Source organism: Cannabis sativa, chromosome 6 (genome assembly GCF_029168945.1).
Source record: "Cannabis sativa cultivar Pink pepper isolate KNU-18-1 chromosome 6, ASM2916894v1, whole genome shotgun sequence".
In the NCBI taxonomy this organism is placed as follows: domain Eukaryota; kingdom Viridiplantae; phylum Streptophyta; class Magnoliopsida; order Rosales; family Cannabaceae; genus Cannabis; species Cannabis sativa.
Window position 1 is genome coordinate 47,727,081 of NC_083606.1, and position 72,089 is coordinate 47,799,169.

The 72,089-nt window shown below is 37.0% G+C and overlaps 3 protein-coding genes and 1 long non-coding RNA gene across 4 annotated transcripts; 2 read left to right on the top strand and 2 right to left on the bottom strand.

Moving 5' to 3' along the window:
- Window positions 1-11,462: 11,462 nt before the first annotated feature.
- Window positions 11,463-12,302, bottom strand: LOC133039477 (uncharacterized). Its single transcript, XR_009688629.1, has 2 exons — window positions 11,846-12,302; window positions 11,463-11,738 (listed from the first exon to the last, which is right to left on the bottom strand). It is a non-coding gene; the product is annotated as an uncharacterized LOC133039477 (long non-coding RNA).
- Window positions 12,303-14,208: 1,906 nt separating this feature from the next.
- Window positions 14,209-14,928, top strand: LOC133039276 (uncharacterized). Its single transcript, XM_061118131.1, has one exon. The coding sequence runs from the start codon at window positions 14,209-14,211 to the stop codon at window positions 14,926-14,928; it is 720 nt and encodes a 239-aa protein (XP_060974114.1).
- A 2,045-nt stretch (window positions 14,929-16,973) lies between these two features.
- LOC133039277 (uncharacterized) lies at window positions 16,974-17,563 on the top strand. Its single transcript, XM_061118132.1, has 2 exons — window positions 16,974-17,091; window positions 17,226-17,563. Exons 1-2 carry the CDS (start codon window positions 16,974-16,976, stop codon window positions 17,561-17,563), a joined length of 456 nt encoding a protein of 151 aa, XP_060974115.1.
- A 23,384-nt stretch (window positions 17,564-40,947) lies between these two features.
- LOC115724571 (uncharacterized) lies at window positions 40,948-41,818 on the bottom strand. Its single transcript, XM_030653882.2, has one exon. It carries the CDS (start codon window positions 41,468-41,470, stop codon window positions 41,075-41,077), a length of 396 nt encoding a protein of 131 aa, XP_030509742.1. The 5' UTR covers window positions 41,471-41,818; the 3' UTR covers window positions 40,948-41,074.
- Window positions 41,819-72,089: the final 30,271 nt, after the last annotated feature.

Below are 72,089 nucleotides of genomic sequence, written 5' to 3' on the forward strand. Positions count from 1 at the left end.
CCTGGATTCCGATTTCAGGTGTGCCACAACCCGACCGGAACCGAAGCCGAGCGGCGGACATCGGCTCCTAAACCATAAAAATCACAACGCTATAAGTGACACGCTAAATCACTTCCCGGGGACTAAAACTAGGAACTAAAAGTTTCCCTATCGATAAAAAGCATGGCAATACCCCTAAAAACATAAAAACGAGGAAAACTAGGGTCCCTGAATTTTCCCCAACCGGTAGACCGGTTGCCCAACCGGAATTCCGGTTCTGGAAAATTCAGAACCCTCATCCGGAATTCCGGATGCACAACCGGAATTCCGGTTCCTCGCAGGCAGCAAACCAATTTTTTCATAACTCGACCAATTCAACCACAAATGGTCTCAAACTTTCCAGACCTGTTCTATACCTTCCCTAGAACATTTCTAAGGCCTCAAAGTAACCCAGAACTCACAGATTCAAAAATCACCATTGGAGCTCAAGCTTTGAGTTCTAAACTCAAACTTGAGCAAATCCACCTAACAAGCAATCAAACTAGCTTAAAACCTCTTAAACTAGAATAATATAATCTCAGAAAACTATAAAGAACATCCAGCAACTTCACAGCAACAAATAGAACCATTTCATTCAAAATTCATAACTTTTTCACATAAAAATCTAACCAACTAGAGCAAGAACTTAAGCATGCAATTCAATCTCATCAAACCAAATGAATTCAACACTTTAATCACAGAAACAACAACAACAATAACCAGCAGCAACAATACCAAAACACCATGCATGCATCACCATTTTTTATTATTTTATTCAAGAATTTACAACAAGAAAAGGTTAGAGACTTTACCAAGGATTAGAAGAACACTTAGATTGGATGAAACTAGCTTGAAAATTGAAGAAAAACCAGCCCTTGAACCCCAAGCCTTCAGCCGAAAAAGAGAGAGAGAAAAGAGGGTGTTTTCCTTTTTCAAAGTTTTTTCTAAAATATGCTAAGTGTAAAATTTGAGAGAAAATAAAGTTTTAATGCATATAACACCTTATTTCAGCCAAAATAATTATTTAAAATAAACATTTAATCCATTTAATAAATCACATAAGACAAAATACTAATGGGGCAAAAAGACCATTTTGCCCCTCCACCATAAAACCACATAAATCATACAAAAGGGGTATTTTTGGGAAATTCTAAATTCCCGGCCATTCCCGACATTCCCAATGTCTAAAAGCCGTCCCCAAACTACTAACATACTAAGTTGTGATTTCTACTGAGCCAAACGCCGAGTTCCAAATACCGGACACCGGAAATGCAAAATATGCAAGCTACTGAATAACATAAATAACAGTATCATAAATTATTTAAATAGCTGTAAATAATTTCATAATTAAACATAAACAACTGCTAACTTCCAAATTAACTAAGCGGGCTTTACAACTATTCCCCCCTTAAAAAGGATTTCGTCCCCGAAATCTAACCTGAATAACTCTGGATATTGAGCTCTCATATCTGTCTCTAGCTCCCAGGTGGCTTCTTCCACCTTACTGTTTCTCCAGAGAACCTTGACCAATGCTATGGTCTTATTCCGAAGGACTTTATCCTTTCTATCCAGGATCTGCACTGGCTGTTCCTCATAAGTCACGTCTGGCTGAAGCTGAAGACTCTCATAACTGAGTATATGAGAGGGGTCTGAAACGTATTTTCTCAACATCGAGACATGAAATACGTTGTGCACTGCTGATAAGGCTGGAGGCAATGCTAACCGATATGCCACTTGACCTATCTTCTCGAGAATCTCGAAAGGTCCAGTAAATCTAGGGCATAACTTGCCTCTTTTCCCGATACGTTTAATCCCCTTCATCGGAGATACTCGTAAAAACACATGTTCCCCTACTTGGAACTCAACGTCTCTGCGTTTCGGATCTGCGTAACTCTTCTGTCTGCTCTGTGAGGCAAGCATTCTAGCTTTTATCGTCTCTATTGCCTCATTGGTCCGCTGTACTGACTCAGGACCTAAGTATTTCCTCTCCCCTGTCTCATCCCAGTGGATAGGGGATCTACATTTCCTACCGTACAACAGTTCATAGGGAGCCATCCCTATCGTACTCTGATAACTGTTGTTGTAAGAGAATTCTATCAATGGTAGATACTTACTCCATGAGCCTTCAAAGTCCATAACACAGGCTCTCAGCATGTCCTCCAATATCTGAATTGTCCTTTCGGACTGACCATCTGTCTGAGGATGGAATGCTGTACTGAATTTTAGCTTTGTACCCATTGCCCGTTGCAAACTTTGCCAAAATTTGGAGGTAAACTTCGGATCCCTGTCCGAAACTATAGACTTCGGTACCCCGTGAAGTCTCACTATCTCTCTGACATATAACTCTGCCAACTGATCCACTGTAAATGTTGTTCTAACCGGCAGAAAATGAGCAGATTTCGTAAATCGATCCACCACTACCCAGATGGAATCAAATAAACCCGTGGTCCTAGGTAACCCGACCACAAAATCCATCGTAATATCCTCCCATTTCCATTCTGGTAGGGTTAGAGGCTGCAACAACCCTGCTGGTCTCTGATGTTCAGCCTTAATCTGCTGACACGTGAGGCATCTCGATACGAATTCTACCAAATTCTTCTTCATACCGCTCCACCAGAAGTACGGTTTCAAATCTTGGTACATCTTGGTGGTGCCGGGATGCAGAGAATATGGGGTAGAATGAGCCTCCTCAAGGATCTCATTTCTAAGTTCCGCACTGTTCGAAACACAAACCCTGGCTTTATACAAAAGCATCCCACTATCTGACACTGAAAAGTCCTTGGCTTGACCAGCCAATACCTCATCTCGGATTTTCACTAACTCCGGATCTGTCATCTGAGCGACTTTTATTCTTTCCAACAGATCAGATTGTAGCGTCAAGTTATGAAGCTGACCTACCACAAACTCAATGCTGGATCTAACCATATCCTCTGCTAGCTGAGGTGAGATCTGAACCATGCTAGCTACTTGCCCGGGACCCTTTCTGCTCAGGGCATCAGCCACTACATTGGCTTTTCCGGGATGATAGAGGATCTCACAATCGTAATCCTTCACTAATTCCAACCAACGCCTTTGTCTCATGTTCAAATCTTTCTGAGTAAAGAAATACTTGAGACTTTTATGGTCGGTATAGATCTCACACTTCTCCCCATACAGGTAATGCCGCCAAATCTTCAGTGCAAAAACCACTGCGGCTAATTCTAAATCATGAGTCGGGTATCGCTGTTCATAATCCTTTAACTGACGGGAGGCATAAGCGATGACCCGGTCGGCTTGCATCAATACACACCCCAAACCCTGTTTGGATGCGTCACAATAGACTACGAACTTTTCCTTGTCCGAAGGCAAAGCTAGCACTGGAGCAGTAATCAACCTCTGCTTTAGCTCCTGAAAACTAGCTTCACATTTATCTGACCAGATAAACCGCTGATTCTTCTTTGTAAGCTCGGTTAGGGGCATTGAAATTTTGGAGAACCCCTCCACGAACCTACGGTAGTACCCAGCTAAACCCAAGAAGCTTCTGATCTCTGTCACTGTCTTCGGTCTTGGCCAATCCCTGACGGATTCAATCTTCCCGGGATCCACCTTGATCCCATCTTTACTCACAATGTGCCCTAGGAAGGACACCTGAGACAACCAGAACTCACATTTCTTGAACTTGGCGTAAAGCTTATGTTCTCGAAGTCGTTGCAGAACCATCTGAAGATGTAACTCATGCTCCTCTTCTGATTGAGAGTACACGAGGATGTCGTCGATAAACACAATCACACAGATATTGAGGAAATCCTTGAATACTCTATTCATCAGGTCCATGAATGCTGCAGGAGCATTGGTTAGTCCGAATGACATAACCAGAAACTCGTAATGTCCATACCTAGTGCGGAAAGCCATCTTCGGAATGTCCTCCTCTCGGATTCTCAACTGATGATAACCCGAACGGAGATCAATCTTAGAAAAGACCGTCTTCCCCTGAAGCTGATCGAACAAGTCATCGATCCTAGGTAATGGATATTTATTCTTCACCGTCAGCTTGTTCAACTCCCTGTAGTCGATGCACATCCTCATAGATCCATCCTTCTTCTTGACGAACAAAACCGGGGCTCCCCAGGGTGACACACTGGGCCGAATGAACCCTATGTCAAGCAACCCTTGGAGCTGAATCTTTACTTCCTTAAGTTCAGCTGGAGCAATTCTATACGGGGCTTTGGAAACCGGTTCCACCCCTGGTGCCAAGTCAATCACGAAATCAATCTCCCGCTGAGGTGGTTAACCCTGGAAGTTCTTCGGGAAAAACGTCCAAAAATTCCCGAACCACTCTGATGTCCTCTGGCCGAATGGTGTCTGGCCGAGTGGTGTCCACCACCACGGCCAGAAACCCTAAGCACCCGCCGTGCAACAATTCTCTCGCTGACATAGCCGAGATCACCGGAATCCGAGATCCCTGAACTGAACCCACAAATACAAACGGTTCTTCACTTTCTGGTTGGAAGACCACCATCTTCCTTTTACAGTCAATGCTCGCCGAATATTTAGATAGGAAATCCATTCCTAAAATAATATCAAATTCGACTAAGCTCATCTCTATCAGATCAGCGCTTAACTCTCTACCATCTATCCTGATCGGCATAGACCTAATCCACCTATTGGAGATAACCAATTCTCCGCCAGGTAACAGGGTTCCAAACCCTGATTCATATCTATCAAAGGGTCTACCCAACTTACTAAAGACCCTGGCCGCCACATAAGAATGTGTAGCACCAGAATCAAACAGCACTGAATATAGCAAGTTGTTAATAGAAAGCTGACCTGTGACTACTGATGGGCTGGCATCTGCATCAGCCTGCGTGATAGCGAACACCCTGGCTGGAGTGGGTATCGCTGGAGCTCGCGGTGCCTCTTGTCGGAGCTGGGGACATTCCCTCTTGAAGTGTCCGGGCATGCCACAATGAAAGCATCCCTGACCTTTGCACTCGCCCCGATGGTGCCTGTTGCAGATAGGGCACTCGGGATAGGAGAATCGGGTCTCAGTACCACCAGGACGACTCCCTCTGTTCTGGTTCCCCCGGAACCTCTTGTTCTGACTCGAGCCACCGGAAGCAGTGGGTGCCCTCTTCCTCTGATCAATGGCCGAACCACTACTCCCCCTGCTATAGCCTGATGCAGGAGGGGTAGGAGCCCCACCACTAACCGGAGTACTCGCTGATTCTGACATGCACCCTACTGCGCCCTCAGCTCGCAGTGCCTTCTCCACCATCTGAGCATAGGTGGTGCTGTCGTCGGTGGTGATCATCAGGTCATGCCTGATCTTGGGATTCAACCCGTCCAGGTACTTCTCCTTCTTGCTGAAGTCGGTCGGCACAATTCCCGAGGCTAACCTCGCCAACCGATCAAACTGAGTAGTATACTCAGTGACGCTCATGTTCTCCCGCTGGGTCAGGTGAATGAACTCTTTCCTCTTGGCGCTTCTGACCGCCTCATTGTAGTATTTCGCATTAAAGAGTTCCTGGAACCTTTCCCAGGTCATGGTGGTGACGTCATGGATCTGAGACACCATGTCCCACAATACCAGAGCGTCCTCCTGGAACTGAAACGTGGCGCACACCACTCTGTCGTTACCGGTGACACCCATAAAATTCAGTATCTTGGTGATCACCGTCAGCCACTGTTCGGCTTTCATCACGTCCGGACCTCCCAGGAAAACCGGAGGTGCTTGCTTCCGGAACCGCTCATACAATGGTTCCAATCTATGGGCCGCCACCACTATCTCGGCCTGGGCAGCAGGGGTAGGTGCCACTGGAACTACATGCACTGGAACTGCAGGAGCACCCTGCTGTCTCAACCTCTGAATCTCGAGGTCTTGTTCTTCGATCCGGGCTTGCATTTCCGCAAACCGCAACTCCCAATTCGGGGCTCCCTAATCGGCTGGGGGAGCCCGGGCAGCCTGTGGCGGGTCCTCATCACCCCGACCACGAGCCCTGCCTCGGGGACCTCTACCTCGGCCCCTGGCAGGTGGGGGAAACTGAGCTCCCTGTCCTTGATTCGACCCCACGGAGTTGCCCTGACTCCTGGTAGTCCGCCTGGCGTCCATCTGATTAGAACCGCCTGCGAAACCAAGAGTTGGCATATCAGGTCGTATTCAAGGCGAGCTTACTAATGCCGCTTAATTTGGAAATTAGAAACGAAACATGCGCCTATTCTACTATCAGGCTACTAACATGCTTCCTAACAGGCCTTTCTTTTTCATAACTGAATAAAATAAACTACTAAAGCAATAAAGGCTTACTGAACCGTGAACCGAGCTAACTGCTGATGATGATTGTACATGTCGTGACGATCTTCGGAAGACAACATGGCGGCTCTGATACCAAATTGTAACACCCTAACTACCTTAGGCGTATTACGTGATTTTTAAACGTACTGTGCAGCTCGTTGCTAATCAACGAGGTTTATGGAAAAACGTGATTAATTAAAATTTTGCTTTTTAATTAAACTTATAAACCATATTACAAAAGACTCGGGATCCCGATTTATAAAATCATTTACAAAAGTTTTAACTGTTTAACTATTACATAAAATTTAAAAGTCGTCTAACGTCCAGTTACAAAATTCAGCCTTGCTGTCCCGAGGATCGTACGCTCCAGGCCTAACCGCCCCGACATGTACAATCTCATAAGCTCGCTCACGGTCCATCAGCTATAGCCTTGCCTTTACCTACACATGAACGTAAACTGTGAGTCGACAGACTCAGTAAGAAAAGCATAATAATATCATACATAATACTAACTGCCGTGTCCAACACGATACTGAGTCCCGCTACTGCCATGTCCAACATGGTACTGAGCCACTACTGCCATGTCCAACATGGTACTGAGTTCTGAACGTTCATAGGGACGGTACTATTGACACGTAACAACCTGATCGGTCGAACCGGTCATACTCCGCCGGTCATACTCCACTGTACCGACGTGTTACTATATCCTCCCGATCGGTCGAACCGGTCATACTCCGTCTTGGTCATACTCCGGCTGTACCGACGGGATACGTCAATAGCACGGAACCACCAACCAAGTGTCGGCTGATCGGTCAAACCGGTCATGCTCCATTCTTGGTCATACTCCAGCCTGTACCGACGTGACAGGGTTGGATGGTTCGAAGCCAACATACAACTAATGTAATCTAATAGGCTTCCTACATGCTCGCTAAACATGTAATCTACATATGCATACTGTTATACTAATCTTACCTGGATTCCGATTTCGTGTGTGCTTGGTCAACCCGACTGGAACCGAAGGCTGACGGATTACTGGCTCCTAAACCATAAAAATCACAACGCTATAAGTGACACGCTAAATCACTTCCCGGGGACTAAAACTAGGAACTAAAAGTTTCCCTATCGATAAAAAGCATGGCAATACCCCTAAAAACATAAAAACGAGGAAAACTAGGGTCCCTGAATTTTCCCCAACCGGTAGACCAGGTTGCCCAACCGGAATTCCGGTTCTGGAAAATTCAGAACCCTCATCCGGAATTCCGGATGCACAACCGGAATTCCGGTTCCTCGCAGGCAGCAAACCAAATTTTTCATAACTCGACCAATTCAACCCCAAATGGTCTCAAACTTTCCAGACCTGTTCTATACCTTCCCTAGAACATTTCTAAGGCCTCAAAGTAACCCAGAACTCACAGATTCAAAAATCACCATTGGAGCTCAAGCTTTGAGTTCTAAACTCAAACTTGAGCAAATCCACCTAACAAGCAATCAAACTAGCTTAAAACCTCTTAAACTAGCATAATATAATCTCAGAAAACTATAAAGAACATCCAGCAACTTCACAGCAACAAATAGAACCATTTCATTCAAAATTCATAACTTTTTCACATAAAAATCTAACCAACTAGAGCAAGAACTTAAGCATGCAATTCAATCTCATCAAACCTAATGAATTCAACACTTTAATCACAGAAACAACAACAACAATAACCAGCAGCAACAATACCAAAACACCATGCATGCATCACCATTTTTCATTATTTTTTTTAAGAATTTACAACAAGAAAAGGTTAGAGACTTTACCAAGGATTAGAAGAACACTTAGATTGGATGAAACTAGCTTGAAAATTGAAGAAAAACCAGCCCTTGAACCCCAAGCCTTCAGCCGAAAAAGAGAGAGAGAAAAGAGAGTGTTTTCCTTTTTCAAAGTTTTTTCTAAAATATGCTAAGTGTAAAATTTGAGAGAAAATAAAGTTTTAATGCATATAACACCTTATTTCAGCCAAAATAATTATTTAAAATAAACATTTAATCCATTTAATAAATCACATAAGACAAAATACTAATGGGGCAAAAAGACCATTTTGCCCCTCCACCATAAAACCACATAAATCATACAAAAGGGGTATTTTTGGGAAATTCTAAATTCCCGGCCATTCCCGACATTCCCAATGTCTAAAACCCGTCCCCAAAATACTAACATACTAAGTTGTGATTTCTACTGAGCCAAACGCCGAGTTCCAAATACCGGACACCGGAAATGCAAAATATGCAAGCTACTGAATAACATAAATAACAGTATCATAAATTATTTAAATAGCTATAAATAATTTCATAATTAAACATAAACAACTGCTAACTTCCAAATTCACTAAGCGGGCTTTACAGAGTTTGTCCCAATATGCTCTATGGAAATCTGTCCACTCTGCACTCTTTCTTTCACAACTAGGAACTTTATGTCAATATGCTTTGACTTAGATGAGCTCCTATTGTTATTGGAATACAGCACTGCTGATTTATTGTCACAAAATATCTTAAGTGGTCTTTCAACATTCTCCAAAATACGCAGCCTGGTGACAAAGTTTCTCAGCCATATTCCCTGATTTGATGCCTCATAACACGCTACGAATTCAGCTGCCATAGTGGAAGAAGCTACAAGTGTCTGTTTGACACTTTTCCAAGATATAGCTCCTCCAGCTAACAAGAAAATGTAGCCTGATGTAGACCTTCTGCTATCTTAGCATCCAACGAAATCAGAATCAGAATACCCTACGACCTCCAAATGATCTGATTTCCTGTATGTGAGCATGTAATCTTTTGTTCTCTGAAGATACCTCATAACCCTCTTGGCTGCTATCCAATGGTCCATACCAGGGTTGCTTAAATATCTGCCTAACATCCCAACACTGTACGCAATATCTGGGCGCGTACATACCTGAAGATACATTAGACTCCCTATAACTGATGCATAAGGAATCTTTTTCATTTCCTGAATTTCAAGGCTGCTTTTAGGGCATTGTCTAAGACTGAATTTGTCTCCTTTAGCAACAGGGGTATCACCTGGTCTACAATCTTGCATGCCAAATCTATTGAGTACTTTATCGATATAGCTCTTTTGTGATAATCCAAGAATACCCCGAGAACGATCTCGACGTATTTGAATTCCTAATACAAAAGAGGCGTCACCAAGATCTTTCATCTCAAATTGCTTAGATAAAAATCTCTTGGTTTCGTGCAATAAGCCTATATCATTAGTGGCAAGCAATATGTCATCGACATATAGAACCAGAAATATGTATTTACTCCCACTGAACTTGTGATATACACAATCATCAATAATATTCATCTCAAAACCAAATGAGATAATTACTTGATGAAACTTGTGATACCATTGACGAGAAGCTTGCTTGAGTCCATAGATGGATTTCTTTAATTTGCAAACCATATTCTTTGGGTCACCAACCACAAAGTTTTCTGGTTGCTCCATATAAATTATCTCATCAATGTCGCCATTGAGAAACGCTGTTTTAACATCCATCTGATGTAACTCAAGGTCAAAATGAGCAACAAGTGCCAATATTATCCTAAAAGAGTCTTTAGATGAAACCGGAGAGAAAGTCTCTGCATAATCAATGCCTTGTTTCTGAGTATAGCCTTTTGCTACAAGACGTGCTTTAAATCTCACCACATTACCATATTCATCCTTCTTGGTTTTAAGTATCCACTTACAACCAATTGGTTTTACACCTTCTGGTAATGGGACAACTTCCCAAACTTTATTGTCTTGCATAGACTTATTCTCTTCATCCATGGCATCAATCCACTTTTGAGAGTTAGAACTTTTCATGGCCTGATGCAAGTTGATTGGATCATCTTCCATCATTCCAATTTCATCCTCATGTTCTTGAAGAAATACAAAATAGTCATCTGAAATAGCATTTCTTCTCTCTCTTGTGGACCTCCTTAATGGCTCTTGTTCTTGAGGGTGTTGAATTTGTTCTTCTGGAACAATAGCCTCATTTTGATTTGGGAGTTGTTCAACATTGTCTTGTTGAGGTTCCGGATTCATTTCTTGATCAATGACAGGTGTGGAAGCCTGAACATTGTCTAAAATGATAGTAGGAACTGAGTTTGAATTAAATTCTTCCTCAAAAACAATGTCTCTAACCTTATTTCTCCCCCCAAATTCAACATCCTCAAAAAATGTTGCAGTTCCCGTCTCAAATATATTTCTGACAGTGGGATCATAAAACTTATAGCCCCTAGATCGCTCAGAATAACCAATAAAGTAGTTGCTAACTGTTTTGGAGTCCAATTTATTTTCATGTGGCCTATAAGGCCTTGCCTCAGCTGGACATCCCCAAATGTGGAAATGCTTTAGACTAGGATTTCGACCTGTCCAAAGCTCATAAGGTGTTTTTGCAACTGCTTTACTTGGTACTCTATTCAGAATGTAAGCTGCTGTCTTTAATGCTTCTCCCCAGAGGGACTCAGGTAAGGTAGAATGAGCGATCATGCTCCTTACCATATCCTTAAGAGTCCTATTTCGTCTCTCAGCAACACCATTCATGCTAGGTGATCCTGGCATGGTGTACTGTGGGACAATACCACATTCTTCTAGGAATTTAGCAAATGGTCCTGGACGTTGTTCACCTGAGCCATCATATCTACCGTAGTACTCACCACCATGATCAGATTTGACGTTCTTAATCCTTTTGTTGAGTTGATTCTCAACTTCAGCTATGTAAGCTTTGAACACATCCACAAACTGAGATTTTTCATGAATGAGATATAGGTACCCATAACGTGAGTAATCTTCTATGAATGATATAAAATATTGTTGACCATTCCAAGATGCCGTAGAGAATGGCCCACAAATATCTGTGTGAATCAATTCTAAGACTTCTGAAGCTCTATTGGCACCTAATCTCTTAGTTTTGGTCTGTTTTCCCTTGATACGATCTACACAAACATTGAAATCTGTGAAGTCAAGAGACTCTAAAATATCATTAGACACAAGACGCTCAATTCTACCTCTTGAGATATGACATAAGCGTTTATGCCATAACGACGCTGAATTTTCTTTATTTAATTTGCGTTTAGTACCTCGTGATTCCACATGCAAGGTTTCATTATAGGATGCAATTGTTTCTAACAAATAAGGATTGTCATAAGTATTCAAATAACCAGTTCCAATAATATTTGAATTTAAAGACAAAGTAAACTGATTGTTTCCAAATGAACAACAATATCCAAATTTGTCCAACAAAGAAACAGAAACTAAATTCCGCCTAAAAGACGGCACAACAAAAGTGTCTTTCAAATCCAAATAAGAACCAGTTTCTAATAACAATCTGAAATGCCCAATTGCTTCCACTTCCATCGATTGACCATCGCCCACAAAGATGTATCTTTCACCATCACTTGGCTTTCGGTAGCTCAGGCAACCCTGCATAGAAACACTTATGTGAGTAGTAGCACCAGAATCTATCCACCAAGTGTTTCTAGGTACTGAAACTAAATTAACCTCAGAACAGACCAAAGCAAGATTAATACCTTTCTTTACACGCCATGCGTGATATTTGGCACAATCTTTCTTCACATGTCCAGGTTGGTCACAAAAGAAACAACCCTTAGAATCCTGTTGTTGTTTCTTTTGAACTGGACCCTTAGCTGAAAAGACTCGGTTTGACCGAGTCAAATGTGCTTTTATATATATATAAAATAATAATAAAATAATATATATGTATGTAATAAAAAAAAATATTACTTTGAATATATACTGAACCCCCTTCGTCCCCCTCTCTCATTCTATCTACCTTTCTCTCTTTCTCTCTCTTTAAAATACAAAAATAAAACCCATAAACCTCCATAACCACCACACTCCGGCGACCCACCTCCGCCCACCGCCCGACCTCACGCGCCGGACTACTCCGACCTCCTAGTGACGGCGACCTCACACCCCAAGCGGCGCCGCTCCTCTCGCCGCCGTTAGCTTAGGATCGCAAGTCAAAGTTTGGGGTTTTAAACTTTGAACGGGTTTTCCGGTCACCATCGGCGTCCGTTTGACGAGAGGTTTTCACCACTACACTCAGCTCGTCAAGGAGAACAACCTACACTAAACCATTTTTCCCAGTTCACAACTTTTTCCGGTGACATTTTTGTAGCTCCGCCCCTCTCCGGCGACTTTTCGGTGACCTGGTGTACCGTTTTGACAAACGGTTGGCATGAGTGTGATCTACTCGTCGAGGTGGTCGTTTTGATATATACTACTCCTATTTTCGGCGATATTTCCGGTACACCAATTTTTACCGCCACCGATTGTTAATGTGCACCGCTTAGGTGAGGTTTCAGAATCCCAAATTTTAAATATAGTCATATTATATGTCGTTGGACTCGGTTTTGAATGTAGAATGCGATGATGATAATTATTTAATCATTTGATGGTATAGGTGAGAGTAATATGTAAGTTTGGACTAAACAATTGGAGCTCGGGACTTGAGAGCTTAAGATCGTCTTTTGGAAAAAGTTTAACGACTCGGGAGAGGTAGGGACTCAACTTGATTTTTGGACTTGATTTTTATATGCGTTGTATAACATTAGACATATTCTAATGTTTATGATTTAGAAAATTGTTTGAAAAATTGAAAACTTAATCTGCATATTTTCTGGACTGTTCTGGGGGACCGAGTGCCAAATATATTTTTGTGTGCAAATATTTATGCAGGTTATGATTTTTGGGTTTATTCAAAATACAGCTGTTATGCTGCCGAATTTTCTAGAAAATAAAAAGGAATATGTTCTTTTGTTATGCTTATTATTTGCCTGCTTTGGTTATATTGATGAGAGCCATGTTGATCATGTTCGATGGATATTGTTGTTTCACGACCTAGTCTCTGTGTCATCATAGGTAGATAAGGTGTGCACTCACCTGTAGGTGAAAGACCTAGAATCTGTACAGGGAGTGAATTAAATCTGAGCCCCGTTATTTATGGTGGATATCAGATGCGACTACCCGGTTTTGGATGTCGTTTTCTATGATTTAGTATTAAGAGCTAGGGGTCTAGTGGACGGTGTGATATGCATTTGACGTTTGATTTGTGATTATTTGTGGTCTCTCTATTTTATTTGTACATATTCATACTGTTGATGAGACATTTTATTTTAATAAAGCTAACCATGCAGGAATTTTATTAAACCAAGGGTCCGTTGATATTAGTTGTTTTCCTACTGTGCTTTATAAGCTCACCCCCTATTTTCTCCCATTCCAGGAACTTAGTTTGAGGCTAGTGGATGAGGATGGTACCGTTGGGAAAGGAATGTCGTTATTAGTTTAGTCATATTTTACTCTTTCACCTTCTAATGAGACTGATTTTGTATTTAAGAACCAATGGATGGTCTGGATGACTTAAATTAGCTATGTACTAGTTAGAAATGAGAAATGATGGATGCTAGGTATTATTTTGGTATTTTATTGACTTATTAAATCTATCTATTTGGTGATTACATAACTGTGGGGATATTACTGTTCTCTTATATTGATGAGTGGTCCTGATTTTTATTACTAATATATTTTTATTAATATTGGAGTTAATCCATTCTTTTAAATTAGTATTTTGTAATATTAAAAAAAGGATCATTTATAAGCTTTATTTTCCTACAAGGGTCAAAGTGTGACCTTTGACCACCCAAGTTATGGATATTACACATCTGCCACAGCCTAGGGCTCGGGTCGTGACAGAAAAATGGTATCTGAGCACCGGGTTTAATTACCTCGGAGTGTGTCACCAAATAGTTTAGATTTATTTTAAATAATAATAGTAATAAATATCTTGGTATTTATATGTATAAGGCATATTTATATTATTAGCATCCAATCCTTACTAACTGATTAGCTTTTGGTTCTCAGACCTAAGAAAATGCCTCCAAAAGGAAAGAAGACAAGGAGAACGGTTGGAGAAGACGCCCCTCAAGCTAATGTCCAACCTCCACAAGCTGAATTCCCTATGAACGCACTTCTCGAAGCCTTAAGAGCTATTCCCGCTCAACAAATGGATCGTGCCGCTCGACAAAGTCATCATTTTCAGATCTTTCATCGAATCCAAGTGGCTGAGTTTGAGGGTGGACAAGATCCCATGGTAGCTGAAAGGTGGTTGAGGCAGATAAAGAAAAATTTCAACACAATAGGAACACCTGAGGAATACCAAGTTACTTTCGCTGTGTCCAAGTTAGAGGGTGGTGCAGCAGATTGGTGGGAGACCTTGTCCAGGACAATGGAAACTGATGGGATGACTTGGCGAGAATTTGAGGAAGTTTTCAGGGAACAATATTTTAGTCCATCTCACAGGAGGGCTCTTATTGGAGTATTTGATGGTCTAAGACAAGGGGATATGATTGTGAATGAATTTTACATGAAGTTTGTAGAGCTATCCTCTTATGCATATCCTGGTGTTGTTGATCAACCCTTGGTGATTGAACAGTTCATGCGTCGTTTGAGGCCTGCGATACGTGGTCCAATAGCCCCTTTGACCTTTAACAACTTGACTGAGTGTGTGACAGCAGCCTTGCGAACTGAGGCTCATGTAGAGGGGAATGAGAAGAAGAACACAAGCAGAGGAAGAGGAAATGACCAAAAATGACCAAGAAGAATCAAGGACAGTGGTCCCAAGGACAACAAGTTAGTGGGGGTAGCACTAGTAGTGGTTCATCTGAAAAGACTCGTAGTGGACCATACGGGTGTTTCAGTTGTGGTCAACAAGGTCACAAGAAGAAAGATTGCCCGCAACGACAACAAAGATTTCAAGCATCTCATGGAGGAACCATAGGGAGCTATGTAGAGTCTACTCCTTTTCATGGACAACCTAGGACAAACCAGTCTCAGTCTTCATCCTATGGTTTCACACCCCAATCGGGCCAGCAGTCTCAGTATCAACATCAGTTCAGGCCACAAGGTTCAGGGTTCAACATGGGGTACTCACAAGGTTTCCAAACTCCTGCTCCTAGTGGGAGTCAAAGAGGGTACAATCAAGGTGGAGGGTTTGGTGCAAGTACAAGCTACCCTAGTCAGGGAAGGGGCAAGGCAAAAGCAAAGTCATCCGCTCAAGCCTACGCTCTTGGGGTTGATGATGTGCAGGGCGGTGCTGACCAGGGAGTTGTCGATGGTATGGTTCTTATCTCACACTCTTGGGCTAATGTGTTATTTGATACGGGTGCATCGCATTCCTTTATATCTTTGATGTTTGCTAGTATGTTGGGTTTGAGTTGGGAAACTTTTAGTCCTGCATTGCATTTGAGTGTACCTATGGGGGAACATGGTGAGGTATCCACCATATGTAGGTCAGTTTGTATTGTGTTCGAGGGACACAAGTTGTCTGGAAACTTATTAGTGTTGCCTATGGGGCAATTTGATGTAATTCTTGGTGTGGATTGGTTGTCTAAATACCAAGCTATTGTGGATTGTTCACGTAAAAGAGTAACTCTTTTAACCCCTAGTGGTGATTTCATTGTTTATCGAGCCAACATGAGTGCACTGAGACAAAATCCTATCTTAAGGGCATGTTTAAGTGGAAAGAGAAACTTAGAGTGTTATGGGAATCTGTTTGCGATCGATGATGAGTCTAGGAATTTAGACCAGTTCCCTTGGATATCAGTGGTTAGTGGTTTTCCGGATGTGTTTCCAGAGGATTTACCAGGGTTACCACCTGATAGGGAGATCGAGTTTTGCATTGATTTGATTCCCGGAGCTCAACTAGTTTCTATTGCACCTTATCGCATGGCACCTGCAGAGTTGGTTGAATTAAAAAAACAATTAGGGGAGTTAATGGATAAGGGCTACATCAGACATAGTACTTCCCCATGGGGAGCTCCAGTCTTGTTTGCCAAGAAAGCTGATGGGACTTTGCGACTTTGTGTCGACTATAGAAAGCTGAATCAGATGACAATTAAAAACAAATATCCTCTACCGAGGATTGATGAATTATTTGATCAACTTGGTGGTTCAAAGTTCTTTTCAAAGATTGCTTTGAGGTCAGGCTACCATCAATTGAGGATTAGGGAAGAAGATATCCCTAAGACTGCTTTCAGGACACGGTATGGACACTTTGAGTTTTTGGTAATGCCATTTGGGTTAACGAATGCACCTGCTGCATTTATGGATCTTATGAATAGAGTCTTTAGAGCTTTCTTGGATAAGTTTGTGGTGGTATTTATTGATGATATCTTGGTGTATTCTAAGACACGTGAGGATCATGCTGAACACTTGACAACAGTATTACAGACATTGAGAGATCATCAATTATACGCTAAGAAAGAGAAGTGTGAATTTTGGATGACTGAAGTCAAGTTCTTGGGCCATGTAATTTCTCAAGATGGTATCACCGTTGATCCTGCAAAGATAGACTCTATTCTAAAGTGGGAAAGACCAAAGAATGTCACTGAAGTTCGAAGTTTTCTTGGGTTGGCAGGCTACTACCGTCGCTTTGTAGAGAATTTCTCACAAATTGCTATGCCTTTGACGAAGTTAACAAGAAAAGAAGTAAAGTTTATGTGGGATGATAGTTGCGAAGAAGCTTTTAGAGAATTGAAGGAAAGATTAACTTCGGCGCCTGTTCTCACTGTTCCTAATAGTGAGGAACCATATGTGGTATTCATTGATGCTTCAGGTACTTGATTAGGAGGTGTCCTCATGCAAAACGGCAAGGTGGTTGCCTATGCTTCTCGACAATTGAAACCACATGAGAAGAATTACCCTACACATGACCTAGAACTTGCTGCGGTAATCTTTGTCTTGAAAATTTGGAGATGTTATTTATATGGCGTAAAATTTGAGTTATACTCAGATCATAAGAGCTTGAAGTATCTTTTTACTCAAAGGGACTTGAACTTGAGGCAAAGAAGATGGGTTGAGTATATGGAAGACTATGATTTCACTTTGCAGTATCACCCGGGAAAGCTAATGTAGTAGCTGATGCACTAAGTAGAAAGCCTCATAGTACTTTGGCATGTTTGGCTCTTGAGGACTGGAAAAGGACAATCACAATGGGTGATTATAACTTGCAATACTATGAAGGGGAAGAAGTAGCTTGTATCTCTAACTTAGTGGCTACACCAGTACTACTTCAACAAGTTAAGCAACGTCAGTGGCAAGATGAGAAATTAAGACTTATTTGGAACCGAATCCAGGATGGTGAGCAACTAGATGGGTGGACGATTAATGGTGAAGGGTACCTATACCATATGGGAAGACTAGTTGTTGCGAGATATCCCCGAACTTAGGGAAACCATTTTGATTGAGGCCCATAGATCCAAATTCGTGTACATCCCGGAAGTACAAAGATGTACCAAGATTTAAAGAGACAATATTGGTGGGAAGGAATGAAAAGAGATGTGGCCGGCTTTGTAGCTAAGTGTATAGTATGTCGGCAAGTAAAGGCCGAGCATCGAGACCCTCGGGTTTACTTCAGCCTTTGCCTATACCGGAATGGAAGTGGGACAAGATTACCATGGACTTTGTTACCGGGGTTGCCATTGACACCTTTGAAGCATGACGCTGTTTGGGTTATTGTTGATCGTTTGACTAAGTCTGCTCATTTTATTCCAATCAGGAAGGATTACAAGCTTACCAAGCTAGCTCGACTTTATGTAGACAATATAGTTCGACTACATGGAGTGCCTTCAAGCATTGCTTCTGATAGAGATCCTCGATTTACATCAAGGTTTTGGAAGGCCTTGCAGCAAGCCTTAGGGACCGAACTTCACTTGAGTACTGCCCATCATCCACAGACAGATGGACAGTCTGAGAGGACCATACAGACTTTGGAAGACATGCTTCGCTCTTGTGTTTTGGATTTTGGAGGTAGTTGGGGAGAACATTTGTCACTACTGGAATTCACATACAACAACAGCTACCAAGCCAGTATAGGCATGGCTCCTTATGAGGCCTTATATGGGAGACCATGCAGATCGCCATTGTGTTGGGCAGAACCAGATGAGCATGTCACCATTGGACCCCAGATTATCACTAGTACCACTGAAAAGATTAAGGGAATCCAAGAAAGACTTAAGGTTGTTCAGAGTCGTCAAAAAAGCTATGCCGATCTCCATCGACGGGAAGTTGAGTTTAATGTTGGTGATTATGTCTTCTTGAAAGTTACCCCTATGCGTGGCGTAACGAGATTTGGAGTGAAGGGTAAGCTAGCCCCGAGGTATATTGGACCTTTTGAGGTTATCGAGAGGATTGGGGAGGTCGCTTATCGATTAAACTTACCAGGACAGTTGGGACCTGTTCATAATGTGTTCCATGTGTCTATGTTGAGGAAGTATACTCCAGATCCGTCACATGTTATTGAGTATGAGGCAATCCCTCTTCAGGAAGATGTGACTTATGAAGAGAAACCTGTCAAAATCTTGGCGAGAGAGCTAAAAGTGTTAAGGAACAGAGAGATTCCAGTAGTCAAGGTCTTATGGAGGAACCACAGAGAAGACGAGGCTACTTGGGAGATAGAGTCCGAGATGTATATGAAGTATCCTCATTTGTTTAATTTTCAACTTGAGGTTGTACTTTCAAATTTCGGGACGAAATTTCTTTAAGGAGGGGAGAATGAAAAGACTCGGTTTGACCGAGTCAAATGTGCTTTTATATATATATATAAAATAATAATAAAATAATATATATGTATGTAATAAAAAAAAAATATATTACTTTGAATATATACTGAACCCCCTTCGTCCCCCTCTATCATTCTATCTACCTTTCTCTCTTTCTCTCTCTTTAAAATACAAAAATAAAACCCATAAACCTCGATAACCATTACACTCCGGCGACCCACCTCCGGCCACCGCCCGACCTCACGCGCTGGACTACTCCGACCTCCTAGTGCCGGCGACCTCACACCCCAAGCGGCGCCACTCCTCTCGCCGCCGTTAGCTTAGGATAGCTCGTCGAGGAGAACAACCTACACTAAACCATTTTTCCCGGTTGGCAACTTTTTCCGGTGACATTTTTGTAGCTCCGCCCCTTTCTGGCGACTTTCCGGTGACCTCGTGTACCGTTTTGACAAACGGTTGGCATGAGTGTGATCTACTCGTCGAGGTGGTGGTTTTGATATATACTACTCCTATTTTCGGCGACATTTCCGGTACACCAATTTTTACCGCCACCGATTGTTAATGTGCACCGCTTAGGTGAGGTTTCAGAATCCCAAATTTTAAATATAGTCATATTATATGTCGTTGGACTCGGTTTTGAATGTAGAATGCGATGATGATAATTATTTAATTATTTGATGGTATAGGTGAGAGTAATATGTAAGTTTGGACTAAACAATTGGAGCTCGGGACTTGAGAGCTTAAGATCGTCTTTTGGAAAAAGCTTAACGACTCGGGAGCGGTAGGGACTCAACTTGATTTTTGGACTTGATTTTTATGTGCGTTGTATAACATTAGACATATTCTAATTTTTATGATTTACAAAATTGTTTGAAAAATTGAAAACTTAATCTGCATATTTTCTGGACCGTTCTGGGGTACCGAGTGCCAAATATATTTTTGTGTGCAAATATTTATGCAGGTTATGATTTTTGGGTTTATTCAAAATACAGCTTTTATGCTGCCGAATTTTCTAGAAAATAAAAAGGAATATGTTCTTTTGTTATGCTTATTATTTGTCTGCTTTGGTTATATTGATGAGAGCCATGTTGATCATGTTCGATGCATATTGTTGTTTCACGACCTAGTCTCTGTGTCATCATAGGTAGATCAAGTGTGCACTCACCTGTAGGTGAAAGACCTAGAATCTGTACAGGGAGTGAATTAAATCTGAGCCCCGTTATTTATGGTGGATATCAGATGCGACTACCCGGTTTTGGATGTCGTTTTCTATGATTTGGTATTGAGAGCTAGGGGTGTAGTGGACGGTGTGATATGCATTTGACGTTTGATTTGTGATTATTTGTGGTCTCTCTATTTTATTTGTACATATTCATACTGTTGATGAGACATTTTATTTTATAAAGCTAACCATGCAGGATTTTATTAAACCAAGGGTCCGTTGATATTAGTTGTTTTCCTACTGGGCTTTATAAGCTCACCCCCTATTTTCTCCCATTCCAGGAACTCAGTTTGAGGCTAGTGGATGAGGATGGTACCGTTGGGAAAGGAATGTCGTTATTAGTTTAGTCATATTTTACTCTTTCACCATCTAATGAGACTGATTTTGTATTTAAGAACCAATGGATGGTCTGGATGACTTAAATTAGCTATGTACTAGTTAGAAATGAGAAATGATGGATGCTAGGTATTATTTTTGTATTTTAATGACTTATTAAATCTATCTATTTGGTGATTACATAACTGTGGGGATATTACTGTTCTCTTATATTGATGAGTGGTCCTGATTTTTATTACTAATATATTTTTATTAATATAGGAGTTAATCCATTCTTTTAAATTAGTATTTTGTAATATAAAAAAAAGGATCATTTATAAGCTTTATTTTCCTACAAGGGTCAAAGTGTGACCTTTGACCACCCAAGTTATGGATATTACACATCTGCCACAGCCTAGGGCTCGGGTCGTGACATTAGCAGCTTCATTCTCAAATTTACTTTTTCTTGCCCTTATCCTTAGGGGTAGTGGCCAAATGAGCACTTTCGGTTTTGTCCTTTTTCAACCTTTCTTCCTCTTGCACACAATGAGAAATAAGCTCGTTGAGAGTCCATTTCTCTTTTTGACAGTTGTAACTAATTTTAAATTGGTTAAACTGTGGAGGAAGCGTTAACAAAACCATGAGTACAAGTACATCATTCGAAAGCTCAATCTTAAGTGTCCTTAATCTTGAGACAATATGATGCATTTCCATAATGTACTCCCTTACATTTCCTTGACCCTTATACTTCATGTTCATTAAAGAACCAAGAAGTGTTGTCATTTCAACCTTATCGTTTTTAGCAAAACGTTCCTCAATTTGTTCAAGGAAATTCTTTGCCATAGTAACCCCTTCGGATTCTGTGCCCCAAAAGGCTTCTGGAATGCTGTGTTTCATAATCATTAGACTCATGCGATTTGAACGATCCCACCTCTCAAATTCCCTTTTATCATCATGGAAACTTTCCTTAGTGAGAGGTGCAGGTTGTTCATTCCTTAGTGCATGGTCCAAATCCATACATCCCAGAACTATAAGTAGGTTCCTTTTCCAATCCTTGAAATTGGTCCCATTAAGCATAGGAATAGAATTAATGTTAGCAGATATTGAGGCAGCAGAAGATGAACTAGCTGAATATAGAACAAATAAAACAAGCTCACATTAATATGCATAATTAAACAATAAATTCAAAAATTGGTTAATCCCATCTCAAGATACTAAACACACATTAATATCAAGTCTTTGGACAGTAATATTAACTGTAAGCGGTACTCTTGGTGTAGCAATCAAATATTGACAATAAAACTGTGTCAAACAATAGATTAATCTTTGGACTAACGTATTGCTCACACAAAATACCTTATAATTGTCACACATTTATCGCCACAGGTATGTTTGAAATCTAGCAAAATATTCACTTACCTTTGGGCTAGTCAATATAAGCATCAATTACAAACATACAACCAACCTAATATTTAAATAAATTAATCTACACAAAAGAGGTCACTTTGGCGACGTATTGTTTTAATTAATTTATTCAAAATATTAGTCCTATACCAACACCAAAATTTGAATTAAATTGTTTGCACCAAAATATATATTTACCAAATTATACTGTAATATATATATATATTAATGTGTACTAAAACATATTATATAACTTTAATAAAACTATATATATGTGCAGTCAATCGTAAAAACCGATGCATCCATTATACAGCAAAAAGAAAAACTGTACTACATATATATAAAATCTTTTATCTGAAGCCAGAAATACATACCCAAATTCTCAAAACAATATATATATATAATCAAAACATTAACCATTCAATCATAAACAGTACGACTATTTGAAAAATAAACATATTATATATATAAAATTCAAACCAGTTCACACAATTTCAGCTGTACAATTATATATATAATATGATTCAATGATGGCCGAAGCCGCATAAAACATGGCAGTCGACAATCAACAAAAATTATATATATTTATATACTGGAACTTTGAAATAAAACAGTAAAGAAAATAAAACCCTAATTTTCAAAATCCCCAAATTTCATAAACAAAATCATCAGATCTTCAATTAATTCAACAAAAGTGGCTCTGGTACCACTTGTTAGGGTTATAAACACTTTAAAGAAGTATATAAATCACAGATCTAAACATATTCCTAAAGTGCTTTAATATAGAAAACCCTAAATCATATAAATCTATAAAGCCTTTGCTAAATTAAAGAAGAAGATGATGATAAAAGATCAGCGGAAGCACTAACCTGAAGCCATTGTTGGAGATTGCAGAGAAGGTTTTGATCTTCCAAGAATACACTATTTTCTAGAGTATTTTCTCTGATGGGGAAGGAGAGAATACAGAAACCCTAGTGTTTCTTGGGGACCACTACCTATTTATAGACTCATCTTAGAATGAGAATTTGGGTATTTATAATTTGGCCCCTCAACAAATTATAAATTAACTTATGGTATCTACACATTATTTCCATGATAATTTAATACCTTTTTGATACCCATAACATAATTGGTCACTTAATTTTGTATCACACTTTATAATAGCATATACATTATATATATGTGCCCACAATAGAATTTTAATCCAACAAAACCAGGCCAATAAAACAACTCACTACTACAAAAACCCCCTTTAGAGGTGGTCTTTTAGCCCTTTTAGTGTCGGTTTTGGCGAAATTCACTACCGACGCTGATCAAGGCGAGTTGTAGAGTTATAAACAACCGACACCATTTATACCCCTATGGCATCGGTTATTAGCTATAAATCGATGCCATAAGGGTATATATGGTGTCGGTTCCTAACAAAAAACTGACGCCATGTATGGCGTAGGAAGTTACGCCATAAATGACCGTATTATATTTTCTTAAATTTTATTTAGTTTATTTAAATTATATATTTATTAATTTATATATTATTTTATTTAATTTAAATTTAAATTACATATTTATTTTTTAAAAGGTAAATTAAATGCTATTTAAATTAATTTTAAAATTGGCTAAAATACATAATTTCATTTCATAAAAGTAATTAAATATTACACAAACATTGTAAAATTAGTCCAAGTATTAACAAGTTAATAAATCTAACTACAAGTTAACCTAAAAAAAATAACATAGGGAAGAAAAATTCTTGCGCCTTTAAGCCTCAATCGTCAACTTGAATCACCGCCATCAACCGTTCTATCTACTGTCACTGTATCGGTAACAATTCAGTTTTTAAATCGTATTGCTGCTTATCCCCAAACTGTTAAAAAAAGTAAAAATTTATATTAGTTTATATATATATATGTATATTATATATTTGTTATTATAATAAATACTATAATTAATAATTAAAACTTACAGCTTTTTGATCTTGTATGTAACGGTTGGGGTTTGCACGTGCGACGATGTCAGTCATGTATTTCAAAATATAAAAACCACATTCTTGGTTTTTATGTTGTCTTGGACAATTTGCTAGTGAAATTTCTTGCCACGGGTCAAGATACTCATATATATCCCCTATATATCTAAATGCAATGTTTGAAAAATTATATTAGCATTTCAATTCATTAGTTAATTAAAATTTGTTACATAAAAAGTCATTAAATTATTACCTTTCCAGCATTTGAGTAATTTCTTCGGGAACTGGGCAGCCACGTATAGGGTCTGAATGGAAAATTTTCTTTGGCGTAACGACCTCTAGCATCCAATGCGTACTACAAAATTATATTGGAATATAAGTAAGATAGTATAAAAATAATTTGAAGTCATAATATAGAAATGAACAATTATTAGTACTAAAGAATTAAATAGTGTTTACCCAATATTTCAAGGAATAAAGAACATTTGGTGGTTGTTATTCACCAATGATAACCAAGCAGCTAATCGTCTTGCCGCATTGTCAAAAAACTAACCCTTCTCTTTATAGGTTATACGATTCACTGCGAGAAGCTCTGGGTCGTAAAACTTGAAAAATTTTCTAATACCGTTGATGCTCTCCCAGATGTGCCTACCAAAAAAATTGTTAATAAGTATTAGTGTCTTATAATAATTTAACTAGAATTTCATATATATATATATATAAGATTAATTAGATTAAAGAGGAGTAAACATCATTCCAAACAGTATTCCTTAGTTGTCGATGAAGTCACACAATGCAACCTGCTGCAAATCCTCTCTAGCGGTGCTATGAATCCCTTAGGCACAGGAATTGTGATTATATTACGTTTATCTTTGAGGTTCAGGAATTCAACAACCATCTATTTTAGCAATTTAGGGATCTTGTCAATGTTGTTTTTCGAGATTAATTCATCTTCCCGTGCACGACCGCCTTGTGGAGAAAGCATGGGAGCTTTCACCTTCGACGCATCACGTCTTGAAGGCGGTTGAGCGAGTGGACCCTAAACAAAACAGAACATAATATATCAAATTTGATCCAAATTCTACCGAAATTTGGGCAGCATAACGACTGTAATTGAATGCCCCCAAAAATTTTAAACATGCATGTATAATGACAAATAACACAGATATAATAGTAGTTTGTTCATTCATCCCACCGCAGCACATATATTCGCAGAACCTACTTCACTATGGTTGAATATTGAAGATATTCAAACTCCACTAATCATTAATAAATAATTTATAAGAGATGTTACCAAGGATGTTACAATTAAGTGTTTAGGCCAAGGAAGGAACATGTTTGGTACGTCCTTAACATATCTGCACCCTTCAATTGAGATTGGGATTTCAGCATACTCTTGCAGCATTTCTGAAATTAGAAGCCGGGCATGTGAATCATCGTAGTTTGTGCAATGAACAGTGATTTTACCAACATGCTCATGCAGATACGCTTGGGCCACCATGTTGTCGATGTTGTAAGAGTAGAGATATACTTGCTGATAAAGGGCCGCATGGTCATCGAAATTGTATAGGAGAGCTGGCTCGTTAAGGGAAACAAACTCCTCAGCATAGGTTTGTGGTTGACCCTCATCCTCACGACCGTATGGTTGTGGAACATACGCCTCACCAACCACCTATCCTTCTTCCTCTTGTTTGGCAATGTTTTTCTTCTGTTTAAGGAATTAGAGTTCGGCTTTTAATTTTTCAATCTCCTTCTGTTGCCGAGCCACAACATCAGGCACTTCCCTTTTCTTTCTGCCGAACAATTTAGATGCCCTGGTCAGGAACCTACAAATCATAAAATACAAATTAGCTACATTTTTTTTTTGTGTAACTAAATAAACAGCATTTCAAGTACTAGCATACCCAGCAGCCCTGACACGTCCAGGATGCTCTGGTGTCCCGAGCGCCTGCGTCAGGATATCGTTTTGGCCCTAAACTTGAATTTGTCCCTGAGTAAGCTGCTCCTCTAATTGAGCCTAATGCACTCATATATTCAAGAAATTAGTATGTGAATTATATATAGTAACTCATTAGTAGAACTCAATTAAGGATTAATATATACTTACTACCCTCTCTGTAATTTCCTTGTCGTAATCAGTGACAAGTTTTTTTCTCTTGGTCCGAGATTTCATCCAAACACGGTGGCGTGGGGAATCTTGAATGTCGAGATCCTTAATCTACATTATTTTATAACAATTAAATGAATACATACGTCGAGATCCTTTTTCTACATTGTTTTATAACAATTGAACGAGCGTATGGTTGTGGAACATACGCCTCACCAGCCACCTTTCCTTCTTCCTCTTGTTCGGCCGTGTTTTTCTTCTATTTAAGGGATTGGATTTCAGCTTTTAATTTTTCAATCTCCTTCTGTTTCCGAGCCACAACATCAAACACTTCCTTTTTCTTCCTGCCGAACAGTTTAGATGCCCTGGTAAGGAACCTGCAAATCATAAAATGCAAAGTAGCTACGATTTTTTTTGTGTAACTAAATAAACAATATTTCAAGTACTAGCATAGCCAGCAGCCCTGACACGTCCAGGATGCTCTGGTGTCCTGAGCGCCTGCGTCAGGATATCGTTTTGGCCCTAGACTTGAATTTGTCCCTGAGTAAGCTGCTCCTCTAATTGAGCCTAATGCACGTATATATTCAAGCAATTAGTATGTGAATTATATATACTAACTCATTAGTAGAACTCTATTAAGGATTAATACATACTTACTATCTTCTCTGTAATTTCCTTGTCATAATCAGTAATAAGTTTTTTTCTCCTGGTCTGAGATTTGATCCAAACACGGTGGCGTGGGGGATCTTGAACGTCAAGATCCTTTTTCTACATTATTTTATAACAATTAAATGAGTACAAATTAAATTTTAAAGCACATTATTAGAATTCAAGCATCACTTACCACAACTTCTCGTACGTTCACCATTCCACTCCGACCACTTCGATGTCTGGATTGGATTTTCGAGGAACGTTCCTGTTGCACCTTACTCAATTCCTACAATGCCAAAAAAATACATTAGATACATGTACTGGTATTTAAGAGTTTATCTTAGTACAAATATAATTAGCGTACCTGAAATTCAGGTGTTAGTCGACTTTCAAAAAATTTCAACCAATCAGTAAGGTCTATTTCGGGATGCTTTTCAAGGACTTGTGCCAGTCGTCCCACATTCTTCTCTTCCATTGCAGGCATTATAATGTCTTTTGTCATCCTATTCTTGAAGTCTTTCATTAACTTCCCAGTAGGATGAGACAATCACGTTTGAAGGAATCTGGCAGAATGAAACCCGTCTAGTTTAAAGGAAGACAAACACAGTTAGAGTTAACATCTGAATTAATAAAAAACAAATCAAAATTCTAACAAATAACTGCTTACCTGTATATCTGTCCAAACTTTATTTTTCAGCATAGGGTTGACTTCTTTCCAATTTTTATAGGACAACCCTATCGTCTGATGGCATCTAACTCCTAAAGTTGATACGAGCTTGGAGTAGATTTTGCCGCAGTATTGTCCTTTGTCATTAACCTCGAGGGCCACTCTTTTACCTTGATCCATTAGCTTGGATATTTCATTCATTTGAGTAGGTCCTCATGTAGGCATTATTGTTGAACACTCTGCCTCTGGGTCTGAATCTGATCCTAAACTCGAGTTGGCCATATCTACACCATGAACAAACAAAATTTAAAGTTAGCTATATATATAACAGGTAATCTATACGAAATATTAAATACATAAACAAATTATGTATTCACCATAAACAAACACAATATAAAGTAAGCTATATTGTAACAAACAAACAAAATAATACGAAAATTGGTTTATTCTAATTCTACCAAAATTTCGGCAGCATAACGGCTATAATTGGACGTTCCCAAAAATTTTAAAAGTGACAAAGTAACAAACAAAATAAATATAACAATACAGAACAAAAAAAATAACATAAACAATACAAAATTTCTCCACCCATCCGACCGCAGTACATGTATTTGCAGAACCTACTTCACTACGGATGAATATTTAAGATATTCAAACTCAACTAAACATGTATTGATAATTAATTATAATAACAAAAAGTTAGCGAATGGATATACCTATTGCAAATCCGATCAACACCGAAATATGTCGACCCTCAAATATTAGCACACAACTTATAATATAATGCAATATATAACTAAATTAAAATTTTAATTATTAAATTACTTACTAGTTATTAAAAAATGTAACAAGTTACTAGTTACTAAATTCTATAGTTAATTTTTTTTTAAGAACATATATACATATATATATATAATCAATTATATATCAGACTAACATAAATTTTAAAACATTAATTCTAGACTAATTAAATTCCTGCTACCTCATTCTCATCCACAACAAATATATACTCAAAACAATTACACAAAATACACAAGTAGAATATACACAATATATATAAACACATATTCAATAATAAAACACAAAATATACACATATATATATATTATATAAAGTTAATAAATATTTACCTTATAAACGCAATCCGACGATAAATTGTGAAAAGAAAAATTCGACCACCTATAGCACACACACAATATAATATTAATAAAATAAAAAAATCCTAACAAAATTTACAAAAACGAAATAATACCAATGTACATATATAAAATGAATAAAAAGCGTATTTATACCTTAATGGACGTTGAGACTCAACATTTTCTCCGGTAAAATCGGTGGTCGGAGTTATACCACCACCTTTTTTTATAATTGGTTCGGTTTGATATATAGAGATAAAAGAACCAAAATTTTTTATAGTATAGGTTTAGGTATTGAAAATAGAGGATTTTAACACAAAAATGGGGTAAAATGGTTAAGAAATAAGGGAGAATGAGGCTGTTTTAGTTGTGGTTGGTGAGGGTTTTTTTGTGGGTTTGGGGCTGTTGTGGTGGCTGTTCTTCGTGGGTTTCAGGGTGTAAAATGAAGAAGACGATGTACAGGGGGGTCTGATAAATAACCGACGGCATAGGGTTATTAAAGAAACCTTGATTTTTTCTCAACCCCCAACCGACGACATAGATATATATATATTCTATACCTACGGTTTTTACCAAAAAACCACCTCTAAATGTCAATGAGGTTATTTTCACACCCTTTAGCTTCCCATTTTATAAAATGGGTTGAAAAAAGGGAAGCTAAAGGCCTACATTGTAATAGTGTGTAACACCCTAACTATCTTAGGCGTATTACGTGATTTTTAAACGTACTGTGCAGCTCGTTGCTAATCAACGAGGTTTATGGAAAAACGTGATTAATTAAAATTTTGCTTTTTCATTAAACTTATAAACCATTTTACAAAAAGTCTCGGGATCCCGATTTATAAAATATTTACAAACGTTTTTACTGTTTAACTTTTACATCAAAATAAAGTCGTCTAACGACAGTTACAAAATCTCAGCCGTGCTGTCCCGAGGATCGTACGCTCCAGGCCTAACCGCCCCGACATGTACAATCCCATAAGCTCGCTCACGGTCCATCAGCAACTGCCTTGCCTTTACCTACACATGAACGTAAACTGTGAGTCGACAGACTCAGTAAGAAAAGCATAATAATATCATACATAAAACTGACTGCCGTGTCCAACACGATACTGAGTCCCGCTACTGCCATGTCCAACATGGTACTGAGCACTACTGCCATGTCCAACATGGTACTGAGTTTTGAACGTTCAGGGGACGGTACTATTGACAAGTATCCTCCTGATCGGTCGAACCGGTCATACTCCATTCTTGGTCATACTCCGGCTGTACCGACGGGATAGGTCAATAGCCGAACCACCAACCGGTGTCGGCTGATCGGTCGAACCGGTCATACTCCGCTTGGTCATACTCCAGCCTGTACCGACGTGACAGGGTTGGGTGGTTTGAAGCCTAAATACCTATCTAATGTAATCTAACAGGCTTCCTACATGCACGCTAAACATGTAATCTACATATGCATACTGTTATACTAATCTTACCTGGATTCCGATTTCAGGTGTGCCGGTCAACCTGACTGGAACTGAAGCTGAACGGCGGATTACTGGCTCCTAAACCATAAAAATCACAACGCTATAAGTGACACGCTAAATCACTTCCCGGGGACTAAAACTCGAAACTAAAAGTTTCCCTATCGATAAAAAGCATGGCAATACCCCTAAAAACCCAAAAACGAGGAAAACTAGGGTTCTGAAAGATCCCCAACCGGAAGACCGGTTGCCCAACCGGAATTCCGGTTCTGGGAAAATCCAGGACCCCATCCGGAATTCCGGATGCTCAACCGGAATTCCGGTTCCTCGCAGGCAGCAACCTAAAAATCACATATCTTGATCAATTCGAACCCAATTGATCCCAAACTTTCCAGACCTCCTCTATAGGTCCCAAATAACAATTCTAGAGCATCAAACCTACCCAGAAATCCCACATGCAAAATTCACCATTGAAGCTCAAGCTTTGAGTTCCAAACTCAAGCTTGAGCAAAACCAACTAACTAAGCAATCCACTAGCTTAATTCAACATAACTAAGCATAAAATAACCTCTGCAAACTAACAAGAACAACAACAACAACACAGAAACAAAACATCACATTTTCTTTCAAAGTTCATAACTTTTTCACATAAAAACTAAGAGCTTGAACAATCCTATCTAACAAGCATTCAAACAACTCAATCATCATCAAAATAATCATGCTTTGAACCCTAGAAAAATAACAAAATCACAGCAGCAACAAATATTAAAAACTCATGCATGCATCATCATTTTTCACATAGTTTTTCAAGAAATTAAAGGAGAAAGGGTTAGAATCACCTACCACAATCAAGAGCTCACAATTAGGATGAATTTAGCTTAGAGAAATGAAGAAAAAACCCAGCTTTGCACCCCAAAGTTCCCAGCCGAAAGTGAGGAAAAGAGAGAGAGTTTTTCTTTTGAAACTTTTCTATTTTTTTCTAAGTGTTGGAAAAGAAAGGGAAAAAGGATTTTTCAAGCATATATTAACCTTTTATTAAATCCATTTCAGCCAAAAGATTATTTAAAAAAATAAACATTAATCCATTTATTAAATCATATAAGACAAAACATCATTGGGGCAAAAAGACCATTTTGCCCCTCCATACTAAAACCACATAATAATCACTAAAGGGGGTATTTTTGGGACATTCTAAATTCCCGGCCATTCCCGACATTCCCAATGTCTAAACCCGTCCCCAAAATACTAATCATACTAAGTTGTGATTTCTACTGAGCCAAACACCGCGTTCCAAAATACCGGACACCGGAAATGCGAAATAAAAACTACTGATAACATACTCATGCATATCTGAATTCCATAAATAACAGTGATAACTTATTTAAATGGCTATAAATAATTTCCTGATTAACATAAATAACTGCAAATTTCCAAATTAACTAAGCGGGCTTTACAACTATCCCCCCCTTAAAAGGATTTCGTCCCCGAAATCTAACCTGAATAACTCTGGATATTGAGCTCGCATATCTGATTCTAGCTCCCAGGTGGCTTCTTCCACCTTACTGTTTCTCCAGAGAACCTTGACCAACGCTATGGTCTTATTCCGAAGGACTTTATCCTTTCTATCCAGGATCTGCACTGGCTGTTCCTCATAAGACATATCGGACCGAAGTGAAGGCTCTCATAAGCGAGTATATGAGAGGGGTCTGAAACGTATTTTCTCAACATTGAGACATGAAATACGTTGTGCACTTTCTTGATAAAGGCTGGAGGCAATGCTAACCGATATGCCACTTGACCTATCTTCTCGAGAATCTCGAAAGGTCCTGTAAACCTAGGGCATAACTTGCCTCTTTTCCCGAAACGTTTAATCCCCTTCATCGGAGATACTCGCAAAAACACATGGTCCCCTACTCGGAACTCAACATCCCTACGTTTCGGACCGCGTAACTCTTACATGTCTTTCTGGGAGGCAAGCATTCTAGCTTTAATCTTTTCTATTGCCTCATTGGTCCGCTGAACTGATTCTGGACCTAAATATTTCCTCTCCCCTGTCTCATCCCAGTGGATAGGGGATCTGCATTTTCTACCGTACAACAGTTCGTAGGGTGCCATCCCTATCGTACTCTGGTAACTGTTGTTGTACGAGAATTCTATTAACGGTAGGTATTTATTCCATGAACCCTCAAAGTCCATAACACAGGCTCTCAGCATATCCTCCAATATCTGAATTGTCCTTTCGGACTGACCATCTGTCTGAGGATGGAATGCTGTACTGAATTTTAGCTTCGTACCCATTGCCCGTTGCAAACTTTGCCAAAATTTGGAGGTGAATTTCGGATCCCTGTCCGAAACTATAGACTTCGGTACCCCGTGAAGTCTCACTATTTCCCTGACGTATAACTCTGCCAACTGATCCACTGTAAACGTTGTTCTAACCGGCAGAAAGTGAGCAGATTTCGTAAATCGATCCACCACTACCCAGATGGAATCATACATACCCGTGGTTCTAGGTAACCCGACCACAAAATCCATCGTAATATCCTCCCATTTCCATTCTGGTAGGGTTAGAGGCTGCAACAACCCTGCTGGTCTCTGATGTTCAGCCTTGATCTGCTGACACGTGAGGCATCTCGAAACGAATTCTACCAAATTCTTCTTCATACCGTTCCACCAGAAGTACGGTTTCAAGTCTTGGTACATCTTGGTGGTGCCGGGATGTAGAGAATATGGAGTAGAATGAGCCTCCTCAAAGATCTCGTTCCTCAAGTCCTCACTGCTCGGGACACAAACCCTGGCTTTATACAAAAGCATTCCACTGTCTGACACTGAAAAGTCTTTGGCCTGACCAGCCAATACCTCATCTCGGATCTTTACTAACTCCGGATCTGTCGTCTGAGCAACCTTTATTCTTTCTAACAGATTAGATTGCAGCGTTAAGTTGTGAAGCTGACCTACCACAAACTCAATGCTGGATCTCACCATATCCTCTGCTAGCTGAGTTGAGATCTGAACCATGCTAGCCACTTGCCCGGGACCCTTTCTGCTCAGGGCATCGGCCACTACGTTGGCTTTCCCGGGATGGTAAAGAATCTCACAATCATAGTCCTTCAATAATTCCAACCAACGCCTTTGTCTCATGTTCAGATCTTTCTGAGTAAAGAAATACTTGAGACTTTTATGGTCGGTATAGATCTCGCACTTCTCACCATACAAGTAATGCCGCCAAATCTTCAGTGCAAAAACCACTGCGGCCAATTCTAAATCATGAGTCGGGTATCGCTGTTCATAATCCTTTAACTGACGGGAGGCATAAGCGATAACCCGATCGGCTTGCATCAATACGCACCCCAAACCCTGTTTGGATGCGTCACAATAGACCACGAACTTCTCCTCGTCCGAAGGCAAAGCTAGTACCGGAGCGGTAATCAACCTCTGTTTCGGCTCTGAAAACTAGCTTCGCATTTATCTGACCAGATAAATCGCTGATTCTTCTTTGTAAGCTCGGTTAGGGGCATTGAAATTTTGGAGAACCCCTCCACGAACCTACGGTAGTACCCAGCTAATCCCAAAAAGCTTCTGATCTCCGTCACTGTCTTCGGTCTCGGCCAATCCCTGACGGATTCAATCTTCCCGGGATCCACCTTGATCCCGTCTTTACTCACAATGTGCCCTAGGAAGGACACCACGAGACAACCGTAACTCACATTTCTTGAACTTGGCGTAGAGTCTATGTTCTCGAAGTCGTTGCGGTACCATCCGAAGATGTAACTCATGCTCCTCTTCGGCGAGAGTACACGAGGATGTCGTCGATAAACACAATCACACAGATATCGAGGAAATCCTTGAATACTCTATTCATCAGGTCCATGAATGCTGCAGGAGCGTTGGTTAGTCCGAATGACATAACCAGGAACTCGTAGTGTCCATACCTAGTGCGGAAAGCCGTCTTTGGAATGTCCTCCTCTCGGATCCTCAACTGATGATAACCCGAACGGAGGTCAATCTTAGAAAAGACCGTCTTCCCCTGAAGCTGATCGAACAAGTCATCGATCCTAGGTAATGGATATTTATTCTTCACCGTCAGCTTGTTCAACTCCCTGTAGTTGATGCACATCCTCATAGATCCATCCTTCTTCTTCACAAACAAAACCGGGGCTCCCCAGGGTGACACACTGGGCCGAATGAACCCTATGTCAAGCAACCCTTGGAGCTGAATCTTTAACTCCTTAAGTTCAGCTGGAGCCATCCTATACGGGGCTTTAGAAACCGGATCCACCCACAGTGCCAAGTCAATCACGAAGTCAATCTCCCGATGAGGTGGTAACCACCGGAAGTTCTTCGGGAAAAACGTCCAAAAATTCCCGAACCACGCTGATGTCCTCTGGCCGAATGGTGTCTGGCCGAGTGGTGTCCACCACCACGGCCGTAAACCCTAAGCACCCACCGTGCAATAATTCTCTCGCTGACATAGCCGAGATCACCGGGATCCGAGATCCCTGAACCGAACCCACAAATACGAACGGTTCTTCACTTTCCGGTTGGAAGACCACCATCTTCCTCTTACAGTCAATGCTCGCCGAATATTTAGATAGGAAATCCATTCCTAAAATAATATCAAATTCGACTAAGCTCATCTCTATCAGATCAGCGCTTAACTCCCTACCATCTATCCTGATCGGCATAGACCTAATCCACCTATTGGAGATAACCAATTCTCCGCCAGGTAACAGGGTTCCAAACCCTGATTCATATCTATCAAAGGGTCTACCCAACTTACTAAAGACTCTGGCCGCCACATAAGAATGTGTAGCCCCGTAATCAAACGACGAATAAAACGAGTCGTTAATAAGTATCCGACCCGTAACAACCGATGGCCGGCATCCGCATCGGCTGCGTGATCGCGAATACCCTGGCTGGAGTGGGTATCGCTGGAGCTCTCGGCGCCTCTGGTCGGAGCTGGGGACATTCCCTCTTGAAGTGCCCGGGCATGCCACAATGAAAGCATCCCTGCCCCTTGCACTCTCCCCGATGGTGCCTCTTGCAGCTAGGGCACTCGGGATAGGAGAAGCGAGTCTCATTACCACCAGGACGACTCCTCCGTTCGGTTCCCCGGAACCTCTTGTTTTGGCTCGAGCCGCCGGAAGCAGTGGGTGCCCTCTTCCTCTGATCAATGGCCGAACCACTACTCCCCCTGCTGAAGCCTGATGCAGGAGGGGTAGGAGCTCCGCCACCAACCGAGTATCTTGCTGAATCTGACATACACCCCACTGCGCCCTCAGCTCGCAGTGCCTTCTCCACCATCTGAGCGTAGGTGGTGCTGTCGTCAGTGGTAATCATCAGGTCATGCCTGATCTTGGGATTCAACCCGTCCAGATACTTCTCCTTTCTGCTGAGGTCGGTCGGCACGATTCCCGAGGCTAACCTCGCCAACCGGTCAAACTGAGTAGTATACTCAGTGACACTCATGTTCTCCCGCTGGGTCAGGTGAACGAACTCTTTCCTCTTGGCGCTTCTAACCGCCTCATTGTAGTACTTCGCGTTGAAGAGTTCCTGGAACCTTTCCCAGGTCATGGTGGTGACATCGTGAATCTGAGACACCATGTCCCACCATACCAGGGCATCCTCCCGGCCCGAAATGTGGCGCACACCACTCTGTCGTTGCCGGTGACACCCATAAAGTTCAAGATTCTGGTGATCACCGTAAGCCACTGCTCGGCTTTTGACACATCTGGACCTCCCAAGAATACCGGAGGTGCTTGCTTCCGGAACCGCTCATACAAAGGCTCCAATCTATGGGCCGCCACTACCATCTCGGCACAGGCGGCGGGCGGGTGCCACCGGAACTACCGGGCACTGGAACTGCAGGAGCACCCTGCTGTCTCAACCTCTGAATCTCGAGGTCTTGCTCTTCGATCCTGGCTTGCATTTCCGCAAACCGTAACTCCCAGTTCGGGGCTCCCTGATCGGCTGGGGGAGTCTGGGCAGCCTGTGGCGGGTTCTCATCACCCCGACCACGAGCCCTGCCTCGGGGACCTCTACCTCGGCCCCTAGCAGGTGGGGGAAACCGAGCTCCCTCTCCCTGATTCGACCCCACGGAGTTGCCTCGACTCCTGGTAGTCCGCCTGGCGTCCATCTAGTTAGAACCGCCTGCGAAACCAAGAGTTGGCATATCAGGTCGTATTCAAGGCGAGCTTACTAATGCCGCTTAATTTGGAAATTAGAAAAGAAACATGCGCCTATTCTACTATCAGGCTACTAACATGCTTCCTAACAGGCTTTTCTTTTTCATAACTGAATAAAATAAACTACTAAAGCAATAAAGGCTTACTGAACCGTGAACCGAGCTAACTGCTGATGATGATTGTACATGTCGTGACGATCTTCGGAAGACAACCTGGCGGCTCTGATACCAAGTTGTAACACCCTAACTATCTTAGGCGTATTACGTGATTTTTAAACGTACTGTGCAGCTCGTTGCTAATCAACGAGGTTTATGGAAAAACGTGATTAATTAAAATTTTGCTTTTTCATTAAACTTATAAACCATTTTACAAAAAGTCTCGGGATCCCGATTTATAAAATATTTACAAACGTTTTTACTGTTTAACTTTTACATCAAAATAAAGTCGTCTAACGACAGTTACAAAATCTCAGCCGTGCTGTCCCGAGGATCGTACGCTCCAGGCCTAACCGCCCCGACATGTACAATCCCATAAGCTCGCTCACGGTCCATCAAGAATCGCCTTGCCTTTACCTACACATGAACGTAAACCGTGAGTCGACGGACTCGGTAAGAAAAGCATAATAATATCATACATAAAACTGACTGCCGTGTCCAACACGATACTGAGTCCCGCTACTGCCATGTCCAACATGGTACTGAGCACTACTGCCATGTCCAACATGGTACTGAGTTTTGAACGTTCAGGGGACGGTACTATTGACAAGTATCCTCCTGATCGGTCGAACCGGTCATACTCCGGCTGCTGGTCATACTCCAGCCTGTACCGACGGGATAGGTCAATAGCACTGAACCACCAACCGGTGTCGGCTGATCGGTCGAACCGGTCATACTCCGGCTGCTGGTCATACTCCAGCCTGTACCGACGTGACAGGGTTGGGTGGTTCGAAGCCTAAATACATATCTAATGTAATCTAACAGGCTTCCGACATGCACGCTAAACATGTAATCTACATATGCATACTGTTATACTAATCTTACCTGGATTCCGATTTCAGGTGTGCCGGTCAACCTGACTGGAACTGAAGCTGAACGGCGGATTACTGGCTCCTAAACCATAAAAATCACAACGCTATAAGTGACACGCTAAATCACTTCCTGGGGACTAAAACTCGAAACTAAAAGTTTCCCTATCGATAAAAAGCATGGCAATACCCCTAAAAACCCAAAAACGAGGAAAACTAGGGTTCTGAAAGATCCCCAACCGGAAGACCGGTTGCCCAACCGGAATTCCGGTTCTGGGAAAATCCAGGACCCCATCCGGAATTCTGGATGCTCAACCGGAATTCCGGTTCCTCGCAGGCAGCAACCTAAAAATCACATATCTTGATCAATTCGAACCCAATTGATCCCAAACTTTCCAGACCTCCTCTATAGGTCCCAAATAACAATTCTAGAGCATCAAACCTACCCAGAAATCCCACATGCAAAATTCACCATTGAAGCTCAAGCTTTGAGTTCCAAACTCAAGCTTGAGCAAAACCAACTAACTAAGCAATCCACTAGCTTAATTCAACATAACTAAGCATAAAATAACCTCTGCAAACTAACAAGAACAACAACAACAACACAGAAACAAAACATCACATTTTCTTTCAAAGTTCATAACTTTTTCACATAAAAACTAAGAGCTTGAACAATCCTATCTAACAAGCATTCAAACAACTCAATCATCATCAAAATAATCATGCTTTGAACCCTAGAAAAATAACAAAATCACAGCAGCAACAAATATTAAAAACTCATGCATGCATCATCATTTTTCACATAGTTTTTCAAGAAATTAAAGGAGAAAGGGTTAGAATCACCTACCACAATCAAGAGCTCACAATTAGGATGAATTTAGCTTAGAGAAATGAAGAAAAAACCCAGCTTTGCACCCCAAAGTTCCCAGCCGAAAGTGAGGAAAAGAGAGAGAGTTTTTCTTTTGAAACTTTTCTATTTTTTTCTAAGTGTTGGAAAAGAAAGGGAAAAAGGATTTTTCAAGCATATATTAACCTTTTATTAAATCCATTTCAGCCAAAAGATTATTTAAAAAAATAAACATTAATCAATTTATTAAATCATATAAGACAAAACATCATTGGGGCAAAAAGACCATTTTGCCCCTCCATACTAAAACCACATAATAATCACTAAAGGGGGTATTTTTGGGACATTCTAAATTCCCGGCCATTCCCGACATTCCCAATGTCTAAACCCGTCCCCAAAATACTAATCATACTAAGTTGTGATTTCTACTGAGCCAAACACCGCGTTCCAAAATACCGGACACCGGAAATGCGAAATAAAAACTACTGATAACATACTCATGCATATCTGAATTCCATAAATAACAGTGATAACTTATTTAAATGGCTATAAATAATTTCCTGATTAACATAAATAACTGCAAATTTCAAAATTAACTAAGCGGGCTTTACATAGTGACTTCAACTTAAAAAAGGTTTGAGTACTAGGACGACAGAACATGTGTATATATGACTATATGAGTTTGTTTAATAGGTTGTATTACATTGTACAGTATATTATTATATTAAATTATATTTTATGCAATATAAAATTATATAATGTGATAATAATTTTAATATTTATATGCATTATATAATATTTTAGTATAAATTAAAATTAAACATATTTGTGGTTATAGTTTTTCCAAATAAAAAGATTTTCATAACTTGCATTGGTTATGGAAGTTAGTTGTCTCCTGAAAGTGTGTTCTCAGAAGTCTAACTTGTTCATTTGGTAGTTGTCTCGTGGAATTATAGCTACCAACCCGAAAGGCGTTCTTAGATGTCTATCATGTCCACATGGTAGGACTCTTCTCTGGATTTTGAGCTTTTTCCTTCTTGGAGGAAGAGAGTCTCGGATAGTTGACTCTAGATGGCACTTTTTATATCTGAGAAGTCCCTTTAGCATACGCTTCTGTCCTCTATCTAGGAAGCGTACACTACTAGAAAATGGACATTTTATCCCACTTTTTATACTTGAAAAAATAAAAAGTGGGATAAAAAGTATGTTGATAGTTTTTACCCCACTTTTGTATAGGCACAAGGGCCATGTTTGGTTTAGCACTAACAAAAAGAAAAATTACACTAAAAAAAAGTTAAAGATTGAATTTTTATTCACTAGCCAAACACGCCCCTGATATGTCTTTTATCACATTTTGGAGCAAGGACCTTCTTTGGCTGGTCACTAAAAAATCAAAATTTTAGCTTTTATTATTTTGCCAGAGCCAAACGGGGTAAAGGGGAAACCCTTTTATCCCGATTTTTTGCTAAAAACAGGGATAAAAGGGTTTCCCTAATCTTTTTAACGCCATTAGGGTTTTATTTTAGGTTAGATGTATTTTTCTCACATATGTTCTCCCTCTTCCGCCGCTCCTTCTCCTTCCTCCCCACTTCTATATCTTCATCCAACAGCCAAGCAACTTTTTCCTCGTGACGGACGACCAACGGATTTCAGATCTGAGCTCCACATCCTCCGAAATATTCGAGTATCATTCCATTCTTTGTTTTATTTTTTTGGAAAAATAAATTTGTTCTTCGTATATTCTGGATCTCTATCATTCTCTCTTTTTCTAGGTGGAGGGAGGTTGGAAGTTTGTGGCAGTTCGTTAACCACAGTGCTTCTGAGTTTGTGGCGTCGACGGCGGTTCGTGGTGATTGTCGACGGTGGTTCGTGGTTGTTGAGTGTTTGTGGTTTTTATTGTAGTCATATTTATTTTGGATTTTATTATACTAATTTGTATATGTTATATACGAAAAAAAATTGTAAAGTAATAGATTTTTTTTATCTGAAAAATATATGTATAAATATTGTGAAACATTGGAATATTGATAATAAGATTTTAGGTCTGATTATTTTTTTTATTTTTTATTTTATTTTTTGACATTTAATCCTGGTTTTTACATAAAAACCGGGATAAAAAGAGGCCTTTTATCCCGGTGTTTACATAAAAACCGGGATAAAAGGCCTCTTTTTATCCCGGTTTTTATAAGACTTTTTATCCCACTGGCATATATTCCGGTTTTTATTTTAGCGAAAACCAGGATAAAATGCCCTTAAAAATCGGGATAAAAAACCCTTTTTGTTGTAGTGGTATGTCCCATCCGTAAGCACTTTGTCTTGTGCTGACGTAGAAATATTGTTACAAGGAGTTTTTTTTGTTTGTTAAGTCATAACTAACTTGACAACTGAACAGTTGCAGCCATCGACTTAGGATCTTTATGCCTATAAATACCACAACACTTATCAGTTCAAGAGGTGATTCTTCAAACGAGTGTTAAGAGGTGATTTTTCGAAGAGAGAGATTGAGAGGTAGAAATAGAGAGGTACAGAGAAGAGAGATTGGATTTGGGTTTGTTTGATGAATTTTTTGTAGATGAAGAAGATTCTTGCACAAGAGTGTGAGAGTTAAACACCTTGAGAGAATCTGAGAGAGAATCGATCTCGACGGTATTGTACCCTATTCTTGCTCAATCAATAAATAAGATTTGGTGCGATGTTCAAGAATTGGAGTAGAGTCATAAATCACATCAATCTATAAGACTAGAACGAGTATATATCTTGGTCTTGATTTTATTATTTTACTGCTTTAATTGTTTTGAGTTTAATATTCTTTTCCTTCTTGTTTTATCTTTGATTATTGGTTGTGACCTAATATGGCGTACCAAACAAGCTCGTAATGTTTTAATTAAGCTTTCCTATTGTCTATTCAGTCTATTTTGAGCCAACGACATTGAGTAAACTGATCGGCTCCTACAAGTAGTGATATTTCTCCGCATGCATCTTGATCAAATATGATAAAAACACTATTTTTACATGAAAATATAATTACAAAAAAAAAAAAAAAAGAATTGGAAGCAAACAAGGAAAAAAAAAACATTTCCTGTACTTCTGCATGAAATAATTTAGCACACCTCACACGGTCACACCCCTTTATACTTTTGTACAAGCCTTAAGAAAACCGGGGAAAAAAGAGAAAGTTTAATAAATATATCATTTGCTAAGAAGAGGGAACCATCGTTCCTGCAAAGAAGACTGGTAAGAGACCATAAAGAATAGGAAAACCAGAAGAAAGCCAACTCCCCAGGGAGTCCCTCCTGCCCTATTGAAGGAGTCCCTCTCGGGCAATGGAATGAAAGACGAGAAGCCGCCGAGTCGGTGGGGCCTGGCGGTTTCAATGTAGGAAAGCAAGTGGAGAGCTAGTAGCAGCAGGAGCGGGGAGACCATGAGTCCCAGCTTGATCTGATCTAGCATGCCCTCTATCAGGGCCTCGTAATTGGAGTACCACGACAGCCCTACGAACATGAAGAGTATGCAAAGAAAGAAGCAAAGATGAAAAGCCATAGAAGCTTCGGACCTCGGCGATAATGAGTAGTAACCTCCTGACATGTCTCTCTACTGCCCAAGATTACTATTTAGTTTTAGCTACCTACTGAATGAATTTTCTATTTTTGACTAAAGGAATAATAAAAAGAAGAGAGAGAGATCTTGAATATATGTTGTGGTTTAGCTAGTGGAGATGGTTTATATAGAAAAAACATTAGAAAAAGGTAACGAGATATATTTAGTGGGGTATTACTTTATAGCTGATTAGAATAAGCTGGTAAAGGTATGGGTAATGATAACATATATTATATATGTACTGGTTTTTTACAATCAGTTGATCTTCAGATTTTAAAAATTGTCTGTGATGTTTTACTCCATACATTTTAGGTGTTCGGATGATGATTTAAAATTACCATGTCCAAGAATGTTTTGGGTTCGGTCACTATGTAATATTTTGATAAATATACGTAAATATTGAATATCGTACTACTTAATATGAGTTATTTAAAAGTAAATTATTTCAAAGTCTTTTATGAGTCTATTAATTATTATTTTAAATGAGTTATAGGAAAATGAATCAAAATTGAGCACGCAAATTGAAATAAAATTAATATTTAAAATTTGTGAATAAAAGTAAATCTGTGACTAAATTAACAATACTATTAAGTTTATATTATCACCAAAAGAAATCTGTGTAAAAGTTGAATCAATCAAAAAAGAAATTTGTAAAAGTCTTTAGGTACGAAATTATGATTTATTGTGACTGAATATTTTTTTGAGTTATTATAATTAAATTGGTAATAATTTATATTTAAATAGTATATAATATTTCATTGATAAATAAGCTTTTGCTATGATTAAAAATGACATTTCATTAAAAAAGAAAATTATGCTGTGCCTAATATACTAATTAGTATATGTATGACTTATCATGGTGCCGTGCCATATTTCTTTTTCTCATAGCATTCTATACTGTATTATACCATCAATAATTACTTGTTATTAGTACATTTTTAATTATTTTTAGCAATGATTATGAGAGCTATGTGTTTGGTTTCATTATTTGTCTTTGGTTTAATATGTTTACTTTTTTTTTTTTTTTGTTGTTTAATATGTTATTTTATGTGAGGTGCATACATAAGCTTTTGACCATGCACCGTGTACTCCAAAAAGAACGGTGAGAGGTAATTGTGGTCCAGAATGACATTTGAAAAAGTTGACAAATTATGTCGTGCCACGTAACACCGACCAAGGACCACAAGAATTGATTTGGAATTGTTATGCACGATAACGATAATCTATATTACTTTAGAGTTTTAAAATATCATTTTTAATTTTTTTTTTAAAAAAATTATTATTTAGACTCTTTATTTTCATAAATAACAATTTAGACTTTATAGTTTTTAAAATAGAACAAAATACGCACTTAAATTAATTTTTGTTAATTATTTTTTGGAAAATCACTATATCTACTATTTTTTAATTTTTTCTTTTTATTTTTACAATTTAAATTGTTTCGATAATTGCTATGTAGGTTACTATATAGATTTCAATTACGATTTAGATTACTTTGTTGGTTACTATGTGGGTTGTTATGTAAAGTTTCTTAAAAATACAAAAAAAGAAAAATTAATTTGAAATATAAAAATGACCCCAGCCTTTTTTTTTTAAATATAACCAACCTGAATTAAGTTTTTAGTACAAACAAAGACAAAACAAGATAACTAGTTTGGCTATAACACCTCAAAGTTAGGGTATTATTAAATTTGAATTTGATAAAAAGTAAGCGTAGAGTTAATTTTAATTTGTACTATTTTAAAAATATAAGATCAGAATTGATATTCAACAAGACAGAGAGTCTAATAAATAATTTTTATAAAACATAAAAAATACAGAATAACATTATTAAAAAAATAAAGATAATATATATTAGGGTTGCACTCCTTTTCACGTTAGTTTTAATAATAAATTTTTTATATGATAATAATAAAGGGTTTTTACAAAAATACTACATTTTAGGTAAAAGTTTATAATTTTACTGTCGCATGAAATTTTTTACAAAAAATATTGTCTTTTTATAAAATTACAAAATAGAACAATTAAAATAATATTGGAACAACAGTGAAAACTTAACATAGTACACAATATAAAACTTACACAGTATTTTTAAAAAAAATCCGTCTCACAATAAAACAGTAAAAAAGTTAAAAATTTTAATATATGGTGTAAAAACTCTAATAATAAATCGTTTTCTAAGAAAATTATCAATTTTAAAAAATTTATAATAATATTTACTTGCTGCAAGATTTAAACAGTTTGTTGTATATGTATATATCAGTCTCTTTTATTTATTCCAATGTAAAATAAAAATTAAAACCTTAGTTTTTTTTTATATTATAATTATTTTAAATTTTTTAAAATTTTATAAAATGTTTTATTATATAAAAAAAACATTAAACGATTTTATGCTAAAAACATAAAAATGAATGAAAATAGTACTCTTTACAATCAACCTTATAAAATGTATGCTGCATATTGTTTCATTCTTAAAAACTAAAGTCAAAAGGTAAGTAATAATTATTTACAATAAATTAAAGATTATGGGCCATCAATATTAGCAAAATTATGCACATACCACATATTCCATATCTCACTTTCACTTCATTTAGAAAAAAAAAAATCTTCAAAGATAATACAAAAATAAACACTGCAAAAATAATGCCATTTAATTAGGAAAACTTTTACAAAAATACTGTCACACGGAAATCTTTTTGAAAATATTGTATTTTTATAAAACAACAATGGAACACAAAATAGAACAAGTAAAAACAACAGTGGAACAACTAAAAAACAACCGTAAAACAACAGTGAAAACTTATCAGAGTACGCAGTATAAAACTTACACAGTATTTTTTAAAAAAATTCTGCCCCACCGTGTAAAAGTAAAAAAGTTAGAAATTTCAGTATATGTGTAATTATCCCTTTAATTACACAAAGTTATAACACTTTAAAAAAAGCGTTACCAGCCTATAATTAAAAAAAATGATGAGTCACTTGCTAATAAAAAAACTAAATGATAGACCTTATTATCCAAATTTTTCTCCACCAGACATAGCAGCTCCACGTGGTCAAAAGCAGCAGACACGTGGAAGACAGGTCAGCACTAAACGGTCATGCTAGTATTGTGCAGCCCCTATCCTTCAAGATCTCAAGGTTGCAACATAGACTCAAACAAGAAGACCATGGAGACTTACAAGATCCACATCTTTAAGGTTTCTGAAAAAATTTCATCCAGATATCAAAATCCCCAGAAAAGACAGAGATACATAAGCATTGGCAAGACCCTGGCCAAACCTCGAGCTGGCCAGCCAAGCGTGACATCCCATATACCGGGCAGCCTCCAAATATGGTAGGTCGGTCAATGCACGTATTATGCTCTAACAATTGTACTTTTCCCATAGGCCTTCTAGAAGACTCCAAATCGTCCACAACACACCTACAACTTCAAAACAACTTGAACTGCCTACAAAAGTAGGAAAGCTTTGTCAGAGTATAACTACCCTATTTTCTAGGGATATTTTTTTTTTTTTGTGTGTTATGTATTTTGACTAACAAATTGTAAAATTCTAATACTATATAAAGGGTCTTAACCCTACATGAAAGGGACATGATTTCATTAATTCTACACATGCACTTAAGAGCTCAGAAATAATAAGGCATTAACCTCTCTCTCTTTTCTTCTCATCACTTTGCAAGTCTCTAACACACATTCTCATCATTGTAATACTGAAGAAAGTCATGTCACGCTTTGTGCCCTAAATAAAACTCTATTAATTTCAATGTAATCTTTTCTATTCAATTATCAATAAAGAAATAGATTTATATTCATTACTTATCTAGTATGTCATTCGGTTCAAGTGATTATTTATATGTTATTTGATTTATAAATTCATCCAAATCCTTATCACATTGGTATTCTTGTTTATTGTGTTGTCAGCACAGTGGAAACTATTCAAGATTATGTGATTAAATGTATTCATATGATTTATCAGTACACAGGGTTTAATTGATAGGATAATCTACAATGTAGTTTACTTGTACCTTGGATAAGTGGTATGTCCTTTCTAGGGTATTGGTTAAAGTAAGCTTGGGTTGGATGCATGGAGTATGCATTGGTTCTAGTTTAGTTGCATTATTTGTGTTCTTGAATCTATTCGTTAAAGCTGACCAAATGGTTCTTCCCTTGACATATAGATACAGAATCTATAGCTTCTATACGGATATAGAAGTCAAATGATGATTTCCTTCAAGCTTTGCTTAATAGAGATAAATGGTTGAGTACTCATTTCAGTGATTATATTAGTTCACTGAAATATCATTTATAGGTAGCTAAGTGTTTTAAGGATAAAATACATTGAAGGGTGTAACGGTAAATTAATCTCTATTAAATGTAAATCATCTATAGAGGATCATTGATTATTGGGATAATAACAAATGGATAATATTATAGCGTATCTATATCGTGGAACATATACAGTGTTCTATACAATTGAGAGTGCAATTCAAAATTCTATAGTGGTGCAAGGCGGAATTAATAAGTTAGAGAATTTACTTGGTAAATTCTAGATCTGGTTATTGGAAGCTCGGTTATATAGGCCCATGGTCCCCATACTAGTTGAGACAAACTGCTTGTAAGACTCAGTTAATTGATTTTAATTAATCAATTATAGTTCTAAAATTAGACTTTGTCTAGTTTATGAATTTATTATCATTCTGCATGTGATAGTCATAAAATAAAATTAGATCCTAGTTAGACTCCGCGTCAGTTGGCTAAATTCAAAGTCAACATTTTGGTGCTTTCATTGAGAGCTTAAAATACTTATTCAAAAACCTCTCATTTTTTTTTCATAATTTCCACTATGCATGGCTGTCACGAGATGTTAAAATTACACTAAACCAGGTGACCCTATGGCCACGGATCCTAATGTCTATGTGCCACCTGCTGTGACCTACTCAAACGTGATTCGCGACCACCATGTTCTAGCTAGCCAATCGACACCACTACCATAAAGGTCCATCCAAGAGACCAACCTCCTACAAGACCCACTATCCAGCCGACTATTGAAGCTCCTGACACAAGGGCTGGACCTCCTATTTATGCTGGTGAGATTTGATTTGGGGGTTAGCAACTGTAGTAGTGATGAACCCCATGTTGACCTGGGGGATGACTCTGAACTTGTCAGGCTGAGAGAGGTCGTAGGGTAAGTACATGGTCAGATGAATTTCCTTCATCGTGACCAACAAGAAACACACACTGCTTTCGGTAATGTTTTTGCCCAGCAAAGACACAAATTCCAAGAGTAGATGGATCAACAAGCTGGGATCCTCAAGCCCATCAAGCATAGCTAAAACTGCTAGAATAAGGAGGCTAACAACCTGATCAGACTGTTCAACGAGTGGGTTAAATCTCAAGTGGAAAAGCCACCCCTCATAAGGGATCCCCTTCGAGGGAAGAAAGTCCCTATTTCCCACAGGGAAATCAGCGTCCTATGGATCATAGGCAAACCTCACGACCAGGGGGACCAACTATGTCTAAAACAAGGCCACCGTATCATCCCATTGATGATTAAATTTTGCTCGAATGGGCATACGACATGGCTTGCCCATAGATGATGGGAGAAGGGAAGATGTCTTGCCAGTGTAGGACAAGATTAGGTGTCGCAGTGGTGAGTTTTACCCCAATCCTTATGAAAGATAGTGCCACCGGTCATGTAATATACTAGAAAATAATATAATATTTAATTGGACATATTTTCTTAAATATGTAATTATTTTGGTAATGAAGTAAGATTATAATTTTACTTAGATTAATTAGTGTGAATTTATCAAATGATTAAATAAAGCTTAATTTATTAATTACGGAGATAATATTAGAATATGTGGATATCGTGGATACCATTTTAGAAATAAAATATTTTTGGGCCCGACGACCGTGGAAACTGGATGGAGTGGTCAGAAATGTCACGACATTTGTTATACCCAAATTTTTGTGAGCACATAAGAGGAAGACACATGTCGACCTAGGAAGAATGAAGAACTCAAACACGCAAACGAAAGTACACTTAACATGGAACAACTCGTTAGAAACATAATTTACAGAGTATGTTTATAACTCAGATGACTGAATAGCCTTCTGCGAGATAGAAACGTACGAACTACTAACTTATGTATCGACAAGAAAGCATGTGAGTGCAAGTGTCCATGACGAGGCCTCAATCTCGCCGTGTGAAAGAGAAACGATAACGATAAAAACACTTAGCGAATATTACATGGTATACAAACTAAGTATGAAAAGTATAGTGAATCAAGATAATAGATAGTGAGGCTTCTATCTTGTTGTAAGATGGCATGCATGCGAGGAAGATAATCTCGACACCAGAAAATATAGTTATCGAAGTTAAAACAATATTAATTTCGGGAAATCATATGACGAGTCACAGCTCACCATCAAAGTTAACTCGGCACCATTCCTAACAAGGCATCCCCATTAGATAAGGCTTATTGTATATCCTTAAATGTGCGTTCATCTCGGCCCAATAAAAGCGGGATACTCACAACTGTGTGAATTATAAATAAAAACCTCATTTACTTAGCATGATTTGTAATCAAATCCCATTATTTGAGGGAATAATTTCTATAACGATTACAGTCAACTTTTGTAATTTAGTGCCCACTCTGTAATTATAAATAGTAACAGACAAGATCAAGAAAGGGGGACGAAAAAACTCATATGAAAGAGGCCGTGAAAAGTACTTAGAAATATGAATAAGATTGACTCGTGGACTATGCAGAATTTTAACTGCAAAACCACGTAAAAAACCCTGTGTTCATACTCTTTATTTTGATAGCTTTTACTTTTTCTGTGTTAAATCATTACTGTGAGGGTCAAATTTAGTAAACGAAAATCTGTGTTAACAGTTTGGTGCTTTCATTGAGAGCCTTTATGAAAAGCTCAGAAAAGGCCTCCTGACATAAAAAAGATTGATGACACCGAAGATAATAATCCTTAAGAAGGAATCAATCATCGCCTCAGAAAAGAACCATTGAGTCCTCAGGGATCTATTGAGCCATCGCATGAACAGACTGCAAGACCTAGAAAAACCCAGTATTGGGGTACCTAGCTTGACGGACTTTGGATAAATGGCAATCGGCCACTTCCTAACCAGGTTGATGAGGATGGCGCCTACGACCCAAACAGATACATACCAATTGTGGAATTAGAAAATCGTAATCTGAGTCGTCGATTGGAGGAAGCAAACTGGTGTAATGCCGAGTGACAGCATGAAATAGCGGCAGTAAGGGCAACACAGGAGAATGGTACCCAAATGAACCTGACCTTGGGAGAAGAGATTCATGAGGAAAACCTGGCTGCTCGCTAACCAAGGGGCAGGGGACAATCCAGAGATATACTCGGAACTCTCAAGAGATGCAACCTGAGGAAACTGAGGAAATTCTAGAGACACAGCCTGAGATACGTGGAATATCAGACAAAAATCGCCAAGCCTCTCTTTAGGCTCATCAGAAAGAAATTTGCACAAACCCTTATAGGGAGAATAAGTCTAATCAAACCTTAAGAAGAAGGACAAGGTCCGACCGCAGTCACGACAAGAGTGATCTACGATAGCATCTAAACTTGAAGAAGCCTGACCTTCATCAACGACTCGGTTCAAAGCAAAAGGATTCACTCCATTTGCGAATGAACGAGTTAGAGAATAAGTTGAGAAGACATCAAGTCACAAAACCCAAAAGACAACCGGGGCATGGTACTGTTGGAGAACTTGATTCGGAAGCCTTAGGATCAAAGAGAAAAGACGATTCCAAAAGGCTGCCCAAGGATAAAAGACCCAACAAATATAACCCTCTTTATGCTGAATATACCGAGCTCAATGAAACTCAGGAAAATATCTACCTCACACACGTATAGGAAGTCGTTTTTAGCGAGCCAAAACCCATGAAACATGCGAGGCGTAAAAGGGATCCAACTAAACGGTGTGAATATCATGGAGATATTGGTCACACCACGGAAGAGTGTCGTCAGCTGAAAGATGAGATAAAAGGTCTCATATCACAAGGACACTTTCAACGATATATAAAGAGGCAGGACGATGTCCCTGATCAGCTCGATCTGCCCAGTATTTCGAGCGACCCTAGATTATAACCCTCCTTTGTAAGAGGGAGGGACACCTCGATTATCTCGAAAGAGAGCGAGTCGCAAGAATATAAGGGGCAGTTACCCCGATAAAGCAATTTTGTAAAAGAATTGTGACAGGAATAGATATCGGCTCACTATGGCTGTCATGTCAAGCTGTCACGTGAAAAGCTGGACGTCAACCAGTAACAGTCGAAGACAAAAGTAAGACCAGGATTACTTTACCTGGAACATCGGGATATGTCAGGGATTGAACCTGAATATTGAAACAATTGTGGGAGTATGTCAGGGATTGACCCTGAACATCATAACCCGTTTTCTCAAAACCAGATGTTCCTGGAAGATTGATAAAATAAGCGATGGTACTGGGGAAGTTCTTTTGATATTAATGATTATAAATCACATCATATGAAATATTTTGAACTTTAGTTGTGAACAAAATAATCATTTTTTTCAAACAAGTAATTATAAAGCATAATCCCTTTAAAATTACTTGAGGGGCATATATGTGTGATTAACCGAAATTAATCTAGAAATACATAGTACAATGCAAACCCATCATTTAAAAAAAAATTATTTTTTGAAACCTTTTTAATAAGGGCCTTGACAAAACCTTTTTGACGAAATAGGGGTCAAACTGTTATAACTCCCTGACCAAATATTTTTGACGGAAGAGGGGTCGAATCTTTATAACGCCTTGATCAAACCTTTTTAACGAGAAAGAGATCAAACAACTGTAAGTTTTGGTTTAAAACCTATCTGACGAGAAAGGAAAATCAAACGGTACGATTAGCGCATAAAGCTGAATACTAACGGCTTGCGCTAAGGGAAAGTATTAAACAAGACGTCAAAGTGTCTTGAAAAATACTTAAACCAAACATGTGGGTAGAAAATTTAACTACTCATGTAAGCAATGAAAGTATATACAAAATGACAAGTTCATTGAAAATATATTTGAATTTGCTTAAAATAAGATCATTTCTGATGATCGTGAGGTAGAATCAATGATGGCTCGCAGATTGAGGGACGGGCAGATCAGCTGCTCGCACGTAAAGTATAAAATTAACTACTTAACATTGGAGGAAAATACAGGCAATGGAAACCCCTAATAAACTTCATGCATGTAATTGTTTATATTGTGAATAAAATGCAAGCAAACATCCGCATATTAAAAGTTTAAAAAGCAAAGTTCGCCGTCCAACCTTAATCTGTCTTTACAAAAAAAAGTGAGAGAGTGCCACCAAGGGCAAACAATTGTTTCGGCCAAAGGGCCATTTTCTAAAAGAAAAAAGGAAGATAAATAAAAACCAAGTCTACATGCTAGGAGACTTGGACAAATCTTCTTCTTCTTCTTCCTTGACCTCGCCATCTTCTTCCTCCATCCTGGTCTTCTCGCAAAGAGCTAAAGTCTCCTCTTCCTTCTCCTCCAAGTTGCCGGTGTCCATATTAGGGTTCCAAATCTAGGCCCGATATACAGTGCGAAAGCAAACTTTGTCGCACCGTTCTATGGCCTCGATTTCTTTTTCAGTAAGCTTCTTCTCAAACTCATTGGCTTTCCTTTGCCTTCTCAGCTTCCTCTTTTGCACTCTCGGCTTCCTTCTTTGCCTTCTCGGCTTCCTCCTTTGCTTTCTCGGCTTCTTGCTTGAGGCAGGTATTTTCCTGTTTGGAGTCATCTCGATACTTACTCACAACCTTGCATTATGATAATAACTTGTGGACCTCGCCCTCTAAGTATTCAAGCTGCTCAGAGAGTAATCGAGTGAAAGCAAAAGAAGCAAAAGAAGGCTAGAGAATTTCAAACAGATGAATATGAAAGAGTTATAAAAAGAATAATATAAGTATAATAACAAAGCCAACGTACCATGAAGTGACAGTCTAAGCACCTTGAAAGCATCACTTTTGGACTCTTAAGATTGAGAAAATCCCAATCAGGGGGAAGAAGAGTTTGAAGTTTGTGCCAACAGGCGACTCCATATGCTTAGGCAAATTTAGACACGACCTCCCCTGCTGCGACCGAAAAGGTCTCAATGGCCTGACTCGAAGAAGCAGTAGCGGGGGTTGCCTCGGGACGAGGAGCATTGCCGTCGGAAACAACTGGAAGAGGAATTTGCTCTTGGATCTCATTGTGAGAAACCTCAAAATCGATGGGCTCTGCCAGTGATTTCTTCTTATGGGCAGTGGTTTTCCGTTGTCTCTTGGGGGGAACCACTTCGGCAGCTGTAGAGACCCCAGGGTTGGTTGCCCTTTTGTTCCCTTTTTTGTCCATGATATCTTCATAACCCATATTTTCAAAACAAGAAAAGGCGTTACAATTATTAAAATGGCCGGCTAAAAAGGGGAGGAATATAATTTTCCACGTAAGGGATTTACCAAAATAACTAGAAGGCGAGCTATCACAAGATGAAGGGGTAGAAGGACCATAATATTTGCTAAAATCCCTACAGCCTGTAATTTTGAATATGTCAAAAGGCTCGATTGGGTCTAAATCCCAGCTCCTATCTATGTGACATGCACTATCTTCCATAGTACCGTATTGCTCGGCTATACCATAAAATCACTCGTGACAGTTAACCTGGACGTGGAATCTAGGATACCAGCTGTCAAACTTATGAGCAATGCGGTCCACGAGAAGAGAATTCCAAATATAAAAGTTAAGGCGGGAGTCTTCAAACGTGACTAATGTACTACACTCAGCTCTAAGTACAGTAGGAGACCAACCACATTAATTATCTAGGGATGCTCTTTCACCGGATTCCCAGGGGGCAGTACTTTGAAGGTATTATGCTTGAGCCAAGCGATCCCAGGCTTGATCCTTGGGCAGAATAGTAATCTGTTGCCAAGAGGAATGCTTAGGAATTTTATAATCATAAGTATATTCCTTATTAGCGAGAAGGCCCACCGATCGCAGGTTAACCTCGCTCAAAAGGAAATTGCACGACCAAAGCGCCTGTGCCTACTAACCATCTCAGGGGTAGGAGTAGGTCTCATCGAAATGCCTGATTACTTCGTTTGCAAATCTTTGAACAAAGCAAGGACAGGATGAAGTCGGAGGAAACTCGCAGGAAAAAGGTCAAGGACAGGGATGGCATGCAAGTCTTTGGACGAATTTAATGGTGATCTTTGACGAAGAAGTTTAAGGGTTTTTTCAGACTTTCTAAAATGGAGAAAATAATGCAAAGGTGGTTGCTTTTCTCTTACCCATGATAGTGGCTTTGTTAGATTAGATAAAGATTTGATCCTATGGGCATGATTCAAAACGGAAGTGGAAAAGATGGTCATTTAATTTTGATGTACCTTAAAACCGCACAACAGCCAAAATGAGAGGACATGCGTCTTTTCAAAAAAGAGGAGCATGGCGGAAATAGCCTTTGTAATCATTAAACACTACTACAAGAAAAGGCCTTTTATCCCGAGTTTTTAAGGCTTTTTATCCCCGTTTTCGCTAAAATAAAAATCGGGATGTATGCTAGTGAGATAAAGGTATTTAAAAAACGGGGATAAAAGGGATACTTTTTATCCCGCTTTTTTCATGAAAACCGGGATAAAATGTACCCGTTTTATTCCACTTTTCATGACAAAAGTGGGATAAAATTGTACTTTTTATCCCACTTTTTATGAAAAAACTGGGATAAAATGTACTCTTTTATCCCACTTTTTCTATAAAAACTGGCATAAAAAGTCTTATTTTTTAATACATAGATATTCTGCCTATATTATATATATATTAATACTGCCTATATAATATATATTTCACATATGTACAGTTTTTTATTGGAAAGAAAATAAAATTTATTGCACCAACGAAATAAAATAATAAACTAACATGAGAAGATTTAATATCAATTGTTGTTTTCACTTCATAATCCTTATAACATAAACAGAAAAGAAAAAAAAAAGGAAAAAATGTCATTGGTAATTTAGTTTATAAAAAACTTTTGTTATTACAAAATAATCTATTGAACCTAATTTCCCTTCTAAAAACCAAAATTTCTAGGTAAAGAACTAAAGAAAAATAACAATACAATAAGCAATGTGCACAATATATGCAAATTAACAACCACCTAAGAATGATTATAATTAACTTATGCAAATTAACAACCACAACTAATTCATGTAATAACAATTCAGAGCAAAAATCAAACTACTATTAACCATATAGAGCCTTTCTCAAACATGATATATTGAGAATTAATAAAACTATATAAAGATTAATAAACAAAGATGATTACTCTTCAGGAATTGCAGAGTAAACAGAAAAAGCAATATAAAGATTAATAAAACTAGCTGTGGTACTTCACTATTTTTTTCTTCTATTTTTTTAGGTGAACTAAAGACAATATAAATATATTTATTCAATTAAAACTAAGTAAAGACAATACATTAATATCGACAACTATGGACAAGAAAACACGCAATGTGATTTTTTTAGGAAAACAATCATGTCGTGCCACAAGAGAGGCATATAAAGATCAATGAAACTAGTATTGAGATTGTAATATTTTTTTTTATTTGTTTGTCTTTCCTTGAGGAAAAATAAAGACAATATCAATGTATTTGTTCAAGAGACATGTAAAGACAAACCCTTTCAATATGTTAAAGAAGTTAAAAAATCTCTCGGTCAAACATTTCAAGTTCAGACTTGTTTTTTTTCTTTTGTTGAAATTTCAAGTTCACACTTACTGTTTTCGGGAGATCCGAACATTTTCTTGACACTGATTTAATAATAGAAATTTTCACCTTATTAAGCACCACCACAAACTATTTTCACACACAAAACGAACAACGAAAAAGCAGTAGTTGAACTTGCACAAGCAACATCACAGAAATAAAAAAAATATAGAAATCAAATAAAAACTATATTGAACATTGGAATTGACATAGAAAAAACTTGGAACCAAGATATAATCCCTAATTTTGAGCAAAAAAACAAAAAAAAAACCATATAATCTCAAATTAGTAACTATATTAGGCTTCAAAATTCAAAAATTGAGAGTAGTATGTATGAATGAACACTTAAGCACAATCATGAATCAACAACCTTGATTGTTCTTAAACTCCTCTTTTTTTTAACACAAAAAATAACAATGTTGATTAACATTATGAATGTGAACCAAACCCAAGAAAATAAAATAAATTACTACTTCTAATGAATTCAATAACCATACTTTATTTCAAATCATTTCATACTCTAAAATCATGCTCACTTGTCAATAAAAATCCAGAAACCTATACATATACAACTAAAGGGAAAAGGGTTCTTATGAGCTAACCTTGTGGCTCGCCCTTGACACTAGCCACTCCGCAACAGAAAAGAAAAAGACAATGGTTGCAACTTATATAGTGCCTCATAGAAATTGTTCCAATAACTGTCAATGATATATATATGGAGTTCTAATTAAGTAATATATTTAACACTTCAAATTTAATTATTTTACGATCACCTTAATTATATATTTACTTATCTATATGTATATGTATAGGTACCTTCAAGAATAGCAAGAATATTGATATTGAGCCTAAGATTCTAAAAGGAAATGATAGCTTTGAGACAAATAGGGAAATTTTCAATGGCAACAGCCCCAAAGATCCACAACAAAAGGAATATGGCCAAAATATAGTTCAATCAGCCCATTTCTTGTCCTTGCTCTTATTTAAAAAACCATAACCTTCCAATCATCAATCTGAAAAAAAAAAAAAAAATTCTGTAGAGAACAAGAAAAGAAACTTTCAAGGTAAAAGAAACAAAACAAGTAGGCATAAGGCAAACACCAAGCATGCATGAGTTACTCCAACTACATTTTATATAAATCCACACCTCACCACTAAAAGTTTCAATTAAAATTTCCCATATCATAATGACTTACTAAAAAACCGTATTTTTGCAAATGTCAGTTATATATAAGAAAATATAAAACTGTATGCGTCTGTTGAAGCAGAAAGTAATTTTGTTACAGCAGAAACTCATTTTGTAGTGACAAAACAGAATAGGCAGAATATAAAATATTTGCAAAAAAATAAATAACTTGACGATTTATACGTGGTATCAGTGTTCTCCCGAACACTACTAGTCCTCAGGGCCACGCCCAGAGAATGAAATCAATTAATAAAGTATCAAAATTACAAAGACAATTGACTTAAACAAGTTTAGACTCCCTCTAAAGTATTACCGCAAATCCTTTGTAATCCACTTTAAGAATGTGACTTCTTGAAACACCTTCAAGCCCGAACTCCCTTCGTCTTTGAAGTGTGAGTGCTTACTTCCTCCAGAAGTAAGGCTTAAACAAGTCTTCTCCCAAAAACCAAGTACTTACTTCCTCCCGAAGTAAGGCTTTATCAAGTCTTCTCCCGAAGACCAATCTCTTGTTTAGTCAAGTAGTTCTTCACAACCTCTAGGACAGAGTAAGAACATAAATAAACAACTAGAACCTAGATGAACAACTAGGCTCTCACAAAACAAAGAAACACCCTTCTCTCTAAAAGATAAATGCAAAAAATGAATAATGGAAGAGTTGATTCGAATGGCTGGTCTCTAGGCTCTATTTATAGAACATAAAAACCTTAGAGACAGTCAGAAGATTGAATCTACAGCTCTACAAAAACTTTCCTAAGAAAGCACGATCTGCAGCATCAGATTCGGATGCTGACGCAGCAGATCAGACCAGAAACGGGAAACTTGCTATAATCGGGTCTGATCCTCTATCAATGCTTGATTCCTGCCAAAAACAGATTAGATAATCTGATTGTATCAAGATACAATCGAAATCAATAAGGAAAAGTCAATAATCAAAGTTTCCCTAAAAAAGACAACTTTCCAAAAGAGAATTGCTTCTCTTTTAAGAAGTTTCCAAACAAAGGAAAGTTCAGCTGAAAAGTGTAACTTTCCTAACAAGGAAAACAACAACTACAAATTGAATAAACAAGGTAAGAAATCGGTTATGAATGCACAAGAATCTTACCATAAAAGTAAAAAATATTTTGTCAACTAACTTGCCAAAAAAGGACTTTACAATCTCCCCCTTCGGCACTTTAGATGAACAAAATATTTTTTAACAAAAACTACCTGCAAGTTAAAGTTAGCAAGAGCAAATGACTACTCCCCCTGAGTAACACAATCGAAAATCACGAATAAAAAAATTAACATGCTAACTTTGAAACCAAATAAGTTCACAAGTACTAAAAACAACTCCCCCTGGAAAAAGGGTCCAGAGTTGGTCCAAACAAACAGTTAAAAACAAAATATTACTCCCCCTTTTTGTTTATCTAAGGGCCAAAGATAACAAATAAGAAAATAGTAATATGTCCAATCAAAAGCAAAGAAGAAAAAAAACTTAGTCTCGGTAGAGCTTGACCAAGGAGGTCAACTGCTTTGACATCTCTTGCTGAAGTTCCTCCATGGTAGCAAGACGATTGTTCACCAGCTGAACCTCATTCTTGACTTCTTGAATTTCTGCAGCAGTAGAACTCGAACTTGCAGCAGCAGCAGCAACAACTCCAGCTTTAGGCCTTTGAAACACACCATCAAAATACTCCGAGGGTTGGAATGTTGGTCCAGTGATGGAAGGCTCAAGTGTTTCATGAGATTGGGCCACATTTTTCTGAGAGGATAAAACCTTAAAGATTAGATTTGGAAATACAAGCTTAAAGGTTGGCTTTTTACCTCTTCAAAATGAGACAATTTGGTTCAAAATTTGGGAGGCCAAGTCAATTGATGCTCCAGAGGTGATGCGGTATAAGAATGAGGCCACATCTTGAGACACCACGGTCTTGTTGGAGTTTGGAACCCAGTTGCTAAGAGCAAACCGCATAAGAGATGCATGAGCAAATGTGAGATGTGTAATTCGAAGACTCTCTCCTGATTTCATTTCAGACCGTGCACCAGTGAGTTCAAAGGGCATCAATTCATGATCCATAGACATAACTGCATTAGAGACATTCTCTGGAAGTTGCAAGGCTTGAGCAATGTCGTTTTCAGAAAATGAAAACCAATGTCCCCTAACATATACTCTTCGAAAAAGTCTAGAATTCTCATCAAGAAAATCATCAGTGAGATTAGCATAGAAATCCTTAACAATGTTTGCAATGTACCCATTTAAACCAGTGAGAGTGTTTTCCCATTGATGGAATTGAATAAACTTAACAATTTCATAGACCCGATGAGCATGCAAATCATAATTCCTCTCACTTTCAAACTTACGGGTAGCATACAAATTCCAATCACGCTCATTATCACGATAATAAAATTGAAGACAGTGAGAAATAGTTGAAGGAACATTACCAGGAGAAGACTCCTTCATTGGCTGCTTGCCTTTGGCAGCAGTAGAAGCCTTTGCTGCTGAAGAAGAACGAGCAGGAGTTGGAGCAGATTTTGTCAATGGAGGCTCTGGCTCGAGTTCAGTTTCCTCACCGTCTGAGGGAACTCCCATGTCCTCTGGAATCTCCTTCTCGAAATGCAGAGACGCGGATTTGTTAGAGGAGACTTCCGTTGGTTCTTCTTTTTCTTCTTCTCAAGAAACCGGAGGAGGATTGGCCTTAAGCTTCTTCTTGGCTGGAGTCACTGCCTTATCACGACTTCGAGATGCACGAAGTTCTTTCTCGACAGATGCTTGTTGAGCTCGGGTTCGAGTAGAAGGACCGGTTGGAGTGGTAGCAGGAACAGATGCAGCAGGAGGGACTGCTAAAGGTGGAAGAGATATCTTTGAAGATGAAGACGAAGAAGACCAGGTTTGATAAGGGCGCGTAGATTTTTGAGCCACTTGCTTAGGGATGCGTTTTGGCTTCTCGGGTTGAGATTCACGCTGGGGATGCGATGAATCTCTTGATTTTGCAGAAGCAGGAGGCACGGATGAAGCAGCAGGGGGTGCATTGGAAGGGGTTGCATCGATTTCCACCAACTTTTTGGTATGCCCTAGGTTCTTAGTTCTCACCATTTTCGATCTGAAAGGGAAGATGAACAGTAACAACAAGAGAAACAAGAAACGAGGTTCGGGTAGGTGGTGAGATAAATGATAAAGATTGGTTTAAATAGAAAAAAGCTAAAAGAGAAAAGGAAACCAATTTTGAAAATTTGAAAAATAACCGCCAGCCCATGAACAAAAAGGAAACTGCCCACTCTCTTGCAACTCCTTTCCCTTTTTCTTAAAAAAAAATAAAAGGAAACTAGAATTACCAACAATATTTCCAAAAATAAGACAATCTTTCAAGATTAAAAACACATTACCATATAAAAGATCAATATTTAAATGGAAACATATCAAAATAAATCAAGGAAGAATAAATATTGATAATTACCAATTAAGCACAAAATTTCCTTAGCACATGAATCAAGACACCACGCCTCCTTTTTTTTATTATTTTTTTTTTATTTTTCAAGAAACAAAAATAAAATATGTACAATAAATATAAAAAATTCTAACCAAGCAATTTAATCAAATGCCATTAAAAAATAGACAAAATAAAATACATGTTATGCTTTCAAACGAAAATAACTAATTAGTATCTCAGGAACAAATCATACTTAATTGATGTTGAGGAAAAAGATGTGCATGTTACTAAAAATTGTGAACAAGGATTATCAATTTAATTTAGTAGAGGAGACTTACAAATTTGAACACACTTGTCAGACATAAGTGTGTGCAGTGAAAATAGGATCATTGTCCTTGGCAAGATTTTTCATTTTCGCCTTTTTCAATTTGATCTCGCAACTGGATGCTATCACACCATACTGAGGGTAGCCCTTTTCTATGGTAATGCATCCTCATCATAGTTGCTAATTACAATGTTCCAGCTTACTCAAAAGATGGCTTTCACACCTCAGTATGGGTAGCTCTATTCCAGCAAGGGGCCTGACAAGTAAATGAAACAAAAATTGCTCAACTCTGTATAAGTACATTATTTAATCCTAGACACAAATAACGAGTAACATGAACCTTTTAACACAACATCACAAAGTATGATAAGAATGAGATCCTAACTAATTATAATCCAAAAGCATAAACATGATTTGTCAAATTAAAATGAAAGAAGATTAAATGCTAGAAAAGAAAAACTTAACAAAATTGTACAAAAATATGAACAAGAGAGATTTAGACAATGCAAACTCCCAAAGACTTTCTGAGGGCGTCAAAGCGACTTGAATCTAGGGCCTTGGTGAAAATATCAGCTAATTGTTTTTCAGTATCAACATATTCTAATTGCAAAGATTTATTTTCAACAAGTTCCCTGATAAAGTGATGCCTTATATCAATGTACTTTGTTTTAGAATGTTGAACAGGGTTTTTGGAAATATTTATGGCACTAGTGTTATCACAAAAGATAGTTAAAACACCCAGTTCAAACCCATAATCAATCAACATTTGTTTTAACCATAACAGTTGAGTACAACAACTACCAGCAGCAATGTACTCAGCTTCGGTTGTGGACAATGAAATAGAATTTTGTTTCTTGCTATGCCAAGATACTAGATTATTTCCAAGAAAGAAACAACCTCCACTTGTGCTCTTTCGATCATCAGCATTGCCTACCCAATATGCATCACTGAAACAAGCAAGGTTAGAATTAGTATCTTTAGAATACAAAATTCCATAATCAAGAGTACTATTAACATATCGAATAATCCTTTTTACAGCTGATACATGAGATTCCATAGGATTACTTTGATATCTAGCACAAACACCCACAGTGTAACAAATATCTGGATGACTAGCAGTTAAATACAATAGACTTCCAATCATACTGCGATAAAGTGTAGTGTCTACCTTTACTCCATTCTCATCTTTTGTCAATTTCAATGTGGTGCTCATTGGAGTACTTACCTGCTTAGCCGAATTGATTCTAATCTTGCAACATGAGCAAAAGTTTCATCAAAATCAATACCTTCTACCTGTGTGTATCCTTGTGCCACCAATCTGGCCTTGTTTCTCACAATTGTACCGAACTCATCACTTTTATTTTTAAAGATCCACTTTGTTCCAATTATATTGATACCTTTTGGTCTTCGGACCAAAATCCAAACCTTGTTGCGAACAAATTGGTTGAGTTCCTCTTGCTTTGCATTAAGCTATTCTTCAAAAGTCATGGCTTCCTTCACATTTTTCGGTTCATATTGAGAAACAAAACAAAGAAAGCTAATCAAATTAACATACCTTCTTCGAGTTACCATGCTTTCTTCAGGATTTCCAAGAATGAGATCTTTTGGATGATTCAATTTGACTCTGGTGCTTGGTTCCTTCTGGATAGAATCAGTGATGATGTTTGGATGAGTCAAGATAGATGATTCTGGTTCTCCAGTCTCAGTTGCAACAGCAGATTCGTCATTTGCAGCATCAACGATGGGTTCTGCTACATCAGGATCTGCTTTTGCTACTTCTGGAGGAGTATCCATAAGACTATCTATCTTGGCTTCTGGGGAAAACTCTGAAAAATCTTTAAAATCATCAACAACCACATTAGCTGATTCCAACACAGTTTGAGTTCTCATGTTATAAACACGATAAGCTCTACTGTTTAAGGAATATCTAATAAAAGCACTAACATCACTTTTAGCATCAAATTTATTAATATGCTCACGATCTCTATAAACATAACACACACATCCAAAAACATGAAAATGACTTACATTGGGGCGTTTACCTTTCCAGATTTCATAAGATGTTTTTGAGGTACCTGGACGAATAAACACTCTGTTTATTATATAGCAAGCTGTGTTAATAGCTTCAGCCCATAAACGCTTTGTCAACTTCTTGCTATTTAACATCACTCTTGCCATTTCCCGCAATGTTCGATTCTTCCTCTCAACAACTCCATTTTGTTGAGGAGTTTTGGGAGCTGAAAATTCATGGGTTATACCTGTAGACTTACAAAAATCATCATACACAGAATTTTCAAATTCCTTACCATGATCACTACGAATTCGAACAATTTTCCCACTATTACAACCTTTTTCAACTCTTAATCTTAAACAAAGAGTTTTAAAGGCATCAAAAGTGTGAGACTTTTCTCTTAAAAAAACTACCCAAGTGAAACGAGAGAAATCATCAACACAAACAGAGATATATCGTTTACCATTCAAACTTTCAACTTGAATTGGACCCATAAGATCCATGTGAATCAATTCCAATACTTTTGAGGTATTGATATCATACACAGGTTTGTGAGTGACTTTTCATTGCTTCCCAAGTTGACATGGTTCACACTTACCAACACTTTCTTTACCAAGCTTGGGTAGACTTCGAACAATACCTGCATTTGACAACTTTTTCAGGTTTTTATAATTAATATGCCCAAGCTTGGCATGCCACAAATCTGTTGTGTTGTTGATAGCTGAATGACAAGTAAACACAGGGGTTAGAGTATAACAGTTATCATTGGATCGAAATCCCTGCAAGACACATTCATTATCATCATTAAGCACATCACAATGATCACTGTCAAATGAGACAGTATATCCTTGGTCACAAATTTGACTAATGCTAAGTAAATTAGCCCTTAGTCCTTCAACTAACATAATATTTTTCAGTCTAGGTAACCCTTCAAAATTTAGAGTTCCCATACCAACGACTTTTCCAGCTAAGCCATTACCAAAAGTGACTTCTCCACATTGCATAGGTCGAATGTTAGTCAAAAAGTCCTTGTCACCTGTCATATGTCTAGAACAACCACTGTCAAAATACCACATTTGAGATGTAGCACTTTTATTAGAAAAACCAGCTAGACAATTTTTGTTAACCCATATTTGTTTCAAACCTTTATGCTTCTTTTGAGATTTTTTCAAATTACCAAAGTAATTTGTTTTAAACAAATTTTTCAACGTGAAACATTTAGGTCTGATATGTCCTTTTCTACCACAAAAATGATAGGTAGGAACAAATCTTTTTACCTATGGTCTTACTCTTTTCGTAAATCCTGGAGATTTTGCGACAACAGAAACAACTTCTGCTACAACAGGCTGTGAAACTGTTGCAGCAGACTTCACATTTGTGGCCTCAGGAAGATTCGTTGGAACACTAGATTTCACAAACTTCGTGATTCCAGAACTTCCCATCCCATTTGATTCAATGCCAGCAGAACCTCTTTGACCTGCATTCTGAGATTTTTCAAAAATACAAGATCCAGGGTTAAGCATTTGAACATTTTCCTTAAAATTTTCAAGTCCCTTCTTTAAGAGAGTGATTTTTTCATCTTTAACACAAAAATCTGTCTCATACTCTTTTATTTTTAGTTCACACATTTCAATTTGATGAGACAATTTTTTATTCAATTTATTCAACTCTCTATTTCCAGAAGTAACTTGAATCCATTTTTCATACATGACTTTGTATGATTCAGCAAGAGACTCTTCATAGATCTAAGACTCATCCGAATCTGATTCCTCTTGTTTAGGGGTATTATTCAAACATACCAATCTAGCTTATTGTTGGGATTTATGCCCTAAATAAAACTCATTTCAATATAATCAGATTTACTTATTAATATAGATTAGAAATAATATTTAATGTTGCATGGTTCACATGATTTATTTCATGATTATATGTAAATAATGTATAAATTCATCTGAAACCCTTTTGACATACTTGATCCTGTTTATTGTGCTGTCAACACATTGGAAAGTAAACATGACTATGTGAATAAAGATTCCTAGATTTATCAGACATAGGGTTTTACAGATATGATAATCTACAACAGAGTTTACTTGCATTTAGAGAAATGCTATGTTCTTTACAGAGCATTAATTAAAGTAAAGATCAGGTTGGGTGCATGGAGTATGCATTGGAAGGGATCGATATTGAACTTTGACTTAGATTTATTAAACCTACCGTAATATCTATTCAAGTCAATATTGCCTAGTTGATCCTAGATCAAATGACCTGAATCCTATTATGATTAGGCTCAATCTCAAGAGGCTATTCGTGTTCTTTGATTTGTTAGTTAAGCCTACTTTTGGGTCAGGGTGATACGTACATTTTGGGAACACGGTAGTGCAATTGAGTGGGAGCGCTAACATAAACATGGAATCTATAGCTTCTATCTGGCGAATAGTAAGTAAAGGATGATCTCCTTCGAGCTTGACCAAACGAAAGTAAATGGTGGAGTACTCATTTCACATAAGCTGAAATAGCATTTATACGGGGTTAAGTGTTTTAAGGATTAAATACATTGTAGGGTGTAACGGTAATCTAATCCCTTTATAGTATAGATCATTCATATAGAGGATCATTCAACAAATTAGGATTATAACAAAGGATAACTAATGATGTGTCTGTCTGGTGAAACATATAGAGCATTCTATATACTGAGAGTGCAATTCTAAGTTCTATGCGTGGATTCAACGAAGAATTAATAAGTCAGTGAATTTATGTTATAAATTCTTGATCTGCTTATTGGAAGCTCGGTTATATAGACCTATGGTCCCCCCACTAGTTTAGATAATATTTCTTGTAAGACTCATATAATTGGTTTTGATTAATCAATTATAATTCTCAAATTAGACTATGTCTATTTGTGAATTTTTCACTAAGTAAGGGCGAAATTGTAAAGAAAGAGTTTTAGGGGCATATTTGTTAATTATGATACTTTGTATGGTTCAGTTAATAAATATGATAAATGACAATATTATTTAATAATTATTTATAGTTATTAAATAGTTAGAATTGGCATTTAAATGGTGGAATTAGAAAATTGGCGTTTTTGAGAAAATCAGATGCAGAAAAGATAAAACTGCAAAATTACAAAAAGTGAGGCCCAAATCCACATTGCATGGCCGACCACTTTTGTAGGGTGTTACCTCTGATATTTTCATTATTTTAATGCCAAATAATTGCTATAAATAGATAGTGAAGGCTTCAGGAAAATTACACTTTTGACTTCTGATTTCCTTTAGAGAAAAACCTGAGCCTTCTCTCTCTATATCTAGCGGCCACCTTCTTCTCTTTCTTTCCTCTTCAATTTCGAAATACTTAGTGATTAGAGTAGTGCCCACACACAGCAAGTGATACCTCAATCATAGTGAGGAAGATCGTGAAGAAAGACTTTCAGCAAGAAGGAGTTTCAGCACTAAAGAATCAGAGAAAGAGATCCAGGTTCAGATATTGATAATGCTCTGCTACAGAAAGGAATCAAGGGCTAGATATCTGAACGGAAGGAGTCATATTATTCCGTTGCACCCAATGTAAGGTTTACTAAACTTTGTATGTGTTTATTTCATCGTTTTAGAAAGTTCATATTTAAGGTGTTAATCAACATACTTGTGAGTAGATCTAAGATCTTGGTAAAATAATTTCCAACAACTGGCCTCAGAGCCATGGTAATTGATTCTTGCAAGAAATTTGGACTTTAAAACGATTGTTTGATGTTTTGGATGGTATCATGTTGTATTGAGTGTTATATGATGATTGATTGATGTTTGTGAATTTTCGTGAAAAATAATTGAATATCTATTTCTAACATTATTTTTATTGGATAGTATGGAAAAAATTAAGCAATTTAATTTTTTACAGAACTCAATTTCGATTTAATTTGAATTAGTTATGATTTTTTGAAGTTTCGAAAAAAATCGGGATCGTGCAACATGGACACGCGCGCGGAAATCATGCAATTCCTTCCCTGCGCCGAGGTTCCACGCCCAAGCACACCCCATGCGTGCGCGGACATGTATGTTCAGCATACTATCCGTACAACTCGCATTTTTTTCGTTTTTCTTCGTTTTTTCATGCTATTTCATGGATTTAAGTTTCGATTTTTTGTGTAGTTCTGTATTTATACATTTACTATTCCTAATTCAATTCTAATTATCATAATTAAATTAATTAATTTTTTTTTAATTTAATTCATGATATTAGTGTAATTTGAATTTGAAATAGTAAATATCTATGTTTTTGCTTAATTATCTATCTTATTTTTAAATTTGATTATATCTTATCTTATTTTTAAATTTAAGGTCAGATATTAAATTTTTTAAATTAAATTTTTTTAAAATAATTTAACCTTATTTAAATTTAAAATAAGATAACTATAATCATGTAATTTTAAATAGATGTGAGACATTTTTCTAACTTTTAAATTTTGTTATTTTATTTATTTAAATTAAATTATAAAATCTAAAAAAGATATTTATTTATCTTTTTTAATTTTTTATTTAATTTTTATTTATAAAATAACATTAAATTTTTAAAAGTAGTTAGCAAATTTTGAAATGATATTTAGGTTGGTTGAAACCTAATTTTTCAAAATTGTAGGTTTAATTTTAAATATTATTATATTAATTTTGAATTTTTTTGAAATTTTATTTTATTTTATTATTTTTTCGAAAATAATTTTTTTTTTTAATTTAACCTTGTTGTAGGAGTATATGTTTTAGCTTGTTTGTAAGTTTTTAAAACCTATTATTGCTTGATTGCAAATAGCCATGATTAACTTGTTGACAGATCCAATGATCTGATTTTAACTCATGGCTCCCTTGGTCAAGTAAATAATTTGTAACAGGTATATTTACAATCTTCTTTCATTTGTGCATGATCTAGCAACATGATAGGATCCATCCAAATTGTGTGTCTGTGTGAGCCTATGTGTTTAATTTTATTATAGATGCATATAGGTTGTTCTTGCTAAATAAAATATCATAGTTCTTGATAGATTTTATTTAGGCCCATTTAGTTTTTGGGCCTATTCAATTAATAACAGTTGTTCTTTTGAAGATTAAATTCCTCTCTTTTGGGCCTTGTGTGAGAGTTGGGAGCCATAGAAGTGGGTACGACATACTGAACACAGCACCCCCTCACATGAACTACCCCAATTGTGAAGGCCCATTTTCCTGATTTGAATAACTGTACTAGGTTAATTAAATTAGTTTAACCTAATAAAATTGATTAGCAACATAATTAATTTCATTTATTTTGAAATTAATTTAAGAAAACCATAGTTTAAAGAATTTTATATTCTAAGCTAAACTATATGTATTTTCTTGTATTTAATTAAATATAGAATTTCAACCATCTAGATTCTTTCTGAAGCTTAATTTAAAATTTTCATTAAATATTCCTATTTAAGTTGACATTTAGTTATCTCAAACTAATCAACTTAAATCTGAATATCATTTGGATTTAAAATTTCAAAATTAAGTTGAGGAATTTTAGGAATTGGTTATTAAGATTCTTTAGATATTTTTTAAGTTTATATCTTTTCGAATATTAACTTAAAACGAAATATTTTCAAATTAAGTGTTTATAACTTAATTTTTGATATTTCATTTAATTTGAATTTGAAAATATTTAAGTTCTAGATTTTTTCTAATACAACTTAAATTAGATATTTTTTTTCAAATTTTGTGGAAAAGATACTTAGTCAAAAGATATTTTCTAGATAATTATTTCTAGACTACTTATTATTTCTAATATTAAATAGGAAAATATTATACATTGTGAAATTAATTATTTAAATAATTAATTTTGGTACAATTTATTTTAAGTATATTTTTCCCTAGTATTAAACTAGAGATTAATAATTAAGCCTTCTCTACACTTAATTATTTATTTCTTGAATTTAATACATTTAATTAAATTGAAAAATTAAATATCTAAGTTGATTTTCATCATGATACTTAAATATTTCTTTTTCATGACATTTAATTAAATAGAAAATTATTTTTAGTTGAAATTTATTTTTTCAACTAAATTTAAATAATTTTTAAAATATATTTTTTCTTTATTTTATAAATCAATTTTCGAAATTGCATTTCATAATGCAAGATAATTTTGAATTTATCTTGAAAAATAGATTAAGTTGTAAATTAATTATTTATTTTAATTAATTCTTGGACCAACTTAATCAATGATTTTTTCATTTATTGATTAATTTAAAATAAACGAGTTAAAGTATATTATTGGAAATTGAATTAATTAGTCAATGAAAAATCTAGATAGGTGATATTTTTGCTCAAAGTATTTTTCTAAGTAAGTAGTATTTAAGTATTTCAAAAAACATAAAGTTTTTATACTTTCTTTTTCAAAATACAATAATTATATTCTGATGAAAATTTATTTTGAGTTACAAATTAATTTAAATTAATACAACTTAAATAATTTTCTTAATATTTATATAAATTACTACTGAGATGGAAATAATTCAATTTATTTTAATCACCATCTAAGTATAATTTTATAAATATTAAATTAAATTCTAATTTAGAATTTTTATTCTAAATTCGATATTTAATAAATATATTTTATTATAAATAATAACGAAAATAAATTTTAAATAATGAGCTTTATTATTAAAATATTCGATCTCCATTGTTGGTTTTACATCGCGTTTGTTTTAGTGAGTAATCCTCCCTAATGGAGGAACGTTCATTAGCAATTTCACACCGTTTAATCTCGAAAGATAAGTAGTTTGTAAGTGTTTTATATGGTATGGATCACCCTAATGGTGGCGACCATATTTGACTTGCAAATTATGAAACAATGGTGGAAGCTCATAAGATAGAATTGCCTTGACTCTCGCCTAAACGGGACAACGATGAATTCCAATCTTGATCGAATAAAAGGTTGCTAGAATGTTTAACATTTTAGATGAGCTGACAACTCTATTCAATGGATGGTAGCTTTGACTCTCGCCTAAACGGGACACTGATATCAGTTTGTTGAAAACCTTGGAAATTATTTAGGATTGTATGTTTTAGTATTTTCACTTGTCATTCCTACTTCCTATATGTTTAATAATTTCTGAATTGTGTATGAATTTATATTGAACCATGTTATTTTCTGTTATTAAGTTGTAGTTTAATTTCGAATCTTCATTGTTGGTCTAACTTGGTTTGTTTATCTAATGAGATAAATCCCTAGTGGATTTTCACCATTAGACATACATAATAGTGTTAGATCTCGAAAGATAAATATTGTATATGCAACATCTGGCTGTTCATCAATTGATGACACCTTAGACTAGTATTTTTATGATATGAAACAAGAAGATTGTATAAATAAGATTACTTTGACTGTCGCTAATCGAAGCATCGTTGGATTCTTATTTAAACAACGAAATTATCCTAATTCCTCCTAGCTTATTCATTTCGAATTAGCTCAATAACATATCATTGGATGAATGGTCTATAAATCATTTAATGTCATTCTATTTTCTTTTAAGAAATTAAACGACACTTTTGATTATATTCCCGAAATTCTATCCCAAAATGATATAAGTCCTCAATCTTAGATATCTCCTACTTGTATTGGCAAATCTGACTTAGAGTTTAAATTAGTAGTGGTGATCCAAGAAGAATTACTCATTATATTTGGTATAAATTTAAGTCTTTGACTTTAATTTAGATTCCAAACAGAAATTTTCTTATATTTCTAATTTCAGAATACAATACAGTTACACTTTCACAAGTGTTTAATATCCATCTTCTATTAATGGATTCAAAACTGTATATTAAAGTATGGAATATGAGTTTAATATTCTGTGACCAGGATCCACTTGCACTATTCTATGAACTCATTGAAGTAACTAAACCTAAGTCATCAAACGACACAACCACATTTTATTAATCTATGGCATTTGTATCTTGTTCATAGTGGTTTTGACAACATCAATCTATGCAAAGAGTTAATATGCCTATATCCACTGAAAATAGTTCATCTCATTCGCAGATGGATGTACATTCAGGGGTGGATATGAGTTTTTCGTTGTATTCTTAAAACGATCACTCTAGATTATACCTTATGCAAAGAAATTTGAAATGTTTGAAAAATTTTATTAATTTCTAGCAATGGTGAAACACCATTAAGGTAAGTGGTTAAAGATCTTGCGAACTGATAGGGGTGGAGAAATAGTTAGTAGATATGCAGTTCAAAGATCATTAAATTGATTTTTGAATTATATCCAAACTTACCTCCCCAGAAATTTTGATTTGCATATTGATGATTAGTTACTAGTCATTGCCTAAGTCTTTCTATGGTAATACAATTTCACAATGATGTAATGGTTGTATTCTTAATCATTACTAGATTCATGGATGACCTAATCAAATTTTGAAGAAAAGCTAGAACTGTTAACCATGGTTTGCATGTTTGTTAGCTATTCTAAGTGATTAGGGGTGGACCATCCCATAGTCAATAGATAAGAAAGTGTTTGTTTAAACAAATACTACTTTTCTAAGATAATGACTAAGTCTGAAAATAAAGTAGAAAATAAAGGAGATATTTTTCTTGATTCCAAAAGTGTTCTATCATCTTATATGACATATGATGATCCCACTGCCTCTGTTGTCTTGTCACAACCAAAGAGATCAATACCATTTAGTTCTCTTAGACATAATTCACGGTACCTTGTCGTAGTGGGAGAGTTTCTAGGAACTCACCTTCTTATGACTTGGAAGACACTAGTGATTAAAATTCATTGTGAGTTTAAACAAGTAATGGATTGTCAAGATAAGAAACTAAGAAGAAAAGCCAGTAGAACTATGGTTTAATCCATTCACATAAAATAACCTAAAGTTTTCTATTACAAGGACATAAAAGGAAATTTTGTGTATAAGTCTATTCAATGGACTTAACAAGACTTCATGTTCCTTGTATTATAGGTTTGAGTTTATCTAAACCTATGGCTTGTGGTATACCTGGTAATTAGTTACTCTAATACAAGCAACTCACTTTAGTAAGATGCTGAAGAATTTTCTTTCTAATGGCAATCTATAGAAGCTTCTCGACTTCTAGACATAGATTTTCTTTATCTAAGGAAAGGTCTCAACTATTCCAGAAAAGATAAAGCCATGAAAGAATTTCTTATATCAACAATGAGAGGTCTCAGATATGCTTTTGTATGCCTTAGACCAGACACCTACTGTTGAGTGGGAGTAATTAGTAGGTATCAGATTAATCCAGGAGAAGAAAATTGGAAGACAATCAAGTAAATCTTAAGATTAAGAAGAGGAACTATATGTTAGTCAATAAGGGTGTATTTAAAACTCTTAGGGCTCGTTTGGAACGCCGTATTAGGTCGTATTGTATTGTATTGTATTATATTGAATTGGATTATATATCATATTTTTATATAATACTATGTTAAACTTTAATTTATACTAAAATATTATACATTTAGGTGTCCATAAAAGTTAATACCACATACAGTTTTACATAAAAATCTTGTATAAAATACAATTCAATATAATACAATACAATACAATACGACCTAATACGGCGTTCCAAACGAGCCCTTAGACTACACCACATCAGATTTCGAGATTTGCCTTTGTGCTAGAAAATCTTTCTGATAAGATGGTGATTACTCTGGGGGTGGAATAGTGATTTTGGAGAAGTGTAAAAACCTATATGAAGTCTCTAGGTCTACCAGAAAGGGACTGAATGTTAAAGTTGCAGGAAAGGTACTTATTCAGTCTAAGGAAAGTTCTATACATTTTTGGCACCATTCTGAATTGCCTAAACTACTAGTGTTGTTTCCTGATTAACTAAAAGTAGTTGCCAAAAGTATAAAATCCAGTATCCCAAAAAGAGTAGACATATAGAGAGGAATTTCACATTATCAATGATTTTGTGATTAAGGGAAGAGTAATGGTGGAGAAAAGGTTGTGTTTAATTCAACCTTTCAGATCCTATTACGAGGAATTTACTACTACTACACTTGATTTGTATATCAAGGTGTTGAGATTATTTGAAACACACTTTTTGTTTTATATTAGTGCAAGTGGGAGTTTGTTGGGATTTGTTCCCTAAATAAAACTCATTTCAATATAATCAGATTTACTTATTAATATAGATCAGAAATAACATTTAATGTTGCATGGTTCACATGATTTATTTCATGATTATATGTACATAATGTATAAATTCATCTGAAACCCTTTTCACATACTTGATTCTGTTTATTGTGCTGTCAACACATTGGAAAGTAAACATGACTACGTGAATAAAGATTCCTAGATTTATCAGACAAAGGGTTTTACTGATATGATAATCTATAACAGAGTTTACTTGCATTTGGAGAAATGGTATGTTCTTTCCAGAGTATTGGTTAAAGTAAAGCTCAGTTGGGTGCATGGAGTATGCATCGGAAGGGACCGATATTGAACTTCGACTTAGATTTATTAAACTTACCATAATATCTATTCAAGTCAATATCGCCTAGTTGATCCTAGATCAAATGATCTTAATCCTGTTATGATTAGGCTCAATCTCAAGAGGCTATTCGTGTTCTTTGATTTGTTAGTTAAGCCTACTTTTGGGTCAGGGTGATACGTACATTTTGGGAACACGGTAGTGCAATTGAGTGGGAGCGCTAACATAAACATGGAATCTATAGCTTCTATCTGGCGAATAGTAAGTAAAGAATGATCTCCTTAGAGCTTGACCAAGCGAAAGTAAATGGTGGAGTACTCATTTCACATAAGCTGAAATATCATTTATACGGGGTTAAGTGTTTTGAGTAGTAAATACATTGTAGGGTGTAACGGTAATCTAATCCCTT

What these genes read in the sequence shown, in the direction of transcription:
- LOC133039276 (XM_061118131.1), top strand. Translation starts at nt 14,209, where the DNA reads ATGCCTCCAAAAGGAAAGAAGACAAGGAGAACGGTTGGAGAAGACGCC.
- LOC115724571 (XM_030653882.2), bottom strand. Translation starts at nt 41,470, where the DNA reads ATGTCAGGAGGTTACTACTCATTATCGCCGAGGTCCGAAGCTTCTATG.
- LOC133039277 (XM_061118132.1), top strand. Translation starts at nt 16,974, where the DNA reads ATGCAAAACGGCAAGGTGGTTGCCTATGCTTCTCGACAATTGAAACCA. An exon ending in TGTCTTGAAAATTTGGAGAT is followed by an intron (nt 17,092 to 17,225) that starts GTTATTTATATG and finishes TTCACTTTGCAG; the next exon opens with TATCACCCGGGAAAGCTAAT.